Source organism: Panicum virgatum, chromosome 6N (assembly GCF_016808335.1).
Source record: "Panicum virgatum strain AP13 chromosome 6N, P.virgatum_v5, whole genome shotgun sequence".
In the NCBI taxonomy this organism is placed as follows: domain Eukaryota; kingdom Viridiplantae; phylum Streptophyta; class Magnoliopsida; order Poales; family Poaceae; genus Panicum; species Panicum virgatum.
This window is the reverse complement of record NC_053150.1, coordinates 20,502,359-20,573,728: the sequence shown is the minus strand read 5'-3', so window position 1 is coordinate 20,573,728 and position 71,370 is coordinate 20,502,359. Positions and strand designations below refer to the sequence as shown.

At 45.9% G+C, this 71,370-nt stretch overlaps 2 protein-coding genes and 1 long non-coding RNA gene across 12 annotated transcripts in view; all 3 read left to right on the top strand.

The window, feature by feature from the left end:
* The first annotated feature begins 23,173 nt into the window (after positions 1-23,173).
* Positions 23,174-25,895, top strand: LOC120679571. Of its 6 annotated transcripts, none has more exons than XR_005677239.1 (5): positions 23,174-23,534; positions 23,709-23,816; positions 24,026-24,101; positions 24,924-25,108; positions 25,192-25,895. It is a non-coding gene; the product is annotated as an uncharacterized LOC120679571 (long non-coding RNA). The 6 variants fall into 6 exon arrangements; XR_005677243.1 differs by having other exon boundaries at positions 24,924-25,281; positions 25,502-25,895; XR_005677240.1 differs by having other exon boundaries at positions 23,175-23,534; positions 25,502-25,895.
* A 22,166-nt stretch (positions 25,896-48,061) lies between these two features.
* Positions 48,062-53,023, top strand: LOC120679207 (probable E3 ubiquitin-protein ligase XBOS35). 4 transcript variants are annotated; one of them, XM_039960745.1, is made up of 12 exons: positions 48,062-48,518; positions 49,733-49,938; positions 50,084-50,143; positions 50,547-50,618; positions 50,704-50,879; positions 51,025-51,185; positions 51,335-51,393; positions 51,469-51,515; positions 51,910-52,050; positions 52,200-52,291; positions 52,363-52,822; positions 52,877-53,023. In XM_039960745.1, exons 2-11 carry the CDS (start codon positions 49,744-49,746, stop codon positions 52,809-52,811), a joined length of 1,452 nt encoding a protein of 483 aa, XP_039816679.1. In that variant the 5' UTR covers positions 48,062-48,518; positions 49,733-49,743; the 3' UTR covers positions 52,812-52,822; positions 52,877-53,023. The 4 variants fall into 4 exon arrangements, with proteins under 4 accessions (XP_039816679.1, XP_039816678.1, XP_039816676.1 ...); XM_039960744.1 differs by adding an exon at positions 48,619-48,628 and having other exon boundaries at positions 52,363-53,023; XM_039960742.1 differs by having other exon boundaries at positions 52,363-53,023.
* An 11,398-nt stretch (positions 53,024-64,421) lies between these two features.
* Positions 64,422-71,370, top strand: part of LOC120678781 — a 7,347-nt gene continuing 398 nt past the window's right edge. Inside the window, exons 1-9 of one of the 2 annotated variants that reach the window (XM_039960149.1) lie at positions 64,422-64,986; positions 65,553-67,393; positions 68,158-68,360; positions 68,710-68,923; positions 69,030-69,289; positions 69,399-69,611; positions 70,129-70,221; positions 70,583-70,687; positions 71,083-71,370. The exon at positions 71,083-71,370 is cut by the window's right edge and continues 398 nt beyond it. In XM_039960149.1, coding sequence (XP_039816083.1) covers positions 67,348-67,393; positions 68,158-68,360; positions 68,710-68,923; positions 69,030-69,289; positions 69,399-69,611; positions 70,129-70,221; positions 70,583-70,687; positions 71,083-71,247 — 1,299 coding nt within the window. In that variant the 5' untranslated portion in view covers positions 64,422-64,986; positions 65,553-67,347 and the 3' untranslated portion in view covers positions 71,248-71,370. The remainder of the gene's footprint in view (positions 64,987-65,552; positions 67,394-68,157; positions 68,361-68,709; positions 68,924-69,029; positions 69,290-69,398; positions 69,612-70,128; positions 70,222-70,582; positions 70,688-71,082) is intronic. The other variant, XM_039960150.1, reaches the window with a different exon arrangement.

The following is a 71,370-nucleotide window of genomic DNA, read 5'->3' as shown; positions in this document are numbered from 1 at the left end:
TATGCTACGGTCCCTTTCGCAATTCGCTGTGCAGAGCTGCATTGCCGTGCTATGCAAAGCTTTGTAATACATGAATCATGGTATTTTTGACGGTGCATACAACATGAAACATCATCGCAAAATAAATAGATGTTACATACAAAATTGATTCCTAGCAACATGAAAAAATATTTTGCAAATGATACATGTTCCATACATTGTGTCCAGACGAATATCACTCATCTCGCAAATAAAACATTAGCGATATAATTCTGAAATACATTCATAACTTAATCTGTACTACTAAATGGGCATTCCAACCACTTTGTTGAGATGTTGAGGCATCCAGGAATAACCTATAGCTTTCATCACAATCACACATGTCGAAGTCCCTCATCTCTCATAGCACTCTCGCGGATGAAGTTATGCAATGCTATTTTGCACTGCTTTATTTGCCGGTGGATAACTGGGTAAGTCTAACAATATCCCTCCACTTAATCTTCCAAAATCCAATGAACTCTCAATGCAAAGTGACGAATCTACATGATTGAATAACTCCTTACTTTCTGGTGATGGCCCTTGTGAAACTGTATCCTTGTATGGTGTGACATCCCGGAAAATTTTACTAAATAAAACACTCGCTAAATTATTTCCAAAATTATTTCATCGTTGAGCTCATTCAATCCTAAACCCTAATCCCCTCCATGAATTTTCCGCTGTCCTGACATCCAATTTCCATCGTCGTTCCATTTCTCCGCCAACCGTACCCCTTCCTTTTTTCTTCCCTCGTCGCCGTCCCGTCCCGCGCCGCTCGGCGGCTTGTCGCCCACGCGCGACCGCCCGCCGCGATAGGCGCCGGCGCACTCGCCCTCTCTCTCTCTTTTTCTCTCCCCCTCCTTTCCTTTTTCCCTCCTTTTCCCTTTTCCCATTTTTCTTTTCCTTTTTCTTTTTCTTTTTCATTTCTCCCCCCTTCCTTCCTTCTCCCTCTTCCCCCTTCGGCTCTGTCCCGCTCCCGCGCGCTGCAGAGCAGCCGCTCACGCCACGCTCGCCCCGGCCGCTCCCGGCCCGGCACTCGCGCGCGCCTCCCCTCCCTGCCGCGCGCACCCGAGCCCCTGCTCCTTGCCTGCGCGCGCTCACCCTCGGCCGCCTCCACGCACCCACGCACGCGCCCCGCGCACGCGCTCCACGCGGGCCACGATGCCGCCGCGCCGCTCGCCGCGCACCGCCGCTACCAGGCCGGTCCGTCGCCACCCCCCCTCCACCTACGAGCATGCACACGGACTTCACGCGGCCGTGCCATGACCGGCGCGCACCCGCACCGCCTCGGCCCTCTGCACGCGCTCGCCCGACGCCCCGAACCGCGACGCCGCGTGCCCCGTCGTACGCACGCGCACCGCGTGGCCACGCTGCATGCCGTGCCGCCTGCCGCTGGCGCCCTGCCCTCGCCGCTCGCACCGTCGTTCCTATGCCCGCACAGCGCCCGGCCCCTCCCACGTGCAATCGCCGCGAGGCCCGCTGCCGAGCAGCAGCGCCGTGCCCTCCGCCATCGGCACAAAGTCGCCTGCCTCGCTCACGCCTGCCCGTGCCATCGCATCACCCTGTGCCGGCCTCGTCACCCGCGCGTTGCTCCACGACACGCACGGCCGGCCGAGCACCATTAAAGGCGTTCCGCACCGCCCGCCGGGTCGCCACCGCCGCACCCCCATCACCACCGCCTCGGCCGCCTATAAAAGGGGCCAAGGAGCACCCCGCTGCCTCCACATCCGCGCTCGCCTCCCCAAGCTCCCCTTCCTAGCTCTGCAGCGCCGCCGCCCGCTCCCGTCGTCCCGCCTCCTCGCGTCGCCCCGACCCGAGATGAGGCCAGGAATCAAACCGCCTCCTCCTCCCCTCCCTATTCCCCCTGTTCCGGGCCGCCATCGAGCCCTGGGCCGCTGGAATTGGCCGGCGCAAAGGCCTCCTCCCCTCCTCTGTTCCCTGCCGACGGGAGGAGGAAGAAGGGGCAAATTTGCCCCTAGGCCCTCCCCTTCCCTCCTATTCCATTAAGAGCCCCCCTCTTTATTACCTTTCCAAATAAACCCCCCATTCTTATATTACTAAAAACAAGCCCTTCATCTATACAAAATAATTATAATTAAACCCTACCTATTTTCTAAATAGCCCTCATAAATCCTAGAATCCTGATCAAACCCCTGCCTTCTCAAGAATAATTGCAAATAGGCCCCTAGACTCTGATTTAACCCCTAAACCTTTATTTAACCTATCATTTCATGCGCCAAACGACCTCAGATCGACCTGAAACTTTACCACGCCTCTCATGTCATAGTTTTGGCCATGCCATTAGGAAACCGCCCGAAAATGTTACTCCGAACTTCATATCTTAAGTATTTCCGATTCGAGCTCAACGATAAAACTTTTATTTCTTTTTCTTGATTGTGTGTTTGTTTGGACCACGGTCTGAACGAAGGAGAACCCGTTGACGAACAGTACTGCGAGCCAGAGAACGAGGACCAGTTCTGCGACCCCGAGCCCGAAGGACAGTGCTTCAACCAGGACCTCCCCGAAGGCTTCGAAGACGGCAAGTTCAATCTCATCCTTTGATGCATGCTTTTGTCCTAGTTTTTATAAACACAACCTATTGGCTTGTTTTACAAAATTGCATATGTTTTGCCTGCTGAAAACACGGTTGGATAGCCACCCCTTGATTTGTTATAACCATTCCTTGACCACCTAGATTAATGTCTGATTTTGTTTGGACGTTAATTGTTGCTAGAACGCTTAGGATCTTATACACAATACAACTTGTTTTATAAAGCAAAGGTGTGTGTGTGGGAAGGGATAAAGGTGGGATTTTTGAAAAGATAAGTCTAGACGGGATGGATGGCATTTCTGTGTGATTTGTCGTTTGGTGTGCTTGTGCCTGTGTGGCAGAGCAAGGAAGGGAGATATCCATCTTGTCACCACTAAGGACCGAGTTGGTGTGTCATCTCACCTAACTCCACTATCTTGCAAACCACTCGACCGTTGTATGGGCAACGGCTTAGCATAAACCCCACTAGTTAGTCTGATAGCCATCAGGAGAGCTGAGAGCAACGGGTGACCAAGGAGAAGGGTTAGATCTATGTGACTTATGCCCCGGTTAAAACCTCTGTGATAGGTCAATGACCCCATGGTGTATCCCGTGATGGCTAGTCAGGTCTAGCTAAGGTGGGTAATGGCTTTGTTGGGATCTGCATAGACACTAAGGTGATCAAGTTGTGGTACCCCGCTTGTGGGTAAAGTTGCACACCTCTGCAGAGTTAAAACCTATTCGAATAGCCGTTCCCACGGTATTGGACGAGTTACAGTGTGGTCACATAACTAGTGTTTATTGTGGGATGGGTTGGCGTGAGTTGTTTTGGAAATGTGTCTGGCAGTTGTGCCGTGTGCTACGGCGGATGAGGAGTCCGGTAGTAGTCTAAAACTTGGATCCTGTGTGGATCAACCCTTCATGTTACTCGGTACAAGGAAACTGGTTTTGAAATTGCTTGCTTTCAAATGAACCCTTGCATAAAATATTGTTTTCCGCAAAAGTAAACCTTAACCTTATCCTTGAATTACCCTGTGCATTATACTCTGTTTATTCCCCCTCCGTGGGTGTGGTTGGACTTGCTGAGTACGTTTGTACTCACCCCATTCTTAATTTTTACAGAGGAAGACCCCGACTTCGTTCCAGAGGACGTTGAGTAGGGTACCGTCCTGCACCCAGCCTTGCCTGTGGATTAGTGTCACCTGCAGGAGATACCGCATGGCACAAGACTCTGATGACCCCCTTTTTATTTTTAATATTGTTGTGTGGGTGTGGGTTGTAATCCTCGCGATAGTGGCGCTTCTCTGCTCACAACCGCGTAGAGTTGTACGGTAATGAACCATCTAATGTAATAAATGTGTCATCAGCCTCCTGGGATTGATGTTTGTATCACATTTAAGTCTTCTCTTATGGGGGACGCTTCAGGTGGTATCAGAGCCGTAGATTGGCCATAGGACGTGACCTTAGGAGCGAAACCCTTTTTCTGGCCCTTTCACATTAGGACTTTTCTTTCCTTAATCCTTTTTCGCACAAACACTCACCACTGGTTCTTGCCCTGTTCCAGATGGCTGACAATGGATGGATTGGCGGAATCTGTCACACAGAGCCTGGCCTTCCTAAGTTACTGATACTCAGCCTAGAACACATTGGAGTGGTGGACCCACCAGAGTACATCTACCGGGAGTACGATTCAAGGGGCACTCTTCGGTGCGACGTAATGGTTTTCGTGGGAAGGAGCACCCGCTACCCTGATGTGGATCCCTGGTTCATCTCCACCACTGGATTTCGTTTCCCTGACACCTACCGGAAAGCCGCCCGTAAAGCCCTCCGACGTCTGTGTGTGATCTACAAGCACCATCTTCAGCAGACTCCTATGGGATTTTTCCCGCCTATTGAAGGAACAGGACGCACATGGATTGCCCGGATGAGAGGACTCGGAAGAGAAGAAGAAGACCTAGAAGATACGGTCTCCCACCTATCCATCTATCTCACCGGCCTGGATGAGCTCTACCGCGAACAAGCGGCACAACTGAAGCAACAAGTCCACAGAGCAGAAAAGGCAACCCAAGAGCTGGATGAACAACGGACAAGAGCCGCACACGCCGAGTACTCCCTAGCCGCTCTCCAAGCCCAAATGCAAGAATGTGAGGTAGAACTGGAGGAACAACGGACAAGAGCCGCACACGCCGAGAATTCCCTAGCCGCTCTCCAAGCTCGAATGCAAGAATATGAGGCTCGCAGAGGAATAGGTGGGTGGATAGAGGAAGAAGAAGAAGAACCCCAACAAGCCCAATGGGATGTAGGCACTCAGACCGAAGAAGAAGAACCCGAAGAAACCCACTGGGATAAAGGTACTCAGACCGAAGATGACGTGATGGATCAGTGTCTTCCACTGAAGAAGCGCCCTATCCGGATCGAGGAAGAGTCCCCATGATAGGAGTAGCACCCTAAGCTAGAACCTCTGCCCTAATAATTATCCATGAAGTCTGTATTCCACCATGTTGCAATAATAAATATCCTCTACTCCCTTTGTGTACCCCAAATAATTATGCAAGTTTATTCACCCTATCTTTGTTTATAGATGGCTGAGGAAGGATAGATCCAGGGCAATTGCCAAGCTGCACCTGGCTTCCCTAGGCTATTGATCAATGCCCTGGAAAGCCTTGGCGTTACAGAATGCCCAAGGTACTACAGCAGAGAGTACGAGCACCATGGTACCCTCCGCTGTAGGGTGATCCTAGTCATCACCGGAAGTGATCGCTACCCCGACATCCAGCCATGACGAGTGACCGCTACAGGGTTTAGGCACCAAGACACCTATCCCTTGACCGTCAGAAAGGTGCTTCGTTACCTGTGCCGGATTTTTAAAGACACCTCGCCTCCACACCAATGAGGTTCTTTCTGCCGGCCATCAGAACCCCAGTTTGGGAAGATCGAATGAGGAGTCTGGAACGGCGCCGCCATGAAGGAGATCCCCTATACCAAGTGGCTACTTACCTAGCCGGCTTGGATCAGCTCTTTGATGAGCAAGCCAACATTCTGAGGGAGCAGACCCATCGAGCCGAGCAAGCAGAGCTCACGGTGAGACTGCAATAGGTACGAACAGCCCAAGCCGAGGCAAGAGCCGCAGCCGCGGTCAGCAGTGAAGCAGTTGCTCAGGAGAGCCTCAGGCAAGCCCGAGACCGGCGTATGCAAGAATGGACCAGATGTGGAACCCCAGTCCCGGCAATTGGGGAAGACCATGTTCTACTCGAGACACCCGTCATAGGATGGGGGCCACTCGTGATAACCCCACAAGCCCCACCCGAGGACCCCGAAGGGTCTACTGCCATCGGTGAAAGAAAAGCTGCTACGCAACCCCTAGAGAATGAAAACCTAGAGGGCGGCAAACAAGGACAACTCGCACACTCCGCCCCAGAAGAAGGCTCGCCCCGCGAGTAGAATGCCCGACGCCACCCTAGTGGTGTACTTCCCAGCCCCACTGGCTTAGGTTGTACCCTTAAGTATGAACCTGTACCCGGACGTGTAGTACGCATTTTAGTCTTACCCTGTGTTGTACCCTCCCTTGCGATAATAAAGTTGTGCGTGCTTGTTGTTTGCTATGTTTGTGTGCTTGTTAGTTGTGTGCTTATTGGCAGAAGGTAGATTCTGCCTGTTCAAAAATCCGAATTAAACAACTTAAACATCACTTAATCCTAATCTCACAAAAACTCCACCCAATTTACAGATGGCTTCCTGAAGCGTTACGAGGGCCTCCCGCATTCGGAACCCTGCAGTCGCTGGTACGGGAGTGCAGTCTAATGGACAGAACCCTCCTCAGGAAGAGCAGGAAGTGAGCTAGAACAGGGGGGAAATCAAGAAGTGCCACTGCCACCACCACCACCCCTCGGAGACCTGGCACAAATAATCCACAATCAGACCCTCATCCTAGAAACACTGGCCAATGCCCTTGTCAACAAGCGGCCACGAGAGCAAACCATGAACGACAAGCTGACGGCTTTTCTGAGGACCAAGCCGCCCACTTTTACCGGATGTAGCAACCCCTTGGATGCAGATGACTGGCTACGTGTGATCCAGAGGAAGCTCGAGCCGTTTGAATGCCAGGATCGAGACAAAGTCCTTCTGGCAGCCCACTAACTCACCGGGACTGCCTTAGCCTGGTGGGAGAATTATTGTGCCGCCGCCGAGGATGCCTCCACCATCACCTGGAAGGAATTTGTGAAGGAATTCCGCCGATATCATATCCCCTCGGCCACTATGAAGCGCAAGGCGGATGAGTTCCGCGCACTACAGCAAGGAAGCATGTCGGTGGAAGAGTACACCCATCAGTTCATGAAGCTAGCCCGGTATGCACCAGAAGAAGTGAATGACGATGAGAAGAAGCAGGATATGTTCAAGAAAGGATTAAACCCAGAGCTTCGGACCTTGCTTACTCCGCAGATCTATCCAGACTTCAACACCCTGATGAACAAGGCGATTCTTACCGAAAGGGGCCAAAATTGATGAAAGAAAAGATAACAAGCGTAAGTTTCTGGAAAGCAAGTCTCGCCAGCAGGATCGCTTCCAGAAACCAAGAAGCTTCAGCTACACTGCACCAAGGTATCAGGCCCCAATGCAGTATAGGACTCAATCTCAAGTGGCAGGCCCACAGGCCTCTAACACGCAGTTCCGAACCAAAATACCATGAAGGCCCCGCAGAGCAATGCCAGTCAAGTCACCACCAACAACAGCAATGCTAGGGTCTGTTTCAACTGCCGAGAGATAGGGCATTTCATTGCCAACTGTCCATATGCCAAGAACAAGCCTGCTACATTAGCCTTCTCCAATACAGTGAATGGACCAAGGCCAGTTCTGTCAGGTGCTAACCGAGTGCCCATCCGCAACAACAACAACACCAACAACAACAGTCAGCAGATGAGGCAGCCCCAGCAGTCATTTGGACGGGCCCGCGTCAACCAAATCAATGCGCAGGAGGCTCAGGGAGCTCAGGGCGTAGTGCTCGGTGAGTACCTAGTCAGCTCAGCTCTTGCAATAGTATTATTTGATTCTGGAGTATCACACTCATTTATATCCTCGAGTTTTGTCGAAAAGCACAACATACCTACAGTACTACTAAAAACACCCCTAATAACCCGGACGCCTGGAGGAGACATCAAGTGTCAACTGGGTTGTCTACGGGTAAGGATCAATTTAAATGGGGTAGAATTTTTAGCAGACTTAGTAGTACTTAAGTCTAAGGGGATAGACAGGATCCTTGGAATAGACTGGTTAAGCCGACACAATGGTCTCATAGGTTGTACTGACAAGGTGGTACACCTAACAAACCCGGAAGGAGTACAAGTGACCTGCCATACCCGGGTAAGTGGATCAGACCCAATGGTATTTAGCATGGAAGCCAAGTCATTAGAAGAAGTCCCAGTAGTAAATGAGTACCCAGATGTTTTCCCGGAAGAACTCCCTGGAATGCCACCAGATAGGAACATAGAGTTTGTTATTGACCTTGTCCCTGGAACCGCCCATATAGCCAAGAGACCCTATAGGATGGCAGCCTCCGAATTGGCAGAATTAAAGAAGCAACTAGAAAAATTACAATGAGTTGGCTTCATCAGACCAAGCTCGTCACCTTGGGGAGCCCCAGTACTATTCGACAAGAAGAAGGATGGGAGTATGAGGTTGTGCGTAGAATATCGGGTACTGAACGAAGTTACCATCAAGAATAAGTACCCCCTTCCCAGGATTGATGACCTTTTCGATCAATTAAAAGGAGCCAAGTACTTCTCCAAGATTGATCTAAGGTCAGGATATTTCCAGCTCAAGATAAGGGAAAGCGACATCCCAAAGACAGCCTTTGTCACCCGATACGGACAGTTTGAGTTTACCGTAATGTCCTTTGGACTCACCAATGCACCTGCATATTTCATGAACCTCATGAACAAGGTGTTTATGGACAAGTTAGATAAGTTTGTCGTAGTCTTCATCGACGACATACTTATTTACTCCAAGAGTGTGCAGGAGCACGAGCAACATCTGAGAGTAATACTGGAAAAATTGAGAGTACATAGGCTATATGCCAGATTCAGCAAATGTGAATTCTGGCTGGAGAAAGTAGCTTTTCTTGGTCATATTCTGACTGTGGAAGGAGTAGCAATGGACCCCGAGAAGGTCAAAGCAGTCTCCAACTGGCAGCAACCGACCAACGTTAGCGAAATCAGAAGTTTTCTTGGATTAGCTGGGTATTATCGGAGATTCATTGAAGGATTTTCCAAGATAGCCTGGCCCATGACTGAGCTGCTCAAGAAGGAGAAGAAATTCACCTGGACAGAGTCATGTGAGAAAAGTTTTCAAGAATTGAAGAATAGGTTGACGACCGCCCCAGTGCGGACCCTACCGGATATTCATCGGGATTTTGTCATCTATTGTGATGCATCCCGACAAGGATTGGGCTGTGTACTCATTCAAGACGGGAAAGTTGTTGCATATGCTTCCCACCAACTCAGGCCTCATGAGCAGAACTACCCAACCCATGATTTGGAATTGGCAGCCGTAGTGCATGCCCTTAAGATTCGGAGACATTATTTGTTTGGGAATAAGTGTGAGATTTACACCGACCACAAGAATTTGAAGTATATTTTCACCCAGCCAGATTTGAATTTGAGGAAAAGAAGATGGCTGGAATTGGTTAAGGATTATAATTTGGAAATCCATTACCACCCCGGAAAAGCAAACGTGGTAGCCGATGCCCTAAGCCGGAAATCCTATGGGCCCAAGAATGATCATCTATGAGAGGAAATGGCACGATTGAATGTGCACATAGTTCCTCAAGGTTCCAGCCAAGTGCTGAACGTCCAATCCACACTAGAAGACAGAATCAGAAAGGCACAAAGTTCGGACAAGGGGCTGATGGAAATCCGGAGGCAGACTGGAGAAAATAAGGCACCAGATTTTAGGGTGGATAATAGGGAAACCTTATGGTATAAAGATAGAATTTGTGTGCCCAGAAAGGAGACTTCAGGCAAATAATCATGGATGAAGCTCACAACTCAGCATATTCCATTCACCCAAGATCTACCAAAATGTATATGGACTTAAAACAAAAATATTGGTGGAATGGGATGAAGTCGGATATTGCACGGTTTGTCGCCCGTTGTGATACTTGTCAAAGGATCAAGGCCGAACATCAGAAGCCAGTAGGGCTGTTGCAACCCCTACCCATCCCGGTTTGGAAATGGGATGAGATAGGAATGGACTTCGTAGTGGGTTTGCCCAAAACACAGAAAGGACACGACTCCATATGGGTAATAGTGGACCGACTTACTAAATCAGCCCTTTTCATACCCGTACGAACCAACTACGGTGGAGAAAAGCTTGCCAAGCTCTATGTGGAAAATATAGTAAAGTTACATGGTGTGCCTAGCAGAATTGTTTCAGATAGAGGGATCCAGTTCACATCTAGATTTTGGAAAAGTCTGCATAAAGCCATGGGCACCAAGTTGGATTTCAGCTCCGCTTATCACCCGCAAACGAATGGCCAGACAGAAAGGGTGAATCAGATCATGGAGGATATGTTGAGAGTATGTGTCCTTACATATGGCAAGGATTGGGAACAGAGTTTACCCTATGCCGAGTTTTCATACAACAATAGCTACCAAGCAAACTTGGACATGTCACCGTTCGAAGCTCTCTACGGAAGGAAATGCAGAACTCCTCTGATGTGGTCAGAAGTTGGAGAACGTGCCTTAGTTATACCTGCACTTATAAAGGAAGCAGAAGAAAGAGTTGCCGAGATTACAGGAAAAACTGAAAGCAGCCCAGTCAAGACAAAAGAGCTACGCGGACAAGAAAAGACGGGAAATAAGTTTCAACCCAGAAGATTTCATGTATCTCAAGGTTTCACCCATCCGAGGAACTCGAAGATTTCAGATACAAGGAAAGTTGGCCCCTCGGTACATTGGACTGTACCAAGTTCTGTAGAAAGTCGGAGCAGTAGCGTACCGACTAGAGCTACCGGAAGAAATGTCGGATATACACCCTTTCATGTCTCGCAATTAAGAAGGTGTTTGAGAGTACCCAAGGCAGAACACGTGCCAATAGAAGCAATAGATCTGCAGCCAGACCTGCGATACCAGGAAATACCGGTGAAGATCCTGGACACAGTAACTAGGAGGACAAGAAACTCTGAGGTACGGATTTGCAGAGTCCAGTGGAGCAGACACGGAATAGAAGAGGCTACGTGGGAACGCGAAGCCGCTATGAAGAAGGAGTTTCCCCACCTGTTTAGAAGCCAGCCGAATCTCGAGGATGAGATTCATTTTAAGTGGGGAAGGTTTGTGACATCCCGGAAAAATTTACTAAATAAAACACTCGCTAAATTATTTCCAAAATTATTTCATCGTTGAGCTCATTTAATCCTAAACCCTAATCCCCTCCCTGAATTTTCCGCTGTCCTGACATCCAATTTCCATCGTCGTTCCATTTTCTGCCGACCGTACCCCTTCCTTTTTTCTTCCCTCGTCGCCGTCCCGTCCCGCGCCGCTCGGCGGCTTGTCACCCACGCGCGACCACCGCCGCGATCGGTGCCGGCGCGCTTGCCCTCTCTCTCTCTCTTTTTCTCTCCCCCTCCTTTCCTTTATCCCTCCTTTTTCCCTTTTCAAATTTTTCTTTTCCTTTTCCTTTTTCTTTTTCTTTTTCTTTTTCCCCCCTTCCTTCCTTCTCCCTCTTCCCCCTTCGGCTCTATCCCGCTCCCGCGCGCTGCAGAGTAGCCGCTCACGCCACGCTCGCCCCAGCCGCTCCCGGCCCGGCCCTTGCGCGTGCGCCTCCCCTCCCTGCCGCGAGAACCCGAGCCCCTGCTCCCTGCCCGCGCGCGCTCACCCTCGCCCACCTCCACGCGCCCCGCACACGTGCTCCACGCGGGCCGCGACGCTGCCGCGCCGCTCGCCGTGCACCGCCGCTACCAGGCCGGTCCGTCGCCATCCCCCCCCCCCCGACGCTTATGAGCACACACACGGACTTCACGAGGCCGTGCCGCGACGCCTGCGCACCCGCACCGCCTCGGCCCTCTGCACGCACTCGCCCGACGCCCCGAGCCGCGACGCCGCGTGCCCCGCCGTATGCATGCGCACCGCGTGGCCACGCCGCACGCCGTGCCGCCCACCGCTGGCGCCCCGCCCTCGCCGCTCGCGCCGTCGTTCCTATGCCCGCATAGCACCCGACCCCTCCCACGTGCAATCGCCGCGAGGCCCGCTGCCGACCAGCAGCGCCGCGCCCTCCGCCATCGGCACAAAGCCGCCTACCTCGCTCAGGCCTGCCTGTGGCATCGCATCATCCTGTGCCGGCCTCGTTGCCCATGCGCCGCTCCACGACATGCACGGCCGACCGAGCACCATTAAAGGCGCTCCGCACAGCCCGCCGGGTCGCCACCGCCGCACCCCCATCACCACTGCCTCGGCCGCCTATAAAAGGGGCCAAGGAGCACCCCGCTGCCTCCACATCCGCGCTCGCCTCCCCAAGCTCGCCTTCCTAGCTCTGCAGCGCCGCCGCACCAAGCTCCGAAACCCACCGCCGCTCGCTCCCGTCGTCCCGCCTCCTCGCGTTGCCCCGACCCGAGGTGAGGCCAGGAATCAAACCGCCTCTTCCTCCCCTCCCTATTCCCCCTGTTCCGGGCCGCCATCAAGCCCTAGGCCGCCGGAATCAGCCGGCGCAGAGGCCTCCTCCCCTCCCCTGTTCCCTGCCGACGGGACGAGGAAGAAGGGGCAAATTTGCCCCTGGGCCCTCCCCTTCCCTCCTATTCCATTAAGAGCACCCCCCTCTTTATTACCTTTCCAAATAAACCCCCCATTCCTATATTACTAAAAACAAGCCCTTCATCTATACAAGATAATTATAATTAAACCCTACCTATTTTCTAAAATAGCCCTCATAAATCCTAGAATCCTGATCAAACCCCTGCCTTCTCAAGAATAATTGCAAATAGGTCCCTGGACTCTGATTTAACCCATAAACCTTTATTTAACCTATCATTTCATGCGCCAAACGACCTTGGATCGACCTGAAACTTTACCACGCCTCTCATGTCATAGTTTTGGCCATGCCATTAGGAAACCACCCAAAAATGTTACTCTGAACTTCATATCTTAAGTATTTCCGATTCGAGCTCAATGATAAAACTTTTATTTCTTTTTCTTGATTGTGTGTTTGTTTGTATGCGTCGTAGACCATGGTGTGAACGAAGGAGAACCCGTTGATGAACAGTACTGCGAGCCAGCAAACGAGGACCAGTTCCGCGACCCCGAGCCCGAAGGACAGTGCTTCGACCAGGACCTCCCCGAAGGCTTCGAAGATGGCAAGTTCAATCTCATCCTTTGATGCATGCTTTTGTCCTAGTTTTTATAAACACAACATATTGGCCTGTTTTACAAAAATGCATATGTTTTGCCTGCTGAAAACACGGTTGGATAGCCACCCCTTGATTTGTTATAACCATTCCTTGACCACCTAGATTAATGTCTGATTTTGTTTGGACGTTAATCGCTGATAGAACGCTTAGGATCTTATACACAATACAACTTGTTTTATAAAGAAAAGGTGTGTGTGTGGGAAGGGATAAAGGTGGGATTTTCGAAAAGATAAGTCTAGACGGGATGGATGGCATTTCTGTGTGATTTGCCGTTTGGTGTGCTTGTGCCTGTGTGGCAGAGCAAGGAAGGGAGATATCCATCTTGTCACCACTAAGGACCGAGTTGGTGTGTCATCTCACCTAACTCCACCATCGTGCAAACCACTCGACCGTTGAATGGGCAACGGCTTAGCATAAACCCCACTAGTTAGTCTGATAGCCATCAGGAGAGCTGAGAGCAACGGGTGACCAAGGAGAAGGGATTAGCTCTGTGTGACTTATTCCCCGGTTAAAACCTTTGTGATAGGTCAATGACCCCTTGGTGCATCCCGTGATGGCTAGTAAGGTCTATCAAAGGTGGGTAATGGCTTTGTTGGGATCTGCACCGACACTAAGGTGATTGAGTTGCTGTACCCCGCTTGTGGGTAAAGTTGCACACCTCTGCAGAGTTAAAACCTATTCCAATAGCCGTGCCCACGGTACTGGGCGACTTACGGTGTGGTCACATAACTAGTGTTTATTGTGGGATGGGTTGGCGTGAGTTATTTTGGAAATGTGTCTGGCAGTTGTGCCGTGTGCTACGGCGGATGAGGAGTCCGGTAGCAGTCTAAAACTTGGATCCTGTATGGATCAACCCTTCGTGTTACTCGGTACAAGGAAACTGGTTTTGAAATTGCTTGCTTTCAAATGAATCCTTGCATAAAATATTGTTTTCCGCAAAAGTAAACCTTAACCTTATCCTTGAATTACCCTGTGCATTATACTCTGTTTATTCCCCCTCCTTGGGTGTGGTTGGACTTGCTGAGTACGTTTGTACTCACCCCATTCTTAATTTTTACAGAGGAAGACCCCGACTTCGTTCCAGAGGACGTTGAGTAGGGTACCGTCCTGCACCCAGCCTTGCCTGTGGATTAGGGTCACCTGCAGGAGATACCGCATGGCACAAGACTCTGATGACCCCCTTTTTTATTTTTAATATCGTTGTGTGGGTGTGGGTTGTAATCCTCGCGATAGTGGCGCTTCTCTGCTCACTACCGCGTAGAGTTGTACGGTAATGAACCATCTAATGTAATAAATGTGTCATCAGCCTCCTGGGACTGATGTTTGTATCACATTTAAGTCTTCTCTTATGGGGGACGCTTCAGGTGGTATCAGAGCCGTAGATTGGCCGTAGGACGTGACCTTAGGAGCGAAACCCTTTTTCTGGCCCTTTCACATTAGGACTTTTCTTTCCTTAATCCTTTTTCGCACAAACACTCACCACTGGTTCTTGCCCTGTTCCGGATGGTTGACAATGGATGGATTGGCGGAATCTGTCACGCAGAGCCTGGCCTTCCTAAGTTACTGATACTCAGCCTGGAACACATTGGAGTGGTGAACCCACCAGAGTACATCTACCGGGAGTACGATTCAAGGGGCAATCTTCGGTGCGACGTAATGGTTTTCGTGGGAAGGAGCACCCGCTACCCTGATGTGGATCCCTGGTTCATCTCCACCACTGGATTTCGTTTCCCTGACACCTACCGGAAAGCCGCCCGTAAAGCCCTCCGACGTCTGCGTGTGATCTACAAGCACCATCTTCAGCAGACTCCTATGGGATTTTTCCCGCCTACTGAAGGAAAAGGACGCACATGGATTGCCCGGATGAGAGGACTCGGAAGAGAAGAAGAAGACCTGGAAGATACGGTCTCCCACCTATCCATCTATCTCACCGGCCTGGATGAGCTCTACCGCGAACAAGCGGCACAACTGAAGCAACAAGTCCACAGAGCAGAAAAGGCAACCCAAGAGCTGGATGAACAACGGACAAGAGCCGCACACGCCGAGTACTCCCTAGCCGCTCTCCAAGCCCAAATGCAAGAATGTGAGGCAGAACTGGAGGAACAACGGACAAGAGCCGCACACGCCGAGAATTCCCTAGCCGCTCTCCAAGCTCGAATGCAAGAATATGAGGCTCGCAGAGGAATAGGTGGGTGGATAGAGGAAGAAGAAGAAGAACCCCAACAAGCCCAATGGGATGTAGGCACTCAGACCGAAGAAGAAGAACCCGAAGAAACCCACTGGGATAAAGGTACTCAGACCGAAGATGATGTGATGGATCAGTGTCTTCCACTGAAGAAGCGCCCTATCCGGATCGAGGAAGAGTCCCCATGATAGGAGTAGCACCCTAAGCTAGAACCTCTGCCCTAATAATTATCCATGAAGTCTGTATTCCACCATGTTGCAATAATAAATATCCTCTACTCCCTTTGTGTACCCCAAATAATTATGCAAGTTTATTCACCCTATCTTTGTTTATAGATGGCTGAGGAAGGATAGACCCAGGGCAATTGCCAAGCTACACCTGGCTTCCCTAGCCTATTGATCAATGCCCTGGACAGCCTTGGCATTACGGAATGCCCAAGGTACTATAGCAGAGTGTACGAGCACCATGGTACCCTCCGCTGTAGGGTGATCCTAGTCATCACCAGAAGTGATCGCTACCCCGACATCCAGCCATGACGAGTGACCGCTACAGGGTTTAGGCACCAAGACACCTATCCCTTGACCGTCAGAAAGGCGCTCCGTTACCTGTGCCGGATTTTTGAAAGACACCTCGCCTCCACACCAATGAGGTTCTTTCTGCCGGCCATTAGAACCCCAGTTTGGGAAGATCGAATGAGGAGTCTGGAACGGCGTCGCCATGAAGGAGATCCCCTATACCAAGTGGCTACTTACCTAGCCGCCTTGGATCAGCTCTTTGATGAGCAAGCCAACATTCTGAGGGAGCAGACCCATCGAGCCGAGCAAGCAGAGCTCACGGTGAGACTGCAATAGGTACGAACAGCCCAAGCCGAGGTAAGAGCCGCAGCCGCGGTCAGCAGTGAAGCAGTTGCTCAGGAGAGCCTCAGGCAAGCCCGAGACCGGCGTATGCAAGAATGGACCAGATGTGGAACCCCAGTCCCGGCAATTGGGGAAGACCATGTTATACTCGGGACACCCGTCATAGGATGGGGGCCACTCGTGATAACCCCACAAGCCCCACCCGAGGACCCCGAAGGGTCTAGTGCCATCGGTGAAAGAAAAGCTACTACGCAACCCCTAGAGAATGAAAACCTAGAGGACGGCAAACAAGGACTACTCGCACACTCCGCCCCAGAAGAAGGCTCGCCCCGCGAGTAGAATGCCCGACGCCACCCTAGTGTTATACTTCCCAGCCCCACTGGCTTAAGTTGTACCCTTAAGCATAAACCCCACTAGTTAGTCTGATAGCCATCAGGAGAGCTGAGAGCAACGGGTGACCAAGGAGAAGGGATTAGCTCTGTGTGACTTATTCCCCGGTTAAAACCTTTGTGATAGGTCAATAACCCCTTGGTGCATCCCGTGATGGCTAGTCAGGTCTAGCTAAGGTGGGTAATGGCTTTGTTGGGATCTGCACCGACACTAATGTGATTGAGTTGCTGTACCCCGCTTCTGGGTAAAGTTGCACACCTCTGCAGAGTTAAAACCTATTCGAATAGCCGTGCCCACGGTACTGGGCGACTTACGATGTGGTCACATAACTAGTGTTTATTGTGGGATGGGTTGGCGTGAGTTGTTTTGGAAATGTGTCCGGCAGTTGTGCCGTGTGCTACGGCGGATGAGGAGTCCGGTAGCAGTCTAAAACTTGGATCCTGTGTGGATCAACCCTTCGTGTTACTCGGTACAAGAAAACTGGTTTTGAAAATGCTTGCTTTCAAATGAACCCTTGCATAAAATATTATTTTTCGCAAATGTAAACCTTAACCTTATCCTTGAATTACCCTGTGCATTATACTCTGTTTATTTCCTCTCTGTGGGTGTGGTTGGACTTGCTGAGTACGTTTGTACTCACCCCATTCTTAATTTTTACAGAGGAAGACCCTGACTTCGTTCCAGAGGACGTTGAGTAGGGTACCATCCTGCACCCAGCCTTGCCTGTGGATTAGGGTCATCCGCAGGAGATACCGCATGGCGCAAGACTCTGATGACCCCCTTTTTATTTTTAATATCGTTGTGTGGGTGTGGGTTGTAATCCTCGCGATAGTGGCGCTTCTCTGCTCACTACCGCGTAGAGTTGTACGGTAATGAACCATCTAATGTAATAAATGTGTCATCAGCCTCCTGGGACTGATGTTTGTATCACATTTAAGTCTTCTCTTATGAGGGGACGCTTCATATGGTGCAAAGATACCCTTGATGATTAGGATATCCCGAATCGACAAGGTAAAACATACCTAAAAACCAGGAAAAAAGAAATATCATCATCAGGCACTTGAGTAAGCTAGCATCAAGTTTGGAAAGATAGGAACATGCATGTGTTCTTACCTGGCGGTGGATGTGGGAGCTTGTCAATGTACTTTTGTATAGCATTGTTGAACACCCTTATGTCATGTATTATCCCGACTATCCCACGATAATGTCGATGTCCCATATAGCCGCACATTCTAAGATGAATATCCAAGACGACCCACATGTTGGACCACCTTGTTAGAAGGCACCAGAACTAGTGTATGGGAGAGCATCGTAGAGGAGAGGATGGATGAGGACGGCGACCAGGGGGAGGGGTGGGGTGGGGTGAGCCAAACATTCAACTCAGCTACGGTGGAGAGGAGGGGCGAACAATGCTGCAAGGGGGAAGGATGGGGCCTGCAAAATCCAGAATTTTCTCTAGATGCTATAAGTCAAATTTTGTAAAAAAAATTTAAAAAAACTTTTTGTGCAAGTGTTATTGACCAACTCAACTAAAACATGACTTCCTCTCCCATTCTAAAATTCCTAGTAAAAAATATTAAGGAACTCTAAATGTTAATGTGAATTATTAGGATTTTATTTGGAATTAGATTGGATATATTTGTGGTTAAAGTTGTGTGGAAACTAAATTTGAATGGGCTATTCAAATTTAAATTCAAAACCTAACTAACCCTACCCAACCTGCTGACTATCCTACCTAACCGGACACTGACCCAGCCCAAAACCCTAACCAAACTTGATTCATTGGCCCAGGGCCAAAGGCCAAGCCAGCCTGTTAACACTGCCCGCCACCACACGGGCTGAGCCGGCTGATGGGTGGACCCCTTCTTCCACCTCCAGCAGCTCTCCCCCGCACCGCTATCGCCTCAACCCGCCTCATGCCCAGGGTTAAAAAAACCGGCCGGAACCGGTCCGGTAACCGCGGTTACCGGTCTAACCGGCCCGGACCGGTTCCGGTTCCGGCCGGTTTCAAACCGGCCCAAATTCAAATTTTAAATTTGAATTTCAAAATATGGAAAAATCCCAAAAAATTCTTAAAAATACTTCAAGTTGCGACGAATCTAATGGTGTCAAATTTTTTCAAATATTCGTTCATTTAGTATACTTTGCGAGCATTTGAAGTTAAACAAAAAAAACATGCATACAAAAGTATACAAATACAATGTAAAAGTAGTACAAAAGAGAGTTGAAGGGTTCATTTAGGCTAAAACATATTATACAAACATTCATTTAGTATACTTTGCGGGCATTTGAATTTAAACTAAAAAAGAAAAAAAAATTGAATTTAACCTAAACCGACCGGTTACCGGTCAAACCGACCGGTAACCGGTCAAACCGGACCGGTAAACCGGTCTAACCGGCCGGTTAGATGTTCGAAACCGGTATAACTGTGGGTTTTGAATTCAAATTTGAGTTTGGCCGGTTTTTACCGGTAACCGGTCCAACCGGTCCGGTAAACCGGAACCGGTGGCCGGCGGTTCGGTCCCGGCGGTCGGTAAAAAAATCCCTGCTCATGCCCACCTAGCCGCACAGGAGTCAATAAGCCCACGTGTGTCAGAATCTGTCTGTCCCCCACCGCATCACCCGAGTCGTGACTCAACGCTCCACCCCGCGCGCATCCGAGCTGCTCCACGCTCTCCCCACACTGCAACAAATCACAGCAACCACCCGGGCAAGCCGCGCACTGCTCACTACCCATAAAACCTAGGCACCGAAGCGCTTGTGCCACTTGATGTGATGTAGGATCCGACCTGGAGTATGACAACAACAACGATGGGTTGTACGATTGAGGCCAAGGGGCTTGTAATGGCTAGAAAGTTTAGGCCAATGTTAAAATTTATTAAACTTTAGCACTTTTACACGTTAGCAAATAATAGGATCCAAATAGGCGGACCTAAATACCTGACATTTATGATGACTTCTTCACTCTCAAAATATGTAGGGGTCAGGTGACTTCATCAGTCTCAAAATCAAGTTTATTCTCTCGAAAATACTTTATAAATGTGGAGTATATTTATATACATGCATGTTTATAAGAATGAGTGTAAATTACACATAGCATAAATAGTCATACAGCTTGCTAGTTGTTACAAGCACGAATGATTGCTTGCAGGCTTGCTAGTTGTTACACGTAGCATAGACAAATGACAGAGTGCAAATGTTCAAGATGTGACTTCCCACGTCTAATGCAATCCCTTCGCAACGTTATCCATGACATATCCTCCGCGTCATGAGTCGTGGATGACCCGTACCAGTCTACCCATGCTGATCCGCTTCACCGCTTGAGCGTCGGAGTCAGTCACCAACTGAATAAGAAGATGTTCTTGTACGTGGAGCTCTGCACAACGCACGGCCACGGCAGCGGTCGCGGTTCTCGCCTGAAGCCGCTGCGGACCGGAGTTATCGGATGAGAAAAAGCAAAAACAGACGAGCTCGACCGAAACGGAATTCTGCAAGCGCATCGTCATCCGAGAGACAGACAAAGAAAGAGAGAGCAATTCGGCTGGTGCCGACTGCTGAGCTCTGTCGTGTTTATCTGCAGTTGCCTTGACCCCTGGTGTGCCGAGCTCTGTTGTATTCATCTGCAATTCTGAGTGCTGAACCTTGTGGGAAGCGTCTCTCTCCCCCCATTCCTCCCCCCCCTACCTGCGCGACACGTTTAGATTTTTTTTTTAGATTGACGAGAGTTCCGGCCTCAGCTACCACAGGGTGATTGCTTGCAGGCTTGCAGCCTTTGATTACAAAACAGGCAGGTCTGAGACTGCAAAACCGCCAAAACGTCTTACATGCTAAAAGTTCTGGACAAAGAGAAAATAAGATCAAAAACCAAAGATTAGAGACAAAACAGTCTGAAGACCAGTTCTTGATTTTGCTTCTGAAACTCCAGCCGAGATTGCTGAAGATTTATGCTGCAGTCACCTCCAAACTTTCGCGGCCCTGAATCTCAAAAAAAAAATCTTTTGCAGCCCTTCATCAAGATGAGCCGAAGCCGAATCACTCTGACAGATTTAGATGCCTGATTAGCCGAATCAATGCCCGATTTCCTTTTAAGCATCAAACCACACTGAAAGGTTTATATTAGATTATTAGCCAAGGATCAACCATCAGCTCTGGCTATCTGGTGCGTGGTGCCCAGTACGACAGGCAGGCAAGGCACGCCAATCAATATCTGTGCCGTGTCTTTCGAACAGGGGACTGCTTTTTATTATAGTTTTGGCACAACTAGATGGAAAATTACTACGGTTTTTAGGACTATGTTAAGTGTAAGCTCTAATTTTGCAATTCTAGAACGCTGATTCCCTCAATCCGTCCAGGAGCACGGGCTACAATTTTATAAAGAAATTTTAAGAAATCAAAATAATCAAAATTGTTTATCTTTGCTTTCTCTAGTTTGTTTATATTCTAATGCCATATAATATAGATACTTCTTTTTTCTAGTTGTGGTTGACATCAGTTGTCATTTGCTTTCTATGCGTTTCAACGAGGCAATTTCCTACAAGTCATTAAAAAAGTTTCCAATTTCCTCTGTGCCACTAAAAAACTTCTCGTTCCCAATCAGCCATGGATCCAACTTTTTTGGACTCTTAGACCACCGCCGTCAGCTTTGGGTGGAACGGCAATTAACAGCAGCTTAAAATATCCCTTTTACCCCTGTTACATGTGGGCCCTGCTCGTCAGTCTTCTTCCCCATCTTTCTCTCCCTCGCTCGCTCCTTTGAGCCACAAAAGCCCATGCTGGCCACCGCCACTACATGAGCACGTGGCCAGGCCCTGCAGAGTACCTTGCCACGGGCAGGGCCCTGCCGCAGGTGCTGCCGAATGGGTAGAAGAAGGGCCCTTAGGCCACGGCGGGTGGTTCCATCCTAGAAGCGGATGCCGAGGAGGACCTCGCCGTGGCGCACCAAGGTAGCGCTGTAAGCCTGATGGCGTGGCTCGAGGGTGCCGAGAAGCTAGCCCAGCCGAGGAGGAGCAAGGCGGGCCTATCTTGACGTTGTGTTGAGGTATGAGGCATAGTGGGACGAAGGAGGAGCAGAGCGGCCCTGTCTTGGCGTCACATTGATGCATGAGGCCAGTGGGACGGAGGAGGAGCAGGACGGCGAGTGTGAGCAAGAGGGGGGAAGAAGGGCAGCATTGGGAGGCATTGGGATCAAGAGCGGAGCTCGGTGGGTCGATGCGCAGCGGCCTCACCATGACATGGCAGCCAAGCAGCGGGGAGGGGGCGCGAGGAGAGAGAGCTTTGGGCGGCAGGGCAGCAAGGCTGAATAGGAGCAGCGAGGAGTCCGGAGGCTGGAGGAAGAAGACGGCTTACGCATGGAGCTCACCTGTAGGAGTCGCAAAAGGGACATTTCCAGCTCCCGTTAGCCGTCGTTACTACGAAAGTTGACGACAGTGGTATAGGAGTCCAAAAAAGTTGTATCAATGGCGGATTGGCAACGAAAAGTTTTTACATGGCATGAAGGGAATTGGAAACTTTTTTAATGGCCGGTAGGAAATTGCCTCTTTTTCAATCGACAATCCTAGTTTTCTTTTGGTTTTTTGGTGTTCTCCCTGCTTTGAAGTGCAATGGTGGTTTTACCGTTATTTTTTTAACTTTGTGATTTTGCCCTTTATATTTCACAAGTCATTGCGATTTTGCCCTTAGTCTTTGCGTATTTACCCCTGTTTTGACCGTTGACTAGGGGTAAAATCGCACTGAATTATGAATACCAAAGGGCAAAATCACAATGTTAAAAAATGAGGGCAAAATCACAATTACACTTCAAAATAGGGGTAAGAACACAAATGCCCCTTTTTCTTTTTTGCATTTCACTTCTAATAGCATTTGACATGTGTTTAGTCTAAGACCTTAGCTTGAGACATGTTTAACATTGAATTTTGTGCACATATGTATACTAGCACACAATGTGCATTTTGTACCTTCAGTAGTTTTCCGGTATTAACAATGGCAGAAAATGGAATTTAAAAGGATGCATAAAAGTATTTTGGGATAGACTTTTTAGATGTAGATAATTTACATGTAATTTATGTGTTAATTTAGGTTGTTTTTTAATGATAATGGAGGTGGGTAATTCAGATTTACATTTTAAGTTACTTTAGATTATTTTTATTTTAGGTGGGGTTCCTCTAGACTATTATCAATAGTAGTGGACATCAGGAGTTTTGATTCAAATTAGGGGTTACCTAGTTTCAAAATGGCATATGTGGCCAATTTAGATGAGGATTAGGGATTACTTAGGTTATTTTTCATAATGCTAAAGGTTGGTAATTTAGATATAGATTATACGACAGTTAGTACCTCAAGAAGGTTCTTCCAGAGCGATATTAAATGAAGCTCAGCAGTGGGTGATGATAGCAGCTGGGTCCGTCACTACGTCAAAAACATTAAAAGAAGACACACATATTATTGACGCGAAAACATCGCACGTCACTAATTTAAGATTAGTGACGGCTCTCTATCACAAACATCACCAATAATTAACAGTATCATTTTTCTTATCCTGGTACGCATATATTGGTGACGGGTAACATTTATGCGCGTCACTAATTAGTTAGTGGTGACGGACAACCTTAACACACGTCACCAATGATATAATACAATTTTGACGTGTAATTAGTAGCACGTCATTAAATAGGTGACGCGCAACAGTATTCTCCGTCACAGTATTCTCCGTCACCTAATGTTAGCTGTTTGGATCCGTGGCAAGGCAGAATAGAAATTCTACGGACAACCTGGGCCTAGGCCGCCACGGCCTTTTTCGCCCGGCCCAAAACAGACCCCGCCGCCGCCTCCCTCCCTCAAGCGCTGCGCGTCCTCCCTCGATTCCCTCCCTTCGCTCTCTGCGCCGCCTCCTCCCTCGCAACCCTAATCCCTTCGCTCCCGACTCCGACGCTGCGCCACCAACGCCGCCGCCTGATCCATGGTGACATGGTGCTCGCCGGTCGACTTCTCTGGCGACGACGCACCATTGCATCAGGGGATCCTACTCTCCGCCCCCCTCCTCCTCATCCCTGCGCTGGGTACGGGGTGTACTAGGAGCTTGGGATGCGGATTCGTCCCTTCACGGCGGCCTCCCCTGCCGTCCTCGACACCTCCGGCGATGGATCTGCAGGACCACGCCAGTGTCTGGTACGTTTCTCTCTCATTCTCTCCCTCCTCTCCTCTCGTCCCATCTCAGATCTCGATCCACACATGGGCACACGAAAGACGGGGCAAGCAACGGCAAGGGCTAGCAGCTAGCGCGGCATAGCGGAGGCTACCTCGCCGTGGAGTGGTCATCAGAGTTGTTGGTTTTGTTGCCAGGACGCGCTGGGGTCGTCGGAATCGGAGTCCGCGAGGCCGGCGCGCCCACGCGGCAAGACGAGCTGCGCCTCCTAGAAGTTGGGTGCGTGTCTCTTGTCTACCGATCTGGTGAGGAGATAGTCCTAACACCTGCAGATTGTATACGCTCCTTGGTTGTGCCCGCGAGATGCTTGGGAGCGAATAGTACGATATTCACAGAAATAACTTAGTTAAAATGTGATTAAGTATTTAAGTGTTCTCAACTATTTATTTAATTTCTTCTTGTGCCTCATTGAGCTGGTGTTCATTATCACATTCTCAGACTCCCCTTTTTGCAGAATGTCCATGAAGGAACTACTAGAAAGCAAACATCCAACGGCATGGTCAGAATTCGAGAAGGGGCTAATTGATGAGGTACATATTCTAGAAGCGTGACGATTTATTTATCTTCATGTCTGCTGTTTATGTCTCCTTGCAGAATTGGGATAAGATTTATTTCTGGATTACTGAACTGAGCATAAGTTATCATTGTCAATGGTGACTTCTGTAGATTCAGACATTTGAAAAAATACTAGTATTCCCGACACTTGAAAATAGACATTCCTCTAGTCGAAAATACTCTTGGCATTTGCAAAGTATACTAGAATATCTGATTTAACTAGATCGTTTGTCCAGTTAGGTATTAGCATGACTGCCCTGTCTGAATGTTTTTTTTGTTTGATTCAGACCTTAGGAGTTCTGGATTCAGAAATTGTTTGTTGAAGAGAGGACTGATTCAGTCCCTCAGTCCTTAGTTTACTGGAGGTTGTGTGCTAGTATGATAGGCCTGCATCTTCCATTCAATCACCATCATCCTTGGGGTATTATTAGTTGAAGAGAGGACCGAACAATGGACATTAAAGGGATTATGCTGTGTTACTTTTGATTCTACTACTTCCACTTCAGTATAAGAATACCCCAAGGGACATTAAAGGGATTGTGTTGTGTTGTCGTTTGAAAGCACTAGATAGCTGCAACTGAAGCATACTAAGGGTACACCAATGCTTCTGTTTGTAACTTGGGCTAATCTGAATATATCTGTACCTTGGGCTGAAATTGATTGTAAGCAAATGAGCCTAAATTTCCTATGTAAGTTTGGTAAAAAAAATGTGTATGTTTTGTTTTTTCTATTTGGTGCTACAATTATTTATCTGTTGTGTGGTCTCTCAGCTTGATACTATTTCTCTTATATTTCAGCGCCACGGGATTCCTATGTTCCTGCATTACAGAGTTCACAATATTGGCCTTCCCTTTGTACATTTGTAGAGTTTTCTTTCTTGTTTGCTGATTCCTTTCAGGCTTGATGATAACCTGTAGGAATACAAGCCTGGTTACACTGCACCACCTCGTGTTGAACCAGATGAGACAACCATAGACATCGAGTAAGTTATTTCATTGTATTTCTTTTAGTAATTGTTGCAATCGTTTCAGCCATTTTGTTCCATTTTGACTTGAGCCTTTGCAGCTTTTCTTGCTGCGAGCTGCTGGTTTTCTGCTGCCGTGCTATATTATGGCTTGGATCTTAAGTATTTTGCATCGCTGGTGACAAAGACATGTACCTTAATTGATTCAATCTTGTCGGCATCATCTGTTGGTCATGAAAAATAATTACTCCAAATCATCATAATGATTCAGATGCATCCTTTTTATAACCATTGAAAAGAAAATCACTACAGTATTGATGCCGTAAAAAATCACTCTATAGCTCCAGGTAATCTACTTGTTGCTGATGTGTGACACCACCATCTAACTTCTAGGACTTCGTCTGTCTGCAGGAAGAGGCTGCACTGGCAGCAGCAGAGGTAGCCTTCATCCTACAGTCGGCCCAGGGATGGGCCTCCAGTTTGCTATTGCTCCAGAGTCCCCTGCCACTCCGCAGCAGGAGCAGGAGCAGGAGCCATCACCGCACCAGCAGCAGCAATTGGGCTGATTGAAGAAGGTTAGGCCGGCTCGGCTTCTGCTTCCTATTTGCCTAGTAGGATGCCACATACACACTTCGATGCAGCAGAAACAATATGTACCTTGTGTTCCAGTGAGTGTAATCGAAGCATCGAATTCAATGTAAATTCATTATTTTGTTGTACTTTGATGCAAAGTGTATAGAGATGATCTGTGAATTCTTATTTTGATTGGTCTTATATAAAAATCAAAGTGCATGTTAGTTTTGTATGATGGAATACAAATGATGGGCAATGGGACGCCTGCATCTTTTTTTTTTGTTTTTTAATTCAACATTGGTGACACGTGTTAGTAAAGGTGTGTCACTGATATCTTCTCATTAGTGACACGCAACTCTGCAGCCTGTCACTTTTTTTTATCATTGGTGATGCTTGTATCATACAACCGTCACCTTTTATGGTCATTGGTGACGCGCAAAATCTATAGCTGTCACCAAGCTTCATTGGTGACGAGTGAATTTTACAGCCATCACCATTTGTTAGTTATTAGTGACGGGTTTTTCCACGTCACCGATGTGGTTGACATTAGTGACGAAAATTTAGTGACGTGCATTTTAGCCGTCACTAATGTTGGTCTACAGCCGTCACCAATATGGTATTCTGACTGTGTGTGAGGCAAGTTTCTACCTCGACCTCCCGACCCAATTGTAGCAGGGGGGACATGGCGGGTCCCTGACCCCTAGCACAGGGGGCTTGGGAAGGGCACATGCCACCTCAACCGAAGCCAAAACTTGACCCCAGACATGGAAGGGCACGGCGAGGACGCGCCTGAGGAAATATTTAATGCTCCTGTTGACGCAAATCTCGGTCAACACACGAACGCACTGGATCGTGCGGCGCGAGAAAGAGTTTGATGCAGCTCTTCCTGCGTGGAGCGGTCAGACCGGTCTATGGGACCGGTCAGACCAGTTGCCGGTGAGAATCGACGACGGCCGACGAACGCGAACCCGGGAGGGACCCCGTCAGGGTAGGCGCACGTAGGGTTGTTCTAGGATCGGCAGGTCACCTAGAACGCCTTCAAACATCACGGAGACGAAGGAAGAACAGCAGATGGGGTTGGAAAAGCTAGGGTTTGGAGAAGAGGATAAAAAGTAGAGTTTGTATTGATTTTGTTCGATTGGATCCTCAATTGGCCGTGACCCTTTATATTTAGGGTCAGTTGGATCCATGCCACTCCAATTTCTTGAAATTGGATCTCATGTTGAAAATCATGCCACTCAGTGGCATGATTTTCAACATGATACCCAATTTCACGGAGTTGTGGTGGCATGAATCGAATTTTCCCTTATATTTATAGGGTGGGGTGGACTTATCCCGCAAGGAAACCCTATTACAGATCTAGATCTACAAAAATCCTTATTTGACTCGGACTCCTCCTTAGACCGGCCAGACCGGTCGGTCCCTGTCGGACAGGCCACAGTGCCTCGACCGGTCAGACCGCTCGATCAGACCGGTCAGACCGGTTGGTGCCAATTTTGGCATTCAACATATGCCCCCTGTTTTTTGGTAAAGCTTGCTTACCAAAAAACATTCTTCTGAGTCAAAATTGTCTAAGGGTGATGATTAACATTACATCGGCTATTTTTTGTGCTAAGGGCGATAAACAATTATCGGTCATGTCTTGCTCAAGTCGATGTTGAAGCCACTTGTTTTCGGCCGCCACACCATCTTCATTGTTGCTGACGTCTTTGGTACGGCCTCCACTTGTTGCTCCATTGCCTCCTTCTTGCGCATATGTTGCAGCCTTCGCTTCTGAGTATGAGACAAGCCTGAGGGATACCATCTCTGCTGTAAATACTTTAAATCTTGCTCCTTGTTCTTCTCATTCTCCTAACTGCATTCAACATCTTGCTTGACCGGATTATTGCTAGCAATAATCGGTCTTCTTGCATGGTTTGGATATATAGGAGGATATTGAATATAATATGACTGCATATGCATCCTACTATAATCCATAGGTATATAAAAGTAAGGGTACCAGCAATACCATGGAGCAATCGGTCCACTAGATGAAGTATAATTACCTTGACTCGAGTGCTCTTGATGTTTCGACGATGATTCTGTACCCTTTGCTTCGCATGGTCGCCTCTTCTGTCTCTAAGCACTCCCTTCCTTCTCATATTTGGACAAGAGTTCCTTATAACTCGGCCTTGTCTTGATTTTGGAGGAGTTCCCAGATTTACGAGACGCACCGGTCAGACCGGTCCGATGACCGGTCAGACCGGTCGAACCGGTCAGACCGCCGCTGTGGCCGGTCAGACCGGTCGACTTGTTGTCGGCCTTCTTCTTCCTGTCTTGCCCCCCGAGTGTTTTTGCACCTTCAGGGGTCTTCAATGTCAGCTTCTTTTCAGGTCTTTCATCACCAATGACTACATTTTTCCCTTTAGTTGATTCGGCTTGATTCGGCCGAACTAGCACTTTAGGGTTATTCAATTCCAATGTATGCACTGGGAAAGGATTCTGATCAACCTGCATATTAGGAATAACCAATCGTCCTTCATTAATGGCCGACTGAATCTGTCTACACAACATATTGCAATCATTAGTAGCATGTGAAAAAATATTATGAAGCTTGCAATATGCTCGCCACTTCAACTCTTCAAGCGGCGGTAAAGTATGTGACATCTTGATGTATCCAAGTCTATATAACTCATCAAATATTCTTTCGAACTTGGATACATCAAAAGTAAATCTTTCGTCTTGCCGATTTTTGTGAATCGGCTTAAGAGCAGAACAAGTAAGCGATTTGGCTTGAGATGGCCAAGCAAACTCAGCAGCATACACATCATTAGTTTCATCATCCGAACAATCTGAATTGCACTCTAAAGCATGCACACTAGAACGATGATGCCTATGGGATTCTTGAGACTCTTTGCTTCGGCTTTCTACAGCCAAAGCTCTTTGATGCACTTGAGTAACGGTAAAGAAATCATAGCCCTCTAATCTTTTTTTAATATGAGAGCGCAAGCCATTAAAAGCTAAATCAGCTAAATCTTTCTCTGCAATATTCACACTAAAGCATCGGTTTTTTGTATCACGGAATCATCTTATGTAATCATTGACAGATTCATCACGTGATTGTCTAACCGATGTCAAGTGAGACAGTTTAAGCTCATCATGCCCACAGAAAAAGTGCTCATGGAACTTCTGCTCTAATTGTTCCCATGAGCCAATAGAATTAGGTGCCAAAGATGAAAACCTTGAGAAAGCGGTTCCAGTTAAAGATAAAGAAAATAAACACACTTTCAGCTTGTTTATTGAACCAGTTTATCCTAATTGGGCAAGATACTGACTAATATGCTTAAAAGTACTCCTAGTATCTTCCCCACTGAAATTAACAAACTCAGGCAACCTAAAACCAGCAGGGTATGCAACCGAATCAAACGAAGTAGGATACGCCTTTTGGTATGTGCGGGTTTTGCTTCTAACATCCACTCCAAAACTTTCTCTAAGCAGATTAGCCAAATCATTCTTATAATCAGTAAGCATTTTATCAACAATACTCGAAGAATTTGGCTGTATGGATGTAGATACCTCACGCTGGTTTGAAACAAACTGACCGGATGTCGGACCGGTGGGGGGAGCCGGTCTGACCGGACTGGTAAACCGGTCTGACCGGTCTCTGCCGGTTTTGCCAACGCTGAACATATCGGTCGAACATCTCGTTGGAGATAGGACCGATGTGTGGCACTGAGTTCCTGGAGATTTCTGGTGGTGTGTACTGAACAATCTCGTTTGTTCGGCTAATGTTGGTCGAACTAGGAATACTCATAATGGGATCAGTGTATGTAGGTGTCACAGTTTGACCACTGAAAAAATTCATCGGCATCCCATATTGAGGTTGACTCGTAGGAGATGCTGCCGATGGTTGAGGAACATAAAATTCAGAAGTAGAAATAGATGGAGGTACATCGGCTGAATCTGGTTTCTTACAAGCCGATTCCCTTTCCTTAGAGCTAAGCCAATTAACCCAATAAATATCACGTTCAGCTAGCAATTTCTGAACTTGTTCCATAGTAACACCAGAAGGTGGAGCAGTTGCAGCAGGTGTTACCTCAGTAGATGCATCTGTAGAGGTAGAAGCGAAATCGATTTCCTTGATCTTGGTGACCTTGCCGCGTCGATCGACCTTGATGCTTGCAAGCGCCGCTAGTAGATCTTCTTCATCGCGCTTCTTCTTGCGCTCCTCCAACAGCAGACAGACGTCCTCCAAAAGATGCTCATATGTCGAAGGGATGATGTTCTCCTTGTCAATTTCTGTGTTGGAGCCCATCTTCTTCAGGGTAGATTAGATCGGTTTTGCTAACCAAGATCTTCTTCCCCAGCGGAGTTGCCAAAAAGTATGTTGACACAAATCTCGGTCAACACACGAACGCACTGGATCGTGCGGCGCGAAAAAGAGCTTGATGCAGCTCTTCCTGTGTGGAGCAGTCAGACCGGTCGCCGTTGAGAATCGACGACGGCCGACGAACGCGAACCCGGGAGGGAGCCCGTCAGGGTAGGCACACGTAGGATTGTTCTAGGATCGGCAGGCCACCTAGAACGCCTTCAAACATCGCGGAGATGAAGGAATAACAGCAGATGGGGTTGGAAAAGCTAGGGTTTGGAGAAGAGGATAAAAAATAGTGTTTGTATTGATTTTATTCGATTGGATCCTCAATCGGCCGTGACCCTTTATATTTATAGGGTGGGGTGAATTTATCCCGCAAGAAAACTCTATTACAGATCTAGATTTACAAAAATCCTTATTTGACTCGGACTCCTCCTTAAACCGTCAGACCGGTCGGTCCCTGCCGGACAGGCCATAGTGCCTCGACCGGTCAGACCGCTCGATCAAACCGGTTGGTACCAATTTTGGCTGTCAACAGCTCCCTAGAGCAATGCGACATGCATGACGGCCCACAAGCTCATCCTAATACCAGGGATAGAGTGTTAGCTATTATCCAAGGGTCCAACTTCACTGACTTGAAGAAGCGAAGTCACAAAGATAAACAGTGATCTGAGCCTGGATGAACAGTGATCTGAGTCTGGATGAACAGTGATCCCTATCGTAAATCACTGCAGCTGGCACTGTTCACGGAAACACTGTTCAATCCATCTCAGATCGGACGGCCAGAAATACACCGAAAGTCACCGCTACAGTGTTTGCTGACTTTGCTTCAGCACTTCAGAGAATCCAGATTGATTATCCAATAGTTCGACATAGTGTTTGGTTCTAGGGCACTATTCCTAGCACACGCAAGCGGAGAAAAAATCCATGCATGAAGTCTAGAATAAAGTCTATTTGCAAAAAAATTTTAGGGATGGGTGTAACTTTTTGCGACAAATCTAATGACGGTAATTAATTGATGATTATCTACAGTGATGCTACAGTAACCTTTCTCTAATTACACAGTCAAATGTCTCATTAGATTCTTCATGATTACTAGCACAGGGGTTCTGAAATTGGTTTTATAAACTGATCTAATTTGACACCGTAATTAGTGGTCAAAATTACCCATAGCTGCTAGCGCTACCTAGCGCTAGGGAACCAAACAGGTTATACGTGTGCCTCTAGTCAGCCAAGCCATCATGACCACCTCTAACTTGCGCCCACATCACCTGCCTTGTTAGATTGATGGGATAGGGCGCACCACATCACTCCGTACTGCCAGGCCTAGGCCGAGAAGGCGTTCGATCCAATTGTCCAATCCTTAGTTGGAGCGCTGACCAGGCCACGAGGATTAGCAAGCATGCCCCCGCTGGCTGAAGCCGCCCGTAAGACGACCATGCCCTCGCCATGCCCTGCGATGGGGTCGGTAGATGGGATCGAAGCTGTGCACTGTGGTTGACTCGCTACATGGAGCCGACTAGCCGAGCACGATGGGACCGGATGCAATGCACCTACGGGGCCCTGGCTAGGACACTATAGCGCTCACGACCTCATCCATGGGATGTTAATCCCCGAGGGCGATGGATCCCTTCCTCTCGTATAGCCCAACCGCCATGTCTATAAAAGGGGAGCCAGGCTTTCTTCTAAGGGAAAATTCGATTCATGCCACCACAACTCCGTGAAATTGGGTGTCATGTTGAAAATCATGCCACTCAATGGCATGATTTTCAACATGAGATCCAATTTCAAGAAATTGGAGTGGCATGGATCCAACTGACCCTTCTTCTAAACGCTCTTGACTCATACACGCACGCACACCACACTTGCATGCTTGCATGCATTCCGCTTGTAAACACCCAGCACTTGGACGAAAGTAACACGAACAAATATCTACACTGGATGTAGGGCATTTTTCTAAGCCAGTATAAATCCTTATCTCCTAAGTGTTAGCCATCGAGCTACGAAAAATCTCGGCATATATTTATCAGCCATACAAAACACTATGATTAGAGGATTACTTTAGATTATTTCATAATGGTAGCTACGACGATGAAAATTAGTTTCCGCACATCCTTTTTTTACCACATTCAAAAAAATGTTGCAAGAATGTCACCATTGCAAGCTTGCATTAATGCATTCATAATGCATGAAAAGGTAAAAAGGTTAACCCAAGGCAAATGCTAACCAGTATGACAACTTTTGGTACATAAGCAGGTTAATCAGGACCATCTTTTTTTTTTTCAAATCATAGTCAATGATTTCGTCCTATAAATAAACTCAGATAGCAACGCGCAAACTGGCAACAAATGTGTATTTTGCTTATATTTCTGTCACGTTAACTTTTTCACCATCAATGTCTTGCACATGGTATGTGCCTATATTCGATTGGCACTCTTTTCTTCCTTGTTAACATCCTAAGATCTGTTATATTGTGATCCAAATTTTGTAGAAGAAAAATGCCAACTTTCGATGAAGCGGAGCGGAGGAGGAAGTGGCCCATCGCAGAAGCCCAAGCCAGAGACGCCTGGGGGGCGGAGCCCCCCCCCCCCCCCCCCCGCGGTACAATACACATACCCTAGATTAGGGTTTACTCCACAGTTTATTATTCCTCTTGTAAGCCGCTGCTAGGCGTTGAAAACACACACCCAATATAGTGAAGTTCTTGCTGCCTGGCGCTCGTGGTTTTTACCCTTCGCATTGGAGGGGTTTTCCACGTTAAATCTCGTATCTTCCTGCGGTTCGATCTTTCTGTTCTTCGTCGTTTGTTTCGCCATCGCTTCTAACAAGTGGTACCAGAGCCGTGGTTTCAAGTTAGGGTTTTGTGATGGCGTCGATGAAGTATGATCTACCGATGTTGGACTACAAGACGAGGTTCTCGCTTTGCCAAGTCAAGATGAGAGCTATTCTGGCGCAAACCAATGATTTTGATGAGGCGCTGGAAGGTTTCGGGAAGAAGAAGAAGGATGAGTGGACCGATGAGGAGAAGCGCAAGGATCATAAGCCTCTTTCTCTTATTCATCTGTATCTATCTAATGATATTCTGCAAGAAGTGCTGCAGGAAAAGACTGCTGCAGAATTATGGCTGAAACTGGAATCGATCTGCATGTCGAAGGATTTTACCAGTAAATTGCATATGAAGTTGAAGTTGTACACACTTAAAATGTAGGAGGGTGATTCGGTGATGGGTCACCTATCTGTCTTCAAGGAGATCGTTGCTGACATAGGGTCGATGGAGGTTAAGTATGAAGATGAGGACTTAGATCTTCTCTTATTATGCTCTTTGCCAAGTTCTTATGCATGTTTTCGTGACACCATAATATTAAGCCGTGATGAACTAACCCATGCGGAAGTTTGTGAGGCACTCCAGTCTAAGGAGAAGATGAAAGGCATGGTGCAGTCTGATGGGTTGTCCACAAGGGTGACGCCTTGCATGTTAGAGGCAGATCAGAGCAAAGATCATCCAGCGACAACAACGATCGTAACAAGAGCAATGACAGCAGAGGCCGCTCCTAGTCCAAAGGTCCCAAGAAGAAATTCTGTAAGTACTACAAGAAGAAATCTCATATGATTGAAGATTGCTGGAAATTGCAGAATAAGGAGAAGAGGAAAAATAAATCTGATTGTAAGGCTAGTGTTGCTTCCGCTGGTGAAAACTCTGAGTCAGATTGTTTGGTTGTCTTTGCTGGTTGGGTTGCTGGTCATGATGAGTGGATACTTGATTTTGCATGTTCCTTTCATATCTGCACTAATAGAGATTGGTTCAGTTCCTATGAGTCTTTGTAGAACGGTGATTTTGTGTGCATGAGAGATGATAACCCGTGTAAGATTGTTGGCATCGGTTCTGTTCAGATCAAGACCCATGATGGCATGATTCACACATTGAAGAATGTGATGCACATACCAAGGATGAAAAGAAATCTGATCTCGTTGAGCACACTTGATAAAGAAGGACTCAAATACACCGGTTCAGATGGAGTTGTGAAGGTATCTAAAGATTCTCTTGTATGTTTGTTGGGTGATCTCAATCCTTCAAATTTATATATTCTCAGAGGTTGTACTTTGCATGGTTCTGTTTCTGCTGCTGTTACTAATGTTGAACCTAGTAAGACTGACCTTTGGCATATGCGTCTTGGACACATGAGTAAACTTGGTATGGTAGAATTATTGAAGAGAAACCTGCTGAATGGTTGCATTCTGAGTGGTAAGAAGTTCTGTGAGCATTGTGTATTTGGTAAGCACAAGAGGGTCAAATTCAATACCTCTGTTCATACCACAAAAGGTACACTTGATTATGTTCATGCTGATTTATGGGGTCCTTCTCGTAAGCCTTCATATGGTGGTGCTCGTTATATGCTTACTATTATTGATGATTACTCTAGAAGAGTCTGGCCTTATTTTCTGAAAAACAAAGATGATACTTTTGCTGCTTTTACAGAGTGGAAAATCATGATAGAAAGGCAAACTGGGAAGAAGGTCAAAGTGCTTCGGACTGATAATGGTGGAGAGTTCTGTTCGGATGCTTTTAATGATTACTGCAGAAAAAAGGCATTATTAGGCATCACACCATCCCATACACTCCGCAACAGAATGGTGTGGCCGAGCGCATGAACAGGACCATCATTTCGAAGGCTCGTTGCATACTGTCCAATGCCCGTATGAACAAGCATTTTTGGGCAGAGGCTGCTAATACTGCATGCTATTTGATCAACAGGTCGCCTTCTATTCCACTCAACAAGAAGACTCCTATTGAGGTATGGTCTGGTACACCTGCAGATTATTTACACTTGAGAGTTTTTGGCTGCACTGCTTATGCTCATGTTGATAATGGAAAATTAGAGTCTAGAGCTATTAAATGTCTGTTTCTTGGTTATGGTGCGGGAGTCAAAGGTTATAAATTGTGGAATCCTGAAACTAGAAAGACTTTCATGAGCAGAAGTGTTGTCTTCAATGAGTCTGTGATGCTTACTGACAGTTTGTCCACAGATGATGCTTTAGTTGAGAAATTGCAGCCACAAATTAGTGTGCAGGTGGAGCTTATGGATGACCAGGAAAATAAAGTTGTTGGTAATGATGTTCCAGATAGTGTTCCTGATACTGTTCAGCACTCACCTCCAGTTTCACAGTCTGTTTTGCAGCAAGAGGAGGATCAAGATTTACCTATTGCACTTCGCAGATCAAAGATGAGTTGTGGACCTCCAAACCGTTTAATTGAGGAGTGTAATCTGACTTATTATGTTTTGAGTTGTGCTGAACAGGTAGAGGATGCTAGTGAGCCAGGAACATATTCTGAAGTCATTGATTCTGTTGATAAGGAGAAGTGGATCTCAGCTATGCAGGAGGAGATGCAGTCTCTTGAGAAGAATGGCACATAAGAGATTGTGAGCTTGCCTAAGCAAAAGAAGCATGTTCGCTACAAATGGGTCTTCAAAAGAAAGGAGGGTTTATCTTCTAGTGAGCCTCCAAGATTTAAGGCAAGGTTAGTTGCAAAAGGTTTATCAGATTCCTGGTGTTGACTATAATGATGTGTTCTCTCCATTTGTGAAGTATAGTTCAATTCGGACTTTCTTTAGTATTATTGCTATGCATGATCTTGAGCTTAAGCAGTTAGATGTGAAGACTGCATTTTTGCATGGAGAGCTTGAGGAGGAAATTTACATGGATCAGCCTAAATAATTCATAGTGCCAGGCAAGGAGAATTATGTTTGCAAATTGAAGAAGTCCTTGTATGGTTTGAAACAGTCTCCTCGTCAGTGGTATAAGAGATTTGATTCATTTATATTGTTACATGACTTTAAAAGATCTAAATATATGATAGCTGTGTTTATATTAAAATTATTGGTGGATCACCTATATACTTGCTGCTATATGTAATGACATGCTTATTGCTGCCAAGAGCAGAAAAGAAATCACTACATTAAAAGAAATTATTGAGTAGTGAGTTTGATATGAAGTATCTTGGTGCTGCTAAGAAAATTCTAGGTATGGAGATTACTAGAGACAGAAAATCTGGTTTATTATTTCTTAGTCAGCATAATTAAATTAACAAGGTTCTTCATCATTTCAATATGCATAATGCAAAGCTAGTTAGTACTCCTATTGCATCTCACTTTAAATTGTCAGCCGCTCAGTGTCCTAGTTCTGGTGAGGATGTTGAAAACATGTCAAAAGTTACATATTCTAGTGCTGTTGGTTCTTTGATGTATGCCATGGTTTGCTCTCGCCCAGATTTATCATATGCTATGAGTTTGGTTAGCAGATACATATCTAATCCTGGAAATGAACACTGGAAGGCAGTTCAGTGGATTTTCAGGTACCTCAGAGGGACAGTAGATTCTTGTTTGAAGTTTGGGAGAACTAATCAGGGACTCATTGGTTATGTGGATTCAGATTATGCTGCTGATTTGGATAGGTGCAGGTCACTCACAGGATATGTGTTCACTTTGGCAGTTGTGCTGTGAGTTGGAAGGCTACTTTGCAGCCTGTTGTTGCTATGTCTACCATAGAAGCAGAATATATGGCTATTGCTGAAGCGTGCAAGTAGTCAGTTTGGCTGAAAGGTTCGTTTGCTGAGCTGTGTGGAGTTGATTATTGCATTGATCTATTCTGTGACAGACAAAGTGCTATTTGCCTCATCAAAGATCAGATGTTTCATGAGAGGACAAAAGCATATTGATGTCAAGTACCATTATGTTCGTGATATTATTTCATAAGGTAAATTGAAGGTATGCAAGATTAGTACTCATGATAATCCAGCTGATATGATGACTAAACCAGTTTCTGTAACTAAGTTTGAGCTTTGCTCAAGCTTAATTGATTTGACAGGTTAGCCCAAGAGGCTATGTGGCGCCAGAAGCTCTGTTCTTTGTTGTGTTCAGGTGATGATTTGATATATGCTAAAAAAGGAATTTGTCTCAAAGTGGAGTATGTTATAATGTGATTCAAATTCTGTAAAAAAAGACCAACTTCTGACGGAGCGGAGCGGAGGATCTGACTGAGCGGAGGAGGAAGTGGCCCATCGCAGAAGCCCAAGCCAGGGACGCCTGGGGGTAGGGGGCGGAGCCCCCCCTCCCCCCCCCCCCCCCCCGGGGTATGGTACATATACTCTAGATTGAGTTTGCTCCACAGTTTATTATTCCTCTTGTAAGCCGCCGCTAGGTATTGAAAACACAAACCCGATATAGTGAAGTTCTTGCTGGCTGGCGCCCGTGGTTTTTACTCTTCGCATTGGAGGGATTTTCCACATTAAATCTCGTGTCTTCCTGTGGTTTGATCTTTCTGTTTTTTGTTTGTTTCGCCGTCCCTTCTAACAAGATCTTTGTCATAATTAGCATATTTTACCGTACCAAGCAGATGTAAGATTATATTAGTGACACGTATCTATTTGATGCCATTGTTGGCCATATATATATATATATATATATATATATATATATATATATATATATATATATATATATATGCACCAACGATTAAATTAAGAGCATGGATAAGATGAAAGTTACAGCCCATTCGAACTTGGTGTTTAAGTCTTCATGTTTTTCTTTCTAAAATTGCTAGGAAGTCTGGAATTAACTGAAAGAAAGCAACAGGTACCTCGGCTAAAAATTGAGAAGATTGAACAGATAACCCACCATCAGGACACTGGCTTTACTATATTCTGAGTAATCATACTAACTTTTTTTTTCTTGGGATGCGTGTATTCATTTTTCTTGACGCCTCTCATCTGGGTACAGTTGTAGTATCTGTTCATACATGTATACGCACACCCACCCTACACACACCTCACTCACACCACTGTACATGTACAAACAGTCACAGAACCGAAGACTGCGTACTCACTAATCGTTTGAGACCCTTGCTACACTCTTTTTTAGAGCATGAGCCCAAGCAGATATAGGCCCAGCAGGCCTGTAGCCTACCTCAGCCCAGATAGGTCTACTCAACATTTTATTCTTTTTTGCTTCCTAGTGATTTTTTTATAAGAACTTCCTAGTGATTGAATGTGCAATACAGGATTCCACCCTGCCGGGATGACGAGTCAGAGGATAGTAGAATATACGGATCATTCACCATCAACGTAATCTTTCTTTACGCACCAACACTGGATCTTGCATTACAGATGATGGTTCTGAGCTTACAACGGTCCACAGTTACTGCTGCATATCAGCATATGTCTCTCGTGCTAGTAAATTCATATTCCCCTTAAATTATTTGCTTAATTGATTCTAGCTATCATCTCCTATGGTGAATTAGTGAAGCCGTTTGACTTGTTTTCTTTCTATATGATATTAAAGGTATCTAAGCACATGAGTTATGCCATCATTCTGTCAATTGTACTTCTGATCGAGGGTAATCTGCCAGAATTCTGTAAGGTCTTGGTGAAATTTCCAAGATGCTTCCAAGAATGTGCTGAAATATCATATGTACGATTATTGCACAAAACTGCCCATTGCACATGGTCTTTGTGTTTCCTTAAAGATTTCATTTATTTAAGGGCAAAGTTCATTTTTGACCATTGAATTTTAGGTTCGGTTTGATTTTGACCATCAAACTCCATAACCAGCCACCTTCGGCCATTCAACTATCAAAACTGTTCACATTTGATCGACCATCCATCCGACAGTTTTGTAGGGCGGCTTTGCTGACACGGGCACCACGCGGAGGTGGAGACCACTTGTCAGCGTTACTGTAAGCATCTAGGCCCTCAAGGTATGTTTCGGTGATTAATGACAACCATTATTGTGACTAATGAGTTTGTGCAGCTTAATAGATCATTATCGCTCATTTGGTCATATGTCAAAAGAGGCCCCTCAATTTCACTATTCAAAAAGGCGATCTCGGTATTCAACTCAATTATATGGCAAGACTAAGGATCTTTCTAGTCCTAAGTGTCATAAGGTTGAGAATGACACTTATGTTAGTATAGGTTTTATAGTTTTGTAGTGATCGCACTATTAAGAGGGGTTAAGGCTAAGTAACTTGAGCATGGACATGGTCATTTGAAAATGGATGCACACTATGGTCACTCAGGTTTCTAGAAGTTCAAATAAGTGGTTCTCAAACTATATCTCAAGAATATTTGGATTTCATTCAAGACTCAAATCAGAAAAGACAAAATCAGAAAAAGTCTATACACCGGTTTAACCGACGATCTCAATTTTCTATACGTCGGTTAAACAAAGTCAGCAGAGTCTGGACAATTCAATACACCGGTTAAACCGACGTGTTTGAAATTAACGTCGGTGCATTAGTCCAGAGTTGGTTTTTCCAGGGCATTTCAAGTTCTATACACCGGTTAAACCGACGTGTTTGAATTTAACGTCGGTGCATTAGTCCAGAGTTGGTTTTTCCAGGGTATTTCAAGTTCTATACACCGGTTAAACCGACGATGTTTGAAATGGGACGTCGGTGCAATTGACCAGTGAGATGGTTTTTCCAAGGACTTCAGAAGTTGTACTCACCGGTTAAACCGACGATAGGTTTGAGTTAACGTCGGTGCAGTTGTCCAGAGACTTGATTTTTCAGTTGATCAGTGGACAACTACACTCACCGGTTAAACCGATGATACGTCGGTTAATCTACCCAAGTTGTAACGGCTAGTTTTCAGAAGGGGCAGTTTACATTCATCGGTTAAACCGACGATGACTATTGGAGGTACGTCGGATTAACCGGCGCTACGCAGTTTTCTGGCAGCTTTTCTCCAACGGCTCTATTCGTGTGAGCTGCCTATATATACCCCTCCAATGGGTCATTTTGCTACTCTTGACACCAGGCAACATCCATACACTCAATACTATAGTCAAGAGCCACCTTGAGCTTCATCTTTCACATATTTGTTCATTCAATCAATCAAGAAGCAAGATTAAGGACTTGAGTAGAGAGAAGCTTGTGTGCATCCGTTCTTGGTGATCGGTTCTTGCTCAAGTGAAGGCCTTACCTCGTTACTCTTGGTGATTGGCATCACCTAGGCGATCTTGGTGATCGAGGTGTTTCTCGCGGAGCTTGCCAAGGATTGTGGGAGCCCGGAGAAGAAGATTGTACGTGGCTTGATCTCCACCACGCCGGGATGGTGAACGGAGACTCTTAGTGAGCGCCCTCGTCTCGGTGACTTGGGAGGTGACAAGACTCTTTGTGAGTGTCACAACGTGGATTAGGGGTGTGTGCCAACACATCGATACCACGGGAAAAAATCCGGTTGTCTCTTGTCCACTCTCTTTATTCAAGCATTTTCTTTCATGCAATTTATTCATGAGCTTGACTTAGAGATCATAACTTAGCTCTATCTTGCTAGGCTTTACTTCTCTTTTTATCTCTCTTAGCTTGTGTAAGTAGCTTAGTTATCCGGTTGGTGAATTGGTGCCTTACTAGCAATGTATAGGTTAAGGTTGCTTTACTTTGTTTTAGAAATTGAAAAAGGCCCAATTCACCCCCCTCTTGGTCCATCGATCCTTACAGTTACCCCTCTCTCTCTTTTCTCTCTATCTCCCTCTTTCTGTCTCCTTTCTCATCTCTCATCATGTCTCTCCTCCCTTCATATGACCGACGGTGGGCTGATAGGCCGCAGCGGCCGGGGGCGCGGAGCAGGGGCCTGCAGAATGGCAGCCAGTGGGCGCGGGATCTAGGGTGGGAGACCAAAGCAGGAATCGGTAGCTGGGTGGGCAGCAAATATGGGCCGCGGCAGCTCGGCCTCCCCTGCCTCACGCCGTCCGCGCCCGGTCCGAGGGCAGAGCGGATCCGCGTTGGCCTGGTTGCCGAAGCCCAAGCATTGGGCCTGGCAGGCGGCTCTCCTGCACGCGCGCTTGATCTGCTCCGCCAGCGCCGCACTAGGCTTCGCGTCCACACCGTGCCCGTGTGGGCCTCTACCTCTGCCTCCGCACCGCGCGCGCTTCCAACGCCACCCCGTGCTCACGCCGATTTCCGCCGCCACCTTGGTCATCGGGAGGAGGTGCCGCACTCGCCCACAGCCGCCAAGAAGAGGCGCTCGCCCACGCGTGGCTGGCGTGCAGCTCGTCTGCCTGCGGAGGTGAAGCTCACCCACCTGTTGTTGAGCAGCTGCGGGCCTGCCGCAAATGCTGCCCTGTGCCAGGAATAGAGACGCGGTGTCTGGGGCAGGGGACTCATGCGTGGGGAGCTCGAGCTGCCAGATAGAAGGAGGGAGGGCGGAGAGGGAGGGAGGGGGCAGAGGACCGCCGGAGACACGGAGAGGGAGGGAGGGAGGGTGGTGCAATGGGGGGAGTGGACCTCAAGATCAGAGAGAGAGAGAGAGAGAGTGGGCAGGGAGGGAGGGCGCCGTGGGAGGTCGCGTTGCCGCGTGCGTAGGGCGAGGAGGCAGAGCATGGCAATAGAGTGTGGCAGCACAGGGAGAGGGAGAGAGGGAGGGAGGAGGCCAGAGAGCGCGAGGCGGGGCAGAGCTCACGACGGAGGGAGGTGGAGAAAGGAGGCGAGCAACGACGGCGACCAGGGAGGAGGGAGGAGAAGGGGGTGAGACGGTGGAGGGGGCACCAGGGGCAGAGCCACATTGGGGGGCAGGGGTTCGGGGCCCCCTAATGCTTCCATAATTCCACTCAAAATCTATAATCAAATACAAAATTATCCTATAGTATTCCTCTAATTAGCTTTTTGGCCCCCCAAATGGCTAGTTGCCCCCCTCATTTGGAATTCCTGGCTCCGCCCCGGTGGGGGCACTGGCATACAGGCCCTACCTCCACGTGGCGTCCATGACAACAATACCATCCTTCAAAACCGCTAGATGGCCAAACGTGAACGGTTTTAATAGTTTGATGGTCGAAGATACCCGGTTTTGTAGTTCGATGGTCAAAATCAAACCGAGCCTAAAGTTTAATGGTCAAAAATGGACTTTTTCCTTTATATTTTATTAAGTTCCTCGGTTTGAACCACCAAACAAAATATCTTCATTCGTACCATAAGAAAATTAATATCATATTCTCCCTTCTTTATCTATAATGTTACAGGTAGTTCCTGATCCAGAAGACAGGAGGTGGGAGCATCATATTCACTCTCCTAGAATTAAGGGTAGCCTAGTGGTTACAAGAACCTCCGTAGCGCCTCAGGTCCTGGGTTCGACTCCTCGTGGAAGCGAATACTATAGGATTTAAGGGTGTTTGTGCTTTCAGTGATAGGCGACATTCTCTTCGATAGGGAGGCGCATGTGTGGTGACTTTGTCAATCTCGAGGATTAGCCAGCTCAGTCTTCAAAGATGCTCATAAAGGTAGGGTTTGCGTGCGTGTGTTCATAGGGTGAGTGTGTGTGCATTATAAGTGTCTACATTATGCGGTGTAATTTCAAAAAAAAATCAAAGGTAAAAAGTAAAAATTAAATGTGGTGAATAGATTGCAACCTTCCAAACAAAAACTAGCCAATTTATGCTATACCCAATTATTTGATCTCGATGTTGTGCCTAAAAACCAAGTAACCAATCCACGCAGCCCCTAAATGAAGCAATTTTGTTCACTTGATTCCAATCAATTAAAGAGCAGATTATATATTCTTTGGTCCATGGCACAGACAAAACATTATTAAAACGTTTGTAAACCTCGTACTAATCAAGCCATCAACTTTACAATGTTTAACACAGAGCAATCCTGACCCACTGAGAACAGTCCCATCAATCACTGGTGATGAGTCTACAAATAATTTTATAGTTACATTGTTCCTTGGTAGTTGGTATTGCTCCCCATTTCTAATCACATTTGTTTGGTTCATCTTTCCATGAAATCCATGCTTGTTCTCAGACACGATTGCATTTGACCTTATTTGTGTTGCTCCCTGTGTAGTGCAAACCAGAATGTATCAGAAAAATTAGTCTCTGCTATGTTACAAGTCTGTGAATTTCTACCGGAAGCATTGGACTTTTTTGTAAGAATTTTTAATGCCTCTAAGACAAGCCACCACCGCCAAGAAAAGGTCATCTTAAAATTTTGATGAGGCATGTTCCAGTGATTGGAAAGATACGAGCAGATACCTTCCCTATTTTGTAAGGTAACAGGAGGTACTAAGAGGTACATTTTCCATTTTGGTATGAGTTTCAATTATTTTGATACCGATTGATACCTATTTCTAGGTACCTCTTGGTACTTCGTATGTCTCAACCGTCGATTTCAGACTGATGGACGATCCTCAATTATTTCAATCATTGTAAAATTTCTCTATTTTGATTTATTTTTCTTAGAAAAAGATGGTATTCTTGGAGAGCTGTTAAGCTCTTTATACCAGAACAAGGATGAAACTACTAGCTAGGTTGGGCTTGTTTGGATACAGGGGTTAAGATCAACCTTTTAATCATCCATGATATATTCCAATCCCTTTCGCTTAAAATACCCATTCAATGTTCCCACACATTTGCTTGTTAAGTTTCTACACAAAATGAATGTTTTGTAGGAGAAGTTGCCCAATAATAAACCATACTATAAAATAGAATACTAGATGAAAGTCATGCAGCTCATGCTAATTGAATAAGTGGAAGTTAGTGAGGACCACGTTATAGTTTCTGAAGATAAGCATATTATTTAAGACAGGCTGTTTCTAATATTAATTCATTAAGAAGGTCGCTGATATAGATGACCAAGTACAATTAATCTCTTTTTCTGATTTACGCAAATGAATCTAGATAGTTGGTAGCATTGACTTTGAATAGTAAACATAATCACCGTAATGAGACATGAGAAATGAGATTCAGAAGATGGGGGATATATATGCACCAAAATCATAGAGGAAGTTGAGAAATGCTAACATGACTTATACTGTATACTGCTTGAGTATATGACTTCATAGAGGCTCATCAGAACAAGTATACTATGTACTGAGTATTTAACATGAAATCGTGCTTGAGGGGAAATACTGTCTTAAAGGCAGAGATGATGGTTATATTATTTAATTAGTATGCTTAATTTACTCCTGTGGTCCACAAATGTTGGGGCTACAGCCCTGCAAAAGTAGTTTATGATGTTTGTCAAAAGGTGATCCATTCTGCGAGGAACTTCGCAGCAACTTTTTTCCCCGACCCATGTCAATTGTTAGGGATCTTTCATGTTCTCTGATTGACGTGTGTTTGTGGTTTTTTAATTTTTAACACAGAGAGTTACATGTGCAGGAGAATGAGCATGTGCAGCGAGCTTTTTTTCTTTATAGCCCAATCCGAACTTTGCAGAGCGTGCGTGAGTGAAATGAGACCTTTTATCATGTGATGCATACGAGTGGAACCTTTGTGCCCTGACAACGCAAACAGTCAAGATCTGGTAAAATGGAATCTATCGTGTCCTGCGATGCATATTATATGAACTATTGAACTCCATGCAACCACGACTCTAAAACCTAGTGTGTATAGACATACCCAGTAGTTTTCTATCTTTGGTTACTAGTTACCATGCTCATGAGCTCATCGTCTAATTTCAAAATGTGGTAACTGCACATGTTTTGCAAACCGACAGAGTAATTCCTAAGTTTTGTTGTGCGTCAGTTTGCGTGTATTTGCCTACCCGACATCGACATCACTATAACTTTCGTCCATGGAGCTATTTTAGTATCGGATTCAAATTTGAAAGCCCCCTACACAATGTTAGTATCAGGGCATAATATCACCTAGTACTAAAAGTCATCTTTTAGTACTAGTTGATGTTTTGGTCTGGTACTAAAATAATAGTCATTTAGTACCGGTCTTGGTCCGGTACTAATTAAATGAATGATCCTCTACAGGTTAATTCAAAAGAAAAGTATCTCCCACAGCCAACAAATGTGATACGAGGTGGAATGGTAAGAAAGCTACACGCGAGGCGGGGGGTTGTGAGTTCGAATTCTTGTGGCTGTGTACCTGCATTTACGTGTGACTTATGAATTTTTTTACTAATACTACTTTTTTCTAGTAGTGCCGTTAATTACTACTTTTCCTGTGGGTGAAGTAATTTTATTGTGTGTTTTGAAAATTGATATAATAATATTAATTTGCCTATGTGTTTTTGAAAAAACAACCATAAAAATAATGTCTCACCCATAGAGGAATCATGATTTCCAGTAGTGACATACGAAATATGACTATGGATATTAAGATCATTCTACTTTAGAGCAAAGTTATTATTGAGTTGCATTTCTTGTTATGTGGAGTATAATATTTTAAAAATGTAAGCTGAGCATAATTCTTAGTGTGGTGCGTGTCTTCCTCCAAGTCAGAAATGCCAATATTAGTACTCCCTTTAGTTATTCTAGCTTTAATATTCATTCAATGTTTTTTGAAACGAAGCTAATATTCATTCAATGCTTGTTTGGTTTCTCAAATCCAATAGTTTTGTGATTTATTTTTAAAAAGTATTATTACAGATATTAAGTTATTTCTCGTCTACATATTCTGAATGCATTTTGTCCTAATAACAGCTTTCTGTCATTCTAATAATTATTTTATGAATTTCTTACAAATATTTAGAAGTATTTTACAATAATCCATATTAGCTAGACCATAGAAAATATGGTTGTGCGACAGACAGGGGAACATAACTTGAAAATGGGTGATCAATTTGAAACCAATAGCTTGATCTTTATTTAGGTTAAGCAAAGTTTGGGAAAATGGAAAAGGTACCTTAATCTGTTCCTTTTCAGCTTTATACAAACATATGAATCAACAGTAGTACCACACCGTGTACCTCCTGTATACTGTGCATTAACCAAAGAGATGCATATAAAGTGGTCCATCTCATTGGAGATCCCATCCAACACTATAATATTAAAATAGCAAATGACCATCAAATCGATGACTGGACAACATCTTACCTCTTGTAGCATAGCAATGTGCAGGATGGGGACTGCCACTGGACGAATGGAGCCTCCTGCAACGACTGGTTCCCTGCGTGGCTCTCCCCATCATGGAGGCAGACATGCCTTCCTTGTGGGGTTGGACCACCGCTAGTGTTTCTTCTTGACTGCAATAATTTGTGCTGCCTAATATAAAAAAAAGTGGCTGCAGCACTGTGATGATGCGAATAGAATATGAGGGAAACCAACAAAGAAACAGCTCTCCATGTTCCCTTGCACAATATTTGCTCAATGTACAAATCACTGGAGAAACAAAAGGAACAGAACAATTCAGAATAGGAAAAATATATGTCGTTGAAAAGTGGGAGGCACTGAAAGGGTCGTTTGCTTGTTGAGCTCGACAAGTCTAATAACTCAAACAAAATCTGCATGTTAAACTTAATAAGTTGTGATTATCTCCGCAGTTTCCTTAAATTAGGGCCATATGGGTTGCCAGCATTAATTTGACTCCAGTTTTCCTCATATATAGGTCTTTTTCACATAAAAACTGGTACTTGCCATCGTGGTCTGACAAAACCTTACAAGAAAATTTAAAAATTTGAAAAACTATTTTGCACCGATCAGGCACCAATGAGAATAAAATGTCTTCAACACACTTGAGTATGCAGTAAACAATAATATAAACTGAGATCCAGCCATTTATTCCAGGCTTTGAAAACATAGCTATTTTTTGTGAATAGAACTCTAAAAACGTATCTACATCTGACAATGTGATTTGCATCAACAAGTAGTGAGTTTTTCGTACATCTGTAAAATGTATAGTTAGATAGCTCATACTTTTTAACTCCATATGTGCTAGAGATTGATACCGTTTTGTAGTTAATTGTGACCACAGCTAATGACACTTGCTAAGTTAATTAATGGAAGCAAATATAGACCTTTATCCATATACATTGAGAAGTGTGAGAATGTTTAAAAAAAATGCAGCAAGCAGACAATATAATATACACACAATGTGTTAACTGAATATGGTATGGGCAATCTAAGGAGTATGTGGATAGGACGTATAACACAAGGAGGGACCATGTCTTCTTCAATTGAGGTTTCCACCTACCACACTCTTGGTATCCAAACTAATTGAAGTATATTAGTGTTCATCTTCAGGTAATACTAGTACTCTATCCTGTTTTCCGTGTTGTTGTTATTATTATTATTATTAGTACCATTACCATTATTATTATAATTATTAGTAGTAGTGCATGCATGTGAGCCTCTATGATCTTTTTAGGATTAGATTAGGATTTGTTAATTATGCTAGATGAACGTACACACAAATGGAACGTAGCAGCCCGGGGTGTAGGTGTTTCAGTACCAAAAAACTAGTCATTCATCCATGATTGTTAATATCGGTCACATTTAGGATCGGTACTAAACGGCCTCAAGAGAGGATTTAATACCGGTTCTAAATTTTTACGCCTTCTAATGCCATTTAGTACCGGATCATAACACTATCCGGTACTAAAAGTTATTTTTTAGTACCGGCTGGTGTTTTGACCCGTACTAAAATAGCGCGGCCATTAGTACCGGTCAATAACACCGACCGGTACTAAAAGATGACATTTAATAGCGGTCGTCGTCTTAGCTCGATACAAAATAGACCTCCACAATTACTTCAAAAGGAAAGCATTTCACATCTAGTCACATGTGAGCATAGGTGGGATGGCAAGCCAGCAATTGTTCTCATTTTTTCTTTCTGGGTGGTATTCAGAATTGAAGATGCAAAGGAGTACCTGAATTGAAGATGCAAAGGAGTACCTTTTAACCAGTAGTAAGCACGGTTGAACTTTACACCTTGCCTTCAGATGTCCTTGTGCCTCCTTACCCGTACACTGATCCGGACAAAATGGACTATCCATCAGATCAAAATTTCAGCTGCTTTCTTTTTTTTTTACCTCCTTGTGCAGCTATTTCAAGACACATGACGTCTACAAAAAACAAATTTCACCTTGCAAAATACTCAGGCTGTATTTTAATTTTTCTCTGTCTGATTGTCAGAAAGAAGAAACAATAAATTGAAGTTTTCCGTCACAACCTATTTATCCGGACACAGAGTTAAAAATAGCAGGTAATTCAGGTAACTACTGTCAGTGTCAGGTACCGAGGAAGACAGAGGAGGGAGCACGAAGAAAGAAATCCCGTCAGGCGCCTTCCGATACCACCAAGGCCGGAAGCCGGAGCGCATAGCGCAGAGCCATTGCCAACTCGCCATTCGCCACGCACCAACCCCGCGCCGCACGGCCTCTGCGGCTCCGCCCTCTCGCTGTCTGGCGCTGCAGCGGCGCTACAAGAAACGGCAGGAACCGCGCGCCGCAGCCGCAGCGAGCCCCATGTGTTCGTCCTGAGGCTCGACAATACTCTCCTCGCCCAGCTAGCCAGCTCCCCTCACCCATCACCTCGTGCTCTCCACGGCCGCATGCGTTGCGGCCCTTGTCCTGACCCCCACCACCTCGTTCTTTCCTCCCATCCCGCCCTGTCTCGGCGCGAGGCAGCGCCGGTCAGCTGACAGGGACACCCTGAACACTTGTTGATTTCTTGATGAGTTGGCGTCGGTGGCGGCAAGGCGGAGGAGGGGATTCGGCTTCCCCGGCGCCGGCAGCCGCCTGAACATCCCTTCTTCTTCCTCTCTGGTGGGCTTTCGCGAGGTGAGCGGGCTGCTTTCCTTTTCTTGATTCTTAATAGTCGCGTGGAGCCATTTCTATCGGGCATTTCGTCGCCGGGAGATCTGATCTTTATTTTTGGCAGGAATTTAGCGGTAATGCCTGCTTAATTTCGGGATAGATGCTTTGATCCGGGTTCGATTTTCTTGGTTAGTCGCTTAAATTCTCCTTTCATCGTCTGTCCGTCCGGCCGGCCCTCTCTGGGATGTCAAAAGGGCGCGTTTGTACCGATGCGCTCAGGTTCTTCTTCCCCTTTGCGGTTCTTGCCTTTTCCTCGCCTGTCCAAGGTCAATCTGCGAGCACAATGCCGGCGCTGGTAGTTGCGCCATTCCTCCTTGGGCAGATGGGGCCGTCTCGTCCTCCCGCCCCGAGAGGGACTGGGGAGACAGCGACGTGTCTCTGCTGCCGTTTTTCCACCACCATTACTGCGTCTCCGCCTCCGTCTGACCACATCGCTTTGTGGTCTGCAGAATAGTAGGAGAATAATAATTGCAGTTTAAAAAAGGGGGATGCGGCTGCTTACCATTTCCTGGATCAGTTTGGGGGAAGATGCTATCTTTATCTTCCAGTTCATTTTTTTAACATATCAGTATTCATGTTCTTCCCTGTCAATTTGGCGCGATTAGTTTCCTAAGGAAAGGTGACATCTGTTCTACACTTGATCCATGTGGATGCAGTACCAAGTGCTTTGAGTGGTAGTGTCTTACCGGATCAGTTGAGGTTATCCTCTATGTTCATACTCTCTATTGATTTGTTGAATTTGGGTAGTTGCTTGCGTAGAGAACCCAATCGTCCTGCAATTCGCATCGGCTTCTTCTAGAAGTGGCATAATGTTGCAATATCTCATTTACTACCGCGCTTACCCTCCATCTTTTGCTAGCTACCCACAGAACATGCTGAGCCTGTGACGTCATTTGTCCCTGCTTATGTACGTTTCTTGTGTTTATTGTGAATTGGACATGTGGCGTTTTTCCGCCATTTCTGAATCAGTTTCTTAGTATAGTGCCCAAGTGGCGTGTGGCGAATTCCACAAATCAGTATAAGGCTAACACCCGCTCTCCATTCCTGTGCCTGCCTAAGTATTTCTCGGCTTTAAGAATTCTATGATTCTGTGCAGTTCCATAGGTTGCTCAACGAGTGATATCTAGTACTTGGAGAGTCTCTGCAAGAATTGTTGGTAATATTTTGTGTTTTCCTAGGTACAAGCGCCATGGGGCTCCTTGGTATGATGGGAGATTCGTTTGGGTGCTCAGCTACCGGTGAGCGACTCGTCTCCGCCGCAAGGGATGGAGACATTCAAGAGGCTAGAGCCCTCTTGGAGCTCAACCCCCGCCTTGCCCGGTACTCAACATTTGGGATCCGGAACTCGCCACTCCATTACTCGGCTGCGAAGGGTCACCATGAGGTGAACCATTGATTTTGTGCACAATCATTTCCTGATCTTTCTGCAATAATTCTAGTCCCGCCTTGCCTTTTAAATTTATTTAATCAGTGATCAGTATGTGGATTTTGCATTATTTGACAAATAGTATCTCCTTGCCTCATGATAGATTGTATCCCTCCTAATCGAATCCGGGGTTAATATCAACCTTAGAAATTGCAGAGGACAGGTAAATTCTTCTATGTGTCACCTTAGTTCTTCAATGATATTTTCATATTCCTTTAGAGTATTTCATCAGCATTGAGTTTCCATCAGAATTATATTAGGAAATACACATAACCGATAATTTATTCCATAAGTGGTTTATGAAGCGATATGATACAACTACGGGCTTTGTAACTGAGATTGCCTATTTTTTCGAGTGGGAATTAGTAGCTTCATGGAGAGAGGGACTATATCCTTATTTCCTTTTCTTGGTTGAGTTGTACTGTACAAAATGGTTGTGAAATAATTAAATTTGATAGAGATAGACTATTCTTCAATGGGTGGCTTGATTGTTTACTTTTCTTCCCAGTTGCGTTTTAAGTTCTGTGCTATTTTTTATTGCTAACTCTGAACATTAAACTGCACAGACTGCTCTGATGCAAGCTTGTCTATATGGTCACTGGAAAGTTGTACAGATTCTAGTTCTTTTCAAAGCTAATGTAAGTGAACATCACCTAACTTATTTTGGGTCAAATTATTCCAAAATATCTATTTATGCAAGTGATCTGTATCTTGAATTTCTAGATTCACAGGAGAGATTGTTTTAGTGGCGCGACAGCTATTCATTTTGCCGCCCTGAAAGGTCATACTCGGTGCATTCGGCTTCTTGTGGCTGATTACGTGCCGAGCTTGTCAGAGTTTTGGAACGTTATGCATGGAAAGTCCAGAGATGAAGCAAAAAAGGATGTCTTTGATGCAGTGTATGTAGAACCCTGACGTTCATCTATGTTGGCATCTTTCTAATCACTTATAAATTTGCATCATTTTTATTTGTACTCTCCGCGTGTTCATTTATGTGGTCATCCTCTCTCACTGATAAATATGTGTCATTCTTGTGCTCTCCAGATCTCTCCGGAGGCTAATTAATGGAAAGTCGGATGGTGGCGTCACCCCGCTTCACTTGGCAGCCCTTCATGGCCATGCTGAGAGTGTGCAGTTACTATTAGATCTTGGAGCTTCGGTGTCTGAGGTCACAGTCAGTGATGGTTCAACTATTGACCTCATTGGTAAGTATTAAAGAGAAATGACAATGTGTAACCTGATTCAGTTTGTCATGGAACTTTGACCATTAGTTTGACATGTAATTGTGGATGACAAGTTGATTTTTTTTCTGACTTTTTAATATGATCCTAGATTAACTGATTCCTTCACGCAGGTTCAGGTAGCACTCCTCTCCATTATGCGGCATGTGGTGGAAGTGCTGTCTGCTGCCAAGTATGACGGCTAACTTTTTATTTCATGAAAATTTAAGCATTTGCCAACTCCCATGTACTGATTTCTGCTAAACAGCTGCTCATTGCAGCAGGAGCGAACATCGGAGCTGAAAATGCTAATGGGTATGCACTAGCCAGTCTATCTTAGATATTTGTTTCTACACCAAATCCATTAAAGTTATCTTATAAAAACAATTTACTATAGAACTGCCACAGCAGGGTTATGTTCTTTGTTATCAAAAATGTTGTATGAAATAAGATCTCTTGATTTAGTCACTTGCATATGTGGTTGAGCCACCTTTACTTTGAATTACTCAAATCCTGAGGCTGTTTTTAATTTTTGTACTTATGAATTCTGATGTTGTATGCCCTTGTATCCCACATGGAACTTGAAACTGTTGTCTTCCAATGATGAAGTAGTGATTGGGCTGGAGTATGTTAATCCCTTACTGTAAAAAGACTTCCATGCTAGTTGTTTGGATTGCTTACTCTCTTCTCCATTACTATTTGCTTGAAGGTTGACTCCTCGAGATGTGGCTCGTTCGTGGCACAAAAATAGTGTTGAAGGCATCCTAAGCAAACAGCCAGAAGGCCGAATATGCATTCTTCCTTCACCATATCTGTGTCTACCATTGATGAGCATTGTCAAAATTGCTCGGTGAGTTCAATACCAGACAAAATATGTAGTTATTTATATATCATCATGAAGTGCCCACGATTAAAATTTGAACAGATAGACCTGCCATGTTTTCCATTTCTCTTTTCTTATGTGCCATTAAAAATTCAACGTTTTTTTATATTCTGCAGTGAGTGCGGATGGAGAAAGACTTCTGCCTCCTCCACATGTCAGGATCCATGTGTCATATGTATGGAGGTGGAATGCACGGTGGCTGCAGAAGGTACTGGCAAACTGACTCATGATGCATCGTTCAACCCTGCTAATATAACCAATAACTGCATGTTTTAATAGGCTGCGGCCATGAGTTCTGCACCAAATGCGCACTCTATTTGTGTTCAACCACAAGCAGCTCAACATCCATCCGTGGCAATCCTGGCTCCGTATCATGCCCTTTGTGCCGTCATGCCATTGTCTCTTTCAGGAAGCTCACAAGTACCACTCCAATAAAGGAGCTTCCATGGACAAGCACATCACTAGCTCTATGTGCGGCAGGCGCAAGCACTGGTTCCAATCATGCCAGCTCCTTGCATCGTCGGCCTGACACGCATCGATTGCGCTCCTCCTCGGTTCAGTTGGGATGCTCCTCTTTTAGATCCATTGGCTCTGGGAAACTGTCGTCATTGAAGTTGAACTGCACAGGAGCTGAAGAGGCCGTGCCTTGCCTCATCAGTTGTCTCCGGCCAGATGTGCAGCGGTCCTCATCGTACAGGGAAAGAATTAGAAGATATTCAGAGTTTTGATAGCAGCGCTCTGTTGGTTCTCTGCCTCCCTTCCTGCGAGTTTTTGGGGTTTGGCCGTTCAAACTTGTTTAGTGTCTGTCCATGTTTCTCTTTGCTTCTGTGTTTCTTGTCATGTAATATGCAGCAGTCTCGTGCTGAAGATCTGTTTGTGTACATGACTCGTTCATCTACTTATATGTGAAGTATATACCATCTCCGTTTTACAAAAGCCAGCAAGTTCATGGATCTTCATAAAAAGTTAACTTGGACACTGTACATCCCGATCACAATCCATGTTCTCTACTTCTGAAAACCTTGGCCTTTCTTCAGCTTTAGGCGATACCGCGATAGCACAAAACTAAAATTGCTTTAGGGCATGTTTAGTTCTTAAAATATTTTGCACATTACTCATTACATCGAATTTTTGGATACATGTATGAAGCATTAAATGTAGTTGGAAAAAATAATTAATTACACAATCTAAATGATTACCATGAGCTGGATTTTTTAAGTCTAATTAGTCTATAATTGGACACTATTTGTCAAGTAACAACGAATATGCTACAGTACCAAAACCTAAACTTTTTTACCAACTAAACACAGCCTTAATCTCCATTGTACTTGGCCATAACTCTGATTGAGAAGGCGTCGCGGAGAAGGCTGCTACCATGTACTTGGGCCGACGCACTCCTTGCTCAGCGAGCGAGAAAGTTGCGTGATTATGCATCGCTTCAACCATCGCCTGAAGGGAGCGGTGCAATCATTGTTTGGACTGCACATTGGATCCATCTGCATTAGGAGTAGTACTCTTATCACATGAGACAAAAAATTGATGACATCAGCCATATGCAAAGAGGTTTCAAACTAAAAAAATTGTAAATCTTAAAATATTTATCCAAATTAAACTCCGATTACACCATTATCTTTGTTACGACAAAATCTTCAAAACAAGACCACCCTTGCTATGTTTGCAAGATATTTTTTAAAAAACTATTTTTTGTAATATTAAATCATTAGTTTCAACTTCTGGGAACAATATTTTAACAACACGAACAAATAATTATATTTACGAATAAAAAATTTATACATATGATCAAATAATAATGTAGAATGAATAAAACATTAAACATCACAAACAAATGAGTCAACATGATAGAACAATTTAATCTACAGAGCGAACAAATAAATTATACACCTCGAACTATTATATTATGATAGGGAGTAACAGAAAAATATCAAAAAATATAAAAAAAATATATGTATATAAAGAATGGGTAAAAGGAGTGGAACAATAATAAAGAAAGAAAATAGAGAATAAAACAAAATAAACGAGAATAAAAGAAAGAGAGATTAGCAAGTAGCTGCAAAAAGAAAATAACAAACAGTTTGTGATGCATAGCAGTGAGCTAGCCCATGTCCATGAGCAAACTATGGCAGCCTGGCTCTGAAGCAGGGTGTTAAATTGAGCAGAGGACAAAGTGGTTTGTCTGGAAGCTATTCAAGAGGATAAGGCCAAAGCTTGGCTTCACTCTTTGGCTCAAGATGAAGCTGTTTTTGATGAGGCTCCGGCACCAGCCTGTAATGTGCCATGAGTCTACTATCTTGGAACTGCATAGGAACCGGCGGGAGCCTTTGCAGCCCTAAGATGCTTCACCTCTCTCCGCTTGATCGTGTCTACTAAGGCCCAGGTAATTTTCAGTTCAAACTAGAAACAAAAAACAACAAAACTAACCTTATCAATAAATTTGCTCTACATGATGCTCATATTGTTCCAGGTGAGGGCCTTGCAGGAGGCCTCTGGCTGCTTTGGAAACAGAATGTGTCCCTGCATGTAGAGAAGTCTAGTCCTAATGTTATCCTAGCTATCTGTGTGTATATGCCAACTACAACTAAGTTTTCTGTTAACTTGTGTGTATGGTGATCCTTATCATAGAAGAACTAGAGCCATTTGGAGAGAAGTTTCTTTTGTTGTTCAATATCCAAATGTTCCTGCAATTTGTATGGGGGATCTAAATAATGTTATGAATCCTAATGAAAATTTTGGTCCTAGACCTGTTAATGTTGCTCGTATGTCTACTTTTTGCTGGCTGGTTAAAGATTGTGGTTTGGTTGATTTGGGCTTTTTCTGGTCCGGCTTATACTTGGTGCAACAAACATTTCAATCAGTGGCGAAGCTAGAGCAAATTGAAGGGGGGTGCGCTTGGCTCGTGGGTGCACAAAGTTGAGTCATAGGGGGGTGCAAATATGGTGAAAATTTGAGCATAATCACTGTTTTTTCAATTTTAGGGGGTGCATAGCATCTCCTGGTAACAACGTAGCTTTGCCCCTGATTTCAATACTAATCCAACTTTTGAGCGCCTTGATAGAAGTTTAGGGAATGCATAATGGTGTGCAGCCTTCCCTTCTACTGTAGTCTTCCACTAGCCCATGATGATCAGTGATCATGCACCTATCTTAAGGGTTCTGCAGTCCTCCCGTGCAAAACCGAGAAAGCCATTCAGATTTGAGAACTGGTGGCTCATGGAGGGGGACTTTCAGAGAGAGGCTTCAGCCAGTTGGGCTAAATTGGCGGCTAGATCTTTTGATCTCAAAGCAAAATATCTAGCTTCAGATTTGTTGAAATGGATAAGGAAAAAGCCAAGCATCAGCACTCAACTTGAAGTAATTGAAAAAAGTATCACCCAAATCAGCACAACAGGATCATGATTTGGAAAAACATATGATACAACATCACCATAAAATTTTAGAAAGAAGGTAGAGTTCCATAAACAAAGATTCAAGAAATTGTGGACTTTGGAGGGGGATAGAAACACACATTTCTTTCAGCAGGCCATCCTGAAGCGAGCAAGAAGAAACATAATTGTATACCTGACTAATGATCAAGGCCAACCCCTTACCACTCATGACTAATTGTATACCTGACTAATTGTATACCTGGCTTCAATAATTATTTCAAGACTTTGTTTACATCTCAACTTCAGCAGCAGCAAAATTTTGGGGTTTCGGTGGCCAATATGCATGAAACATCAGCTACTAATTCTTTCTTGGACTCAATTCCTGATAAGGAAATATGGCACATACTCAAACACATGAAAAGAGATGCAGCTCCAGGACGAGATGGATTCAATGTAGCTTTCTATAGAGCAGCATGGCCATGGATTGGAGATGATGTTACTACTCTTGTTCATAACTTCTACAGAACAGGTACTCTACCACCTGAGATTAATAAAATTTTTATTGTCCTTATCCCTAAGAAAAATGCTCCTATGCTTCCCCACGATTTTAGACCCCATCAGTCTTTGCAATGTTATTTACAAAGTTATTGCTAAATCTTTGGCTAATAGAATCAAACCTCACTTACCTAATAAAATACATTTGTCACAATCAGCTTTCATTCCTGGTAGACATATCTCCTCTAACATTATCATAGCTCAGGAAATCACTCATACTTTTGGTCTCTCTTCATGGAAAAATAAAGGCTTCCTTCTTAAAATTGATCTAGTGGGATGCATCCTCGGCCAATGAGGACCATGGTGTGGGCTTTATCATAACATCTTGAATCGCAGTTAGAATTATCATTTATTTTCTGCTGCACTGTTAAAACTCAAAAGTACCTTGGTTCATAGTTTCAAACTTGGTTTGTAATAATAATTATTCTTCAACCATTTGATATAAAAGATATGGATTGTTGTAATCTTTGGGCTCACCTTCGAGGGAGTGGTATGATATTTTGTTTTGATGTGGACTTTCAAGTTAATCCGTTTTAAATGTATGATACCTGGGATTACACTTTTATGGTGATCTTTAGCGTATTTAAGCTGGATTAGTTTGAGCGGTTTTGCCATAGTTACATCGCCTGGTAGGAAAGTAGGATGCGTATAATGCAGTCGATGTATTGCATTAAGCTTCTAAGGCGAATATATAGGAGTACATGCTTGGAAGGCAAGTAACCTCTCCTAGAGATAAGGAAGATTATCTTGGGATTACAATCAATCCTACGCCAACCATATCCGAAGTTGCCTAATATACTCTAACATCTCCCCGCAGTCATAGTGGTAGCAACACAAACGGACAGACTGGAGAACACCTGAGATATCCCCATGCAGTCAGAACACCGGTGCGAATCCTTCGATTGGAGTAGCTCATGCAGACGATAGCCCCTTACTGCCGAAGTAGCCGAGGTCGAGGTGAACATAGTCGAAGCCGTGGAGGAGGGCACGGATCCGAAGCGTCAACGAAGGCATGCGAGTACACAGAATCCGCAGCTTCTTGCCGATGACAGCAGCAGGACGGTGAGCGGTGGATGGCGATGGTAGACAAGGCAGCTGAAAAGCACACGGGCATCTTCCTCCAGCAACATCGGCGGCGGAGTCCGCGCGAAAACAGTGGTAGGCGCGGACTCGGATCAACTGCCAGCTTGACGAGGACCAGCAGCGGATGGTGCCACCGCCTGAAGTGGCGGCGACACTGGTCATGATGGCTTGACCACGAGCGTCGGCGCTGCAGTTTGGGAAGGCGCAGCGACAGTCTCATCCTCGGGAGTGTCGACGATGAGGCGGCGATGAACGGCAGGGCAACGCAAAACCGATCTTTGATCGGGAAAAAAGAAACACAGCAGTAGCAGACTGACCATGGATACAATCTTGGCCAACGGCGGGGGTGACCCACCAGCGATGCTGGGCGAGGCGCGGTGCGGTGGAGGAGCATGGAGGCTGGGGCGGAGCAAGGAGGCCCCACTGCAGCATGTCCCAACGGCGGATCCCGAAGAAGATCGCCGGCATGGACCGACGTCGTGGCAGCCTGATGTGATCCCAGCGTCTCCTGTGGTGCAGCAACCTAGCGCCCTATAACATCCCGGATTTTTTCGGAATGTTATAAAGTCGAAAAATGTGAATTTCAAAAAAAATTTATGGCAATGCTGTAAATATCAACGTAAGTAGGATTTCTGCCTTCTCAAAAATCCTAGTAATTAAAAATTTCTAATATAATTAAGGATAATGTGTTACTAGTGTGAGAATATTTGGAGTTATTGGATTTTATTTGGCTCTACCATGTTTAATTCGAATTCGATTTGGATTTATTTTATTGTGTGAAATTGTGTGGAAATTAAATTAAGGTGTGCCCCTCAATTTAATTTCAAACGCTAACACTTGTGTGGGATTTAATTTGAATTGAGCCATTCAAATTAAATCCGAGCCCTAACCCCAAACCCTAACCCGTAACCCGGACCGCGATCCAAACCCAGTTAGTCCAAGCCCAGCTGCAAAACAAAAAACCAAAGGCCATAAGAGGCCTGCACACAACCTGACCCAGTTGCCCTTTTGGCCTGCCTCGCAGCCCCCGCTGCACGGCCCCAGAACCTACCCCGTGGCCCAATCCAACCAGCCCAAACCGGCCTAGCTTACCTCGCTCGGCCCGACTCGTACGCGCGCATCCCGCGCGTGGAGGCGCTCACGCGACCCAACCCGCTCGCCCGGCCCAGCTCGCACGCGCCAGCCCAGCTCCACCCGTGCCCTTCTCTCTTGCTACTGCTGACGCATGGGGCCGCCCTGTCGGACGGCGCTGCTCTGCTTTTTGCTGCATCACGCGGACACCGTCTCCACTCCACGACAACGGAGAGAAACCGCCAGCCGCGAGCCGCACTGCCCTGCCTACCCTGCTCGCGTCACCCTTGACCACCAGCGCCGCGCCCTTGCCTTGGCCACCCCGCAAACCCCAGCGCCGCACCCCCGGATGCGAGCCACGCGTCCTGGCGTGGACGCCGAAAATCACCGGCCGTCCGGCCTCGCCCAAGCCCGCGCAACCCTAGAGCCCCTCTATAAATCCCCAATCGAGCCGCAGCCGAACCCTAGAGCCCTCGGGTACTTTTCCTTTTCGCCACCGGCACAGCCAGAAAGCGGAGAGGAGCCAAGAACAGAGGAGAGAGGGAGAGGAGAAGAAGAAAGAGCCAAGCCCCAGGAAGAGGGGGAGAAGGAGCGCGCCGAGCACCCGCCGCTGCGTCCGGAGCCGACATCGCCAAGGAAGAGAGGACGCACCGTCACAGAGGACCTTCGCCAAGCCTGCACCTGTTCGACCACATCGCCGTTGCGGTTCTCCCTGCACGGCCTCGCCACCTCGCTGCTCCGACTCGCCACTGCGTCGCCACCCATCGCCCTCGAGCCCACTGGTAGGCCGCCGCCGTTCCCGACGCGCCTCACCCTCCTGTGCTTGCTCTGCCCTGTTTTGCCCGTGAACCATGAACACCCGGCGCTTGTCGCCGCCGTCGAGCCTTGGCCGCCGGCGTGCCTATCCATCGCGCTGTCGTCCTGCGGGCCTGAACCCGAGGTCCGTGTGCGCACGTGCATGCGCCACCCACGCACCCCACAGGGGCCCTCAACGCCACGAGACCTCACCGGCCAAGCCTTGGCTCATGCTCATCGCCGCATCCATCGCGTCGTGGCCGCATCCACGCTGCGCCACGCCCACGACGTCGCGGCCACGACACACCCCTGAGCATGCACACGCACGCCTCAGCCTGGCCTGCTTCGCACGCGCTGCCCTCAAGGCCGCACCGTTACCTGGCCTAGGCCTTGCCCTTGGCCGCCTTGACCGAATCACCCTAGGCCCCTGCTTGCTCGCGCCGTACCTCGCCAACGAGCCACCACCGACACGCCGCCGGAGGAGCACCACCACCAAGTCAGGGAGAAGAAGATGCTGGACCACATCGCAGCCACCGCCACTGCCTCCGGAGTGTCCTATCCACAACGCGCCGCCTCTAGAACCCCGACAGCCCGTCGTCGCCGTGACCTTACCCTACTCTACAACCCAGCGCCACCGCGGGTCTGGAGTGCCAGCCGCCGCCGCGCGCGCGCCCAAACCGGTTGCAAGGCCAAATCCTTCGCCTAGCCTCACAGCCCCGCCTGGCCGCCGCCCTGCTGGCCCTGGCCCCGCACCATGCCTTGCCGTGGCCGCGCCGCGCTGAGTGCGCGTGCGCATGCCATGCCCCTTTTGGCCACCGCCTGAACCTCGTAGCTTCGCCCTTACTGTCCGTGTGCCTCGCCACCATCCTTGCCTGGCCTCGCGTCGCCCAAGCCGCTGCGCCGATGAGCCTTGCCTTATCCTGCTCCGCCTCGCCGCCGAGCATGCCATCCACCTTGACACCCTTGACTTCGCCGGCGAGCCGTGCCGCATAACCCCGTGCACGCACCGTCGTGGCCGCCGCCGCGACCCTAGCCCCACCATGGCCGCGCCTCGCCTTCACCTCGCCACCGCATAGTCTCCGTCCTTGACAGCGCACCCCTGCCAAGCCCGTCGGAGGAGGCGAGAGAAGCAAGAAGAGGAGAAGGACGCACTGCCATGCGGGCCCGGCTCGCCAGTGAAAAGAAGAAGAAAGGGGAGGAGAAATGGGCCGCCTGTGCCTCGTCAGCCCAAGAACCGCCCGCGAAGAGAAGAAGAGGAGAAGAAGTGGCGATGGGCCGCTTGTGCCCTGTCGGCCCAGCCCGCTGAGCCGAGTACCCGAGGCGGCCCTTCTGTTCTGAGCCGCACCGAGCTGGCTTGTGAGCCATTTCCTGAGCCGGCCCACCTCCTTGAGCCGAGTCGAGTTGGGCCACCGAGCCGGCAAAACTGTGTTTAAAGCCCAGTAGCTCTCTAACCTTTTTCTTTTTCTGGTTTAGCCTGACGTGCGGGCTCCACTTGTAAGTCTCTAGTGTGAGGCTGACCTTTGGGACCCACTGACACGCGGACCCCACTGACCCGGTTGACCAGTCAACGGTCAATGTTGACTTGGTTAACGTTGACGTCAGCAGGGCCCACTTCTGCCGTCAGCAGAGCTGACCCCCAGGTGACATCATGCTGACGTCATCATGCCACGTGTCACCTATGTGTTTTTCCTTTTTCGATAATTATTTATTAATTCCAGAAAATGCTTTGATCTTAGAAAAATCGTAGTAATTTAACCGGAGCTCCGAAAAATATGAAACCAGTTTCATAATTCTTCTAAAATCATGACCTATGCGTTAGAATAGGTTTTGTTGTGAGTTTGATCTCTTTTGAGCCTGTTTTGTGCATTCTTGCACTTTGGCCCCCTGTATTTATACGTAATTACGATTAGGTCCTGACCTGGAGGAGTTGACCGACGTCCCGGATGACCAGAGGATCCAGAAGGACTACCCCAATACCCAGAGGACCCAGAAGGACGTACCCAGAGACCAGAAGCCCGGAGGACCAGGAAGACTACGAAGACCTATCAGGTTCACGCCCATTCGTGATTGAATACCTATTATGCATTGCTTGCTAGATACGCTACGCTCCCAAATTGAGTGATGAGATGAGCTTGCATGGCCATTTACTTTCCGTATTCCTTGTTTCCCGTACTTAGCTTTGATTGATACATGCTATTGCTACTATGAGTGAGATTTGGGGTATGGGAATAAATATATGATAGTCCTTGCTTGCTGGAAGTTGCCTCCACATGTATGGGAGTTGGTGATTAGGTTACAGCGGGGGCGAGCGGACCCTTTTCTCTGATCTTCGGATCGAGAGCCGGGGATTGTGTGTTGGGCACGATCCTGTGAGCACCTGTAATGGGTGACGGGCACCTGTGGCGGGTGCTAGACCGTTCCTGTGGGAACATAGTAGAGGTGTAATTTTGGAGGAGATACTTGTAATGAGTATCGATTGCAGATCGTGTTGACGGGATGCTAACTTTGGACGAAGACGCTCGCCTCAGTTGGATGAAGGACTTGACTTTGTGGCCCTAGTGACGGAACTATGTCAAACGTGCACACCACTTATCCTTTGTGAGGGGGGACCCAGCCCGAGCTAGCTATGCGCGGCACCATTACTGCAGGAGGATAGTGTTTCAGTGTCAGGGGGAGAGGGCAGGACCCTATCGCCCCCGATCGCAGGATCCATGGAGATTCTATTCTAGATAGCTTCACAGCCCCGGGCGACCTACTACGGGAGGACGCGCCCCAGACCGGGAGTAGGATGGTGCCGTAGCCGTTAGTTTCGTTGACTGGTGCCTCGAAGAAGGTCGGGTCGCTCCTGGCCGGATTCGTGGCGAGTGGGTACATGTGTACAACCCCTGCAGGGTGAAAACTATACGTATAGCCGCGTACTCGGTCATGTACAACTCTGGATCTGGCACCACACTGTAGGTAGATCCACATATACTTTTCTACCTCCATCTAGTCTACTTTTCCTGCTTGGATAGCAGCTGAGGTGCGGGGAGAGGGAGTTCCCGCACCGACCCAGGGTTGAGATAGTTGTAGCGGAAGATAGGAGACCGGGAGTCCGGGTTGCCGGAGCTGCCCGTGTTGAAAGGTGTTTTGGATGACTTATATTGCTCGCATAGGAAACCATAGCCTATCCTTGGCATTATCTTTATACTGTTTGCATCCGCCAAAAGCTTGCATACGGGTGGTGACGTGAACCTATCCCGTCCTTGGGGATAGCCTGATAGATGCAGGATCCGAGTGAAGGAGTCGACAGGACGACAAAAGAAGATGATGTGAAGGATGGCCCGAGCTACACTTCGAGCTGCCTGTGGAGAGGATTCGTGAAGATGAAGATTGCCCGGAAGACTAGATATCGTTTCTGCTTTCTGATTGTTTTCTTTTAGCCCAATGGGCTTGTACTCTGAGATTCGTATTACAATCCTTCGGATTATGTAGTAAATAAACCCAAGTGATGTTAAAAACATGAGTTATGTCTGTGATATTCAAATGAAATGGGTTCTGTATGTGATAGCTACTGATCCAGGGACTATCACGACGATACAGAGGTTCGGGTTCGCCTTTCAGGAACCCTGTCTGTTTCACGCCCCCTCATAAGGCTACCTCCGCAGCCACACAGTCACACTCACTAGTATCGACGGTCACAGGATCGTGACGCTCTGGTACCATGTAGGAAAGTAGAATGCGTATAATATGGTCGATGTATTGCATTGAGCTTTTAGGGAAAATATGTAGGAGTGCATGGCTTGGAGGGCAAGTAGCACTACAACATAAGTGGGCTTCTGTGACGAATACCTCGTGACATTAGAGCTATTCGTGGTTAAGGCACTATTTTTGTGACGTTCTTCATTGAGCATTATGGTTTTGTGACGAAAAGAAGTTGTTCGTCGCTAAGATCAAATAGAAATCGTCACAAACGGAAAGAATTATACATTGTGACGAATCACATTTCGTCATAAAGGTTAAACGCCAAGTGTCACAAAATTTATGACAAAATGACAATATCGATTCGTCATAAAAAATTCAAAGAAATAAGAGTGGGGCCAAACACTCTTTGTTCAAAGGCGTGAGCTTTTCATTTTAGTCCTATTTATAGCTTGCAGACTGGACTACCACCATTAAATAGGGGTTTTGATGGAAACATGACAAGCATGCATATGGGTAAATATGGTGAATGGCATGAAGATAAAGGAGACCTACAAAGTTTTGCAAGTCGAGAAGAAGGCCCAAAGCTTATCCGGTTCGAGTCCCCAAGGTGGAGGCCCAAAACAACTCAAGTTCGAGTCCACCTTGGAGTCCAGGAGCAGCCTGCATCAAAAATGACGCCCAGGTCGCATACGGAGTCCGTTTTGGACGTTCTTTATATGGATGGAAAGATAATTTCAAGGAGCTTCCAATGGAACTGGTTTCAGGCCCAAATTCATTGGGAGTAAACGGAAATCGTCGAAACAATATGACGTCCAAAATCTGCCAGGGCGCTGCGCCGGCGTCTTTTGGGCTATTGTCCCATGTATCGTGTCGGGCCAAGTGGTCCAAGTGGTGGATGCCCCCTTGGCCACCATCAGCAACCCTAGGACGTCCCTTAGGGTATAAACTCAGTAGCCGTCGCCTAGAATGATTGGGTTTTGTTTAGTCTTGAGTTTTCCTTTGAGGAACAGACATTGCATCGTTGTATCTGTGGCGACAAGTCCTATACATTGATCCAGGACTCCCGTTCTTGATCTCCTCCACTGTGTCGATTAGTCCTTTGGAATCGAGTTCTTGAACCCCACTTTGATTTTCGCTTCATACACATCTGCAATTTCAGATTGCGTGATTATCCTTTCTTGTTTGTATTCTTCGATTCGCTTGCCGGAAAAGCCTTCTCGGCGAGGTCAATCAAGTTGTGCTTGGTTGATAACCAGCGGAGCGGTGGTGTAACGGTTGCAGACTTCGAATTCGTGTCTGATTAGAAGTCGGATCGCCAACGTCACATACTTCATCAATCAAATCTACCCTACCTCTCGGCGGGCCACGTCTACATCAGGTTTCCCGATTGCTTTCCAAACTTTCACGTCCTGCTAAAGTTTCATAGCAATCCAAAAGCTTGCTAAGTTTGATCAAGAAATACAGAACACAGGAGCCTTCGTGGGCTTCAGGCTGGCGCCTGCTTCATTGGCAGAGGCAGATAACTGGGCTGGCGGCAGATAATTGGGCTGCTGGAGCCTTTTGGGCTTCGGGCTAGATAACTGGGCTGCTGGAGCCTGGTTGATTGGCAGCGGTTGCTGAAAAAATAGAAACAAAATTACAGCACACAAAATGGCACTCGAACCCGTGACCTTCAACTATTAGGTTGAACCACTGCGCGAGCAATTCCCTTGCGAATAAAGCAGAAATCTAATTTATTAGTACCTTTATTTTATAGGAATACTAAATCCAATCACCAGACCTTTACCCCATCGTGAGGGCGCCGCCCTGCGCCGTCACGCTCGCCCGTTCGTGCCGCGCCTCGCACGAGATCCCCAACGACGGCGAGGGCAGGGAGCCGCTGCCCAGCTGCACGCTCGCCTCTGCAGATCCCCAACGACGGCGAGTGCAGTCAGCCGCTGTCCAGCTCGCCCCTGCAGATCAGCCGTTCGCCGTCCACGCTCGCCCCTGCAGATCCCTGGCAGTCAGCCTCTGTTCAGCTGCACGCTCGCCAGTGCAGATCCTCGGCGAGGGCAGGTAGCTGCTGTCTCCCCTGCGGATCAGCTAGGCTCCGTTCCATGTGTGCCGCCGCGCTTGCCGGGGGCCGGTGATGGCTGTCGTGCTGTCACCCGTTCGGATCAGATAGGCACCGCCACACTTGCCGTGGTGCCATCGTGCCATCGAAGCCGGCCCCCTGCCTATCGCTCCGAGCTGCGCCTTCACTAACGTCGTGCCAAGGCGCCGCCCTCCCGTCCAGAGCAATCCCCGTCGAGTAGGTCCGCATTGACGCTCGCCATTGACGCCCTGCAAACAAGGTATTTATGATCTGTCCAATTTGTTTCATTGAATTAATGATGCATTGTTGCTATGTCAGTGATTGTTCTTTGCTAAGAAAGCAAATAGAGGTTAAGTGATGGTTGCTGCTTGTCAGTTAAAATGTAAAAAAATGCCATGTAGACAATCAAGCTTCTTTGTATGCCAACATTACTTTATCTGAACAATGATAACCTTCTAAATTTTACATCTGTAATTTCACTATGAGTCATTGCTTCATCACTTGTTTTGTACATAAAAGCAACATCAAACCTTTTTGCAGTGCTGCTGCATCCTTAACCATTGTGCAAAAAGTTTCTTTTTTGTATAATTCAGGAATGTAGATAATTTGTTCATCGAAAAAATTTAATATATATGAATAACCGTTGTAGACAATCAATTCTAATTTCTTGTTGTCTCTAATCAGTCTCTTAAATTGAGTAGTTGAGATGTCATACATCTTCATGTTCCTGAAGTTGTTTAAATGCTTCTATCGTTATTTAAATGCTTCTATCATTATTTATTTTTAGTGTGCATATAATTCATTACTTATTTCAATTATATGCAGATGGACAGAAGTTGGATCAATTCAAGGCTATTTAGCAAGCCACATCTGGATGGGGTTGATGAGTTCATGAAGTTTGTTTCAGAAAGATGTGAGGAGAATGAAGAGATACTTTGTCCTTGTCGTAAGTGCTTGAATCAGGTTCATAGGCATAAAGGAGTTGTGGAGGACCACTTATATATTAATGGCATGTACAGCACATACATTAGGTGGATACTTCATGGTGAACCACCAGATGGCAGAATTAATGAAAATGCAGATCGTATGGATGAACATATTGGTTTCAATGAGAATTCTAATGAAAATATTGGAATGAATGAGGAGGAGGAACAAGATGATGATAGATTGCCTGATATGCTAGAGGAGTTGTATGCAGCTGAACAAGATGAAGGAAAATCTTTGTTTGCATCTGTATTAGAGGAGATGAAAAAGGAACTTTACCCCGGTGCAGCTAGTACAAGATTTTCTTTTGTGGTGAGGTTACTCCACATCAAGTCATTCTATCGAATAAGCAATGTTGCATTCAATGCAATTCTGAAGCTGTTATCATTGGCATTTCCCAATTGCTCTCTTCCCGCATCTTTCCATGAAGCGAAGAAACTTATTCGTGCATTGGGACTCGGATATGAGTCAATCCATGTGTGCCCCAATAATTGTATTTTGTTTCGGAAGGAACATGCAAACAAAGATAATTGCCTAGTTTGTGATGAATCAAGATGGAAAGATAATGATGCAAAGAAAAAGATACCTCAAAAGGTGTTGCGACATTTTCCATTGATTCCAAGGCTGAAGAGGATGTTTGCTTCCAAGAAAACAGCTGAGGAGCTACAATGGCACAAGTTGAAGAGAAAACCGATGGATAATGAGCTTAGTCATCCAGCTGATGGTGAGGCATGGAAGGACTTTGATAGAAAATATGAGTGGTTTGCGAACGATCCAAGAAACATCAGGCTTGGCCTTGCTACGGATGGTTTCAATCCATTTGGCAAAATGAACGCCACATATAGCATGTGGCCGGTATTTCTTGTGCCCTATAACTTTCCTCCATGGCTCCATGGTTATGTATGGAACAATCAAACTTCATGATGTGCCTACTCATCCCTGGAAAGGAATGCCCTGGAAAGGATTTTAATGTCTTTTTGGAGCCACTAGTTGAAGAGCTGCTAGATCTTTGGAAAGGTATCAGTACCTTCGATGCTGTTAGTAGAAAAACTTTTGATCTACATGCTGCGGTCATATGGTGTATTCATGATTATCCAGCTTTGAGCACATTGTCAGGCAGAGTCACAAGAGGTTATTATGCATGTGTTCGTTGTGATAAAAATCCTTGCTCTAGAAGAATAAGGAATAAGATATGTTATATTGGCCATCGACGTTTCCTTCCAGCAGACCATCCATGGAGGAGAAAGAAATGTTTTGATGGTCAGGTTGAAGAACGTGGCAGACCAGAGGAGTTTACTTTGGAAGAGCTGATGCAACAATTGGAGAGAGTTAAGGATGTTAGGCCAGGAAAGCATCCTCAAAGCAAGAAGAGAAAGCGGGGAGAAGATGATCATCAATGCTGGAAGAGAAGGTCTTGTTTGTTTGATTTGCCGTATTGGACTAGTTTGAAGCTACCGCACAATCTTGATGTAATGCACATTGAAAAAAATATATGTGACTACATTCTTGCTACATTTCTCGGCCTGGTTGGGAAGTCAAAGGACAATATCAATGCTAGGCTTGATTTAGAGGATATGGGCATAAGAAAAAAATTACACTTGAGGTATGATGGAAAATCATACTGTGTTTAGAGGATATGCCGCCTGGTCGTAAGCGTGGAACAGGCAAGGCCCCAGAAGCAGGTAAATCCATACCCCGCGCCACTTGGATTTGTTCTGGATTCGAGGATTGATTGTTGCTAGGGTTGATTGGGCGAAATAGATGTTAGGGTTTGCTAGTTCGAGGATCAATTGGGGGAAATAGATGTTAGGGTTTGCTGTGGATTGACGGGCTGCCTTTATGCTCCTCGTCTTCTCTGGTTCCGGGTGCTCTGTTGTCAGAAAACCTGTCTGAATTACTGCAGCAGCTAATTCCCCAATTCTGCTCCGAGTTTTCCCTGTTATTTGCCTCTGAATTTCGTTTTCCTCTTGCAATTCTTCTATTTTCGTAGTTTTGATTGCTGGATCCTGACATGTCCTCGTTACTGAATATCTGCCCTTAGTTACGACTAGATCATGCTACTCTTTACTTGTGGAAAAATCTTGAATGTTGCTGTCGCGAAGACCGTGATAACTAGGGTGTGTTTGGATGTGCTGTCTATATATCTTGCGATTTGTTTCTGCAGCGAGTGAGATCAGTGTGTGGATGCTTTTATTATTCTTGCCTGTTTGCAAATGATCTGTAGCTCAGTTACATTGCCAGTGCTACGGTTACACTCCTTAGTTTAATCATTACCATTACTTGCTTGTTTTGGTCTTCATATACTGGTGCTTGCTAATTGCTACTGAAATTTATGCATGTTAAATTTATGCAAAAGTAGCCCTCCTTTTTATTTATTGATGTGTTATACCTGCTGCTTGATCTCAAATACATAAGGTCATGATTAATTTTTTCTATGCATGTACAGAGCCACCACTCACAGAATATGAAAGACAGAGGGCTCAAACAATGATGAGGAACAACCAGGTGCTGCGCAGTCTTGGGGTGACTACATTGGCTTCAATTCTCAACAGTTTGAGTGCAAAGAAAAAGGCAGCAGCTCGTGAAGACTCTGGTTCTTTGTATGAACCCCAAGATATAGAGGGCGCAGAAGATGATGTGGTCGATCAGGTATTTTCAATCAGATATATTTTCATTTATTGCTTGCATCTCTTCAGTATAGTTTGCCTTTAGATTAGTCATTTCTGTGCTATGCCATAAGCAATTCTGATGTTTAATGTTTTGATTCAGAAATATAGTTTGCCTTTGACTAAACTGTTTCTGTAAATTTAGTTTAGGTGTTGTGCCTTAAATCAGTTCCGTTCATAAGTTTTACCTTTTCTAAATTCAGTTTCTGTTAGATCAATACCTTTGGTGTCATGGCTTTTATAAAAATTGTGTTAATCTGTTTGTGTGAAACCATTTTGAGCATGTTCCTTTTGGTATACCCTGCTAATTCTGTATGAATTATTTCAATCAGATGACAGTGAACACGGTCATGAGTACTGGAGGAGCAAGGGGCTCAAAGAGGATCTCTGTGGGACCTGTGGAACAAGAGCAACCTGCTAGAATGACTAGGCAGAGGACAAGGGAACTGACATCAATTGAGGAAGGTCTGCTTGACACAACTACAAGTGTGCAGCAAGATTCACTGCCTGCACAAGTTGATGAACAGGAACAGATGTGCAATGAAGGCAAGAAAAGCATATACCTTTCTCTAAGAAATATGGTTCCTGCATCTATGATTGCTTATGATGTGCATGAACTGTGAATTAATATTATGTTGCTTATTATTTTCAGGTGAGTCTAGTTCCATGGCAAATCAACGCAGCAGGGGAAGAAGTATGGGCAAAGATCTGGAAAGGATGTGTAGAGGTTTGAACACGAAGATTCCAGTGGTCATTGCTGAGGGGAAGAGAAGGCCAGAGGTGCCCATGCAAGCAGCAAAGCTTGCATCTGAGGGTGGTATTATACTGAGGCAACATATACCAATCTACACACACTGGAAGGAGTACAAGAAAGATGAGGCTCCTCTTAAGGACTACATGGGGAAAGTTGCTGTAAGTAAATGATCTTTTCTAACAATATAATTGACTTAAATTTTTAGTTCTATTAATGATAAAAAAATTATTGGAATGCCTCTTTTCTGATGCACATGCTCTTGACTAGGTTAAATTTACCATGGACACCAACAACAGTGCTGTGAAGTCTGCATGCACTGATCTGCTGAAGTCTGGGCAGCGACAAATGAGGCATAAGCTAAAGAAAAATTACTTTGATGATGTACCAGCTAATCAAGTGAGGACAACATCTCCTACGAATAGTATGACTGATGAACAGTGGAAGACACTTGTGACCATGTGGTCAAACCCAAAGCATAAGGTATGGAGTTACATTCTGTTGAACCATTTGTAGCAACTTGATACTCGCTTGGTGGTTTGTACACATTGCACCTGAAAATTAATATGGTACATTATGCTGAGTTGTTTTGTATGCCTAGTAGAACTCTGAATTTTATTTTGCTGGGAAAACTGTTATTTGTGACTCTGTTCCACTTGCAAAACCTAATTTGAGCTATACTTTTGTTTGTGTGATGACACTAGGAATTAAATGCTGGTCTGCAGATAATGAAGGAAAGAATGATGGACCCTTTTTCTATGCTGAAGCTTTTAGTTCATCATCACACTTTCATGAATGAATTATCTAGTTAAGCTTAGGACATCGAGTTGTAAGCAACCATATTAAAATTTCAGAACTAATAGTTTATAGTAAAACCCATTGTAGATGATCTGCTATTGTATGCTAATCATTGCTAGTTGTTCACTATTTCATCCAATGTTCCTACTATCTAATTTTTTCCACTATGGGATATATTTCCTATCTATCATATGGCTTACAGGAGAGGTGTCTGAAGGCCAAAGTGAGTCGCAAGGAAGTTAAGTACCCTCACAAGACAGGTTCTAGGTATTACCTTGCGCAGACCTATGCTGTGGTAAGATGGACAAACTTCCATGGTCATTTTGTTGAGTTTACTATCTAATTTCCTATCTAATTTGTTAATATAACTTGAGAGCATGATTTGATGGCTCTAGCTGTTTGGCTCCAAAATTCAGTGCTTTTTATTATGAGTGCTTGCATCTTTGTGGTGATAGTGTATTAAAAGCTTCATGTATGCATGCTGAACTAGACTATGTACATTTATATATGTCAAGTGTCTCCATTTCTATGCTGCCTTGGCCACAATTTTTCTGCTCAATTAAACATGAAATTCTCCACATTGAACTGCAAGCTTGCTATGAACAAGTAATGAATCTGATCCTGTGACTCTAATATTTTTTTGCATATTATTTCAGAAACAGGACAAATATAAAGATGAGCCGCCCACTGCAATTGATCTTTTTGAGGCGTTTCATTGCAGCAGGAAGACTGGTTGTAGTGTGCCAGTAAAGGAAGCCATTGTAAGTATAGGTTTTGTGGTTGATATGCTTTATCAAGATTTTGGCTTTAAAGTCATCCATAAAAAATGAACTCCGTACCTTTACTGCTTAGTTAGTTTCTTTCAAACAAGAGTTCTCCTTTGCAACAAATAAATTACTGAGAGTGATCTACTAAGTTGATTACCCCGAAGTTCTAAGATAGGAAGGCTACACTTTCATGAAACATTTTTAATAGTTCTAACCTTATCTGTGTTTCTGTTACTCCTGATTTGTATCCTTTATGTGTATCTGATTCTCTGTGATCCACCATAGATAATCTTGTTCAATTAGAATGTTCATTTACCGTTCTTACTGTTATAGCAAACTGATGATCTAACTAGATACTAATGCAAGCTATTTGTATTGGATGAATTCAGGCTCAAATGGTAGCCATTGTGGCTGAACCTCCAGAAGAAGGTCAAGCATCAAAGACTCCTGCTGAAGCTGTCGCCCAAGTTTTGCCATCCACAAAGTTTCTTCGAAATGCTGGTCTTGAGATACCAGCAACAAAGAAGAGCTCATCTGCTTGTGCACAAGTATAACAACTTCAAGCTGAAATAAATTGGAGAGGCAAGGTTCAGCAGCACTTCAAGAGAAAATGGATGATCAACAAACTGAGGTAGAAGACTTGAAGCTGAAGTTCCAAGAATCTGAAGCAGCAAGGG

Bases quoted from the DNA above. Each gene is read 5' to 3' on its own strand.
- LOC120679207 (XM_039960745.1), top strand. From the start codon at position 49,744: ATGGGGCTCCTTGGTATGATGGGAGATTCGTTTGGGTGCTCAGCTACC. The intron at 50,144-50,546 runs GTAAATTCTTCT...TAAACTGCACAG, and splicing joins TTAGAAATTGCAGAGGACAG to ACTGCTCTGATGCAAGCTTG. The intron at 52,051-52,199 runs GTGAGTTCAATA...TATATTCTGCAG, and splicing joins AGCATTGTCAAAATTGCTCG to TGAGTGCGGATGGAGAAAGA.